The 72,089-nt window shown below is 41.6% G+C and overlaps 1 long non-coding RNA gene and 1 pseudogene across 1 annotated transcript; both read right to left on the bottom strand.

Annotated features, from left to right (window-relative positions):
• Window positions 1-31,877: 31,877 nt before the first annotated feature.
• On the bottom strand, window positions 31,878-52,841 carry LOC128589241 (uncharacterized). The gene is made up of 3 exons (XR_008380872.1): window positions 52,763-52,841; window positions 40,648-40,793; window positions 31,878-32,215 (listed from the first exon to the last, which is right to left on the bottom strand). It is a non-coding gene; the product is annotated as an uncharacterized LOC128589241 (long non-coding RNA).
• A 4,537-nt stretch (window positions 52,842-57,378) lies between these two features.
• Window positions 57,379-57,877, bottom strand: LOC128588146 (60S ribosomal protein L17-like; annotated as a pseudogene).
• Window positions 57,878-72,089: the final 14,212 nt, after the last annotated feature.

The following is a 72,089-nucleotide window of genomic DNA, read 5'->3' as shown; positions in this document are numbered from 1 at the left end:
TTGTTAACCAAATAGATTGCCACTGCTCAAAAGCCTAGTGCTATATCAAATTTAATCTTATTTAATGACTTAAGAAAAAGAGGTTCGAGACTCTGTAGGCGATTTTAATTCTTCATAATAAACCTTACCAAAAAGTAAATAAGAACCAATAAAGAGAGAGCTCAAAAGAAAGGAGGCGGTTTCCCCAGCCTGCGTGTGCCACACCCTCTGCATCCTGGAAGATTCCTAACCTTCTGTTGCCTTTAGCTGCCATCACACCATCCGAAAAAGGGGAAAGCCACAGTAAGTTCGCACAATCACTTTCCCTCTCTCCCTGGAATATCCCCTCCTATCTGTGCTCCTTACTTTCTCCTACTGGGTTCAAAAACTGGTTTAGAAACCCAGAGCCATCAGACCTTGTACTGCACAACACAAAAACAGAATGCACGCACCCTCCCCATGAGAAAAACACCTGGTCTTTCTCTGATCCCTGCAAGGCTCAATTCCAGCCTGCTTGGTTTACCACCAGGGAAGGTGTGAACTCTCAAGGGATGTTGGAGACACACTAGATAGCAGTTAATTATCACTCCCTCTAGGTGAGCAGACCTGCTGTCCTAGGCTGGAAAGAATCTCATTTTCTTCTAAAATGGTGACTTGTAAGACTCACACTTCAAAATTGTCAACAGTAATTTAGGGGGGGAGAATGTGTCTCTTTAGTTGTTTTAAATCAGCAGCTTGTACCAGCACCCTTTGGTGCAGATCTCTGTGGGAAGATGGAGAAATAAGCAGTATGTCTGCCTTCAAGGAGCTGATCCAGCTAAGTGGGGTTAACTGAGATGTTAGGACCAGGATCACTCTGCAAAAGATACTGACATACACATAAAAATTAATATTTTGTGCTTTGTGCATGTGATAGAAGAATATTAAAATGATGACCGCTTTTTAAATGTTAGCTAATGTCTTTGAGGATTAGGATATTTTAAAATAGCATATTGGAGGAGGCAGTGGACGAGGATTAATAGCAGAGCAGGGAGCAAGGAAGTCCTGTCCCAGAACGAGCCAGAAAACTTGACAGAGTCAGACCATTTTGGTTTTGGCCAGGCTTGGTGGCTCATGCCTATAATCCTAACATTAGGAGGCAGAGGCAGGTGGATTGAATGTGCTCAGGAGTTTGAGAACAGCCTGTCCATAAGTGAGACCCTGTCTCTACCAAAAATAGAAAACTTAGCCAGACATGGTGGCAAGGGCCTACAGGCTGAGGCAGGCGGACTCTCGAGCTGAAGCGAGGTTCCTGTGGGCTCTGGCGCCATGGCACTCTACGGACAACAGAGTGAGACTCTGTCTCAACAACAACAACAACAACAGAAAGTCCATGAGTGTAGAATTAGAAATAGAGGTAAAATTATAGCTTTTGAAGTTACAAAGGTAATGAAGAGAAGAGAAAAAAATCAATATCATTACTACCAAAAATTGGAAAAGGCATGGGGTGTGAGAAGATGTTGAGAATGATCCAAATCCTCACCTTTCAGAGCAAAAGGACAATAAATATTATGTAGAGGAAATAAATGGAGAAACAAAGCCGTCATTTAACTCCAGAGGTAACCACCAGGACCGCTACAAGTACAAATCATTAAAGAAGAGTCCAGGAGAAGGGAGGAGACAAGCTGTCATTTTGAATTTTCCTGACCTGACTAATGTTTTACCGTGTGTGTGTTACCTTAACAATTTTTAACAGAAAGTGGCAGCCCCTGATCTTCCGAGTACCTTTGAAATATTGCCGCATGTTTTACAATATTCATCATGACCTCCTAAGTATGCTAGAGATGGCTAGGAAAAAAAAAAACTCCTTCAAAATCCAGTACTTAGTAAGAAAAAGAGAAGCCTCAGTTGTTTTTTATGTATGATTCATGCTAACCAAATCTCAATATACAATAGCTAATGGTTGATAGCATATTTTGATACCTTCCCTCTTCTTATTTCATTTTCAAAGGCTACTGATTGCTTCCAGATAGTAAAACTGGGTGTTTTCAGTTAGAGAAAGATCAGTGTTTATGGGGAACTTGGAAATACTACCATTCTAAAATCCATTATCCTAACTGCTAAAACTCTAAATCCAAAGTGAACCAGAAGTTTTCATTTTCCCAAGGACCACAGAAAGTTGGTGTGATATTTGGTTTCTAATCATTTTCCTCTCTCCCTGCTATATTACATTCCCAGATGATAGAATTCTAGGAATTCTTCATCTGGTCTGGTTTTCTCATTATAAAGATGAGTAAACTGTGTCTCTTCAGGTTCTGTGACCTGCCCAAGGACATGAACAGATTAATAAATCTACCAGCCATCCTCCTTCAGGTCCTTTTAAGAAAATGTTATGATATATAGTTTAGCCATAGCAAGCTTGGCCAAATATTTGATGCCTACAATTCTCTTCATCTGATCTCCCCCCACCCTAGTGAAATCCTAGGTAAAAAGTTCTTAAGAACAGTAAAAAAATTACCTTTACCACAATAAAGAGGTGAGTCACATGCCAAAATTTCTCTCCCACCCATCACTTCTTATGCACTTCATCTTAAAGCATCATTTTTATTCTTTGAAGGAAAAACAGCCTTTAAAGGTTGGATATTCTTGATTCAGTCAATGTGGGAAGGGGGAGGTGAAAAAGAAACTCTCTGAGGATAATCACAATGAGAACAAAAGCTTATCCAAATTATGCAATGCATTATAATTATGCTATAAAATTGCTCTTCAGCTGGGGTGTCAATGGAGAGCATTACAATTTTTAAATAGTTCTCTTCTGACGGGAGTTTATGAACAGTTAAGTGTTCGCGTGTGTGCATGCATACTTAGGCTAAAAGTGTTCATCCAGAGTTCTGCTATCCTTTTCCCCACAATTAAAAAAAAGAATAAGAAAAGGAAAACAAAAACAAAACCTCTTTATATGTACATGTAGGCATTACCTTCATGGTGGGATCCTTGAGGAAAAAGAAATGTAACTCTAAATTCAACACATCTGACGATGCCCCGTGGTTTCCAGGGGTCTGGTTTGAATGTATCTGCCCTACGCTGTCTGTCCACCTGCAGATGAGGCTGACTGTGAGGAACAAGCAGTTGAGCACATCCAGAGTGAATGGAAAAAAATGCTAGAAACAAAGGGATCAAAATGGGAAAAAGTGCAAGGTATTGATGTTACCCAAGTAGCTATCTCTCTGAGCACAGCACTATGTTGGGAATTTTTGGAACTACAAGAAAGCAAAGATTTTTCTTATTTGTAAAATTGAGGAAGCCAATAGTGGCTCTTGTCATGCCTATGATTAGAGAGCCATGATTTACAAAGATGCTATTTTTTTTTTCTGTAGAGACAGAGTCTCACTTTGTCAACCTCAGTAGAGTACTATGGTGTCACACAGCTCACAGCAACCTCTAACTCCTGGCCTTAGGTGATTCTCTTGCCTCAGCCTCTCAAGTAGCTGGGACTACAGACACCCGCCACAACACCTGGCTATTTTTTGTTGCAGTTTAGCCGGGGCCCCACCCACTGAGCTACAGGAACCTCCCCAAAGATGCTATTTTTAAGGGTTTTAAATTCCTCCTTTACCATCTCCCATTTTTCTCTTCCTTACCTTAAGTTTAACTGAATCGACTGTCTTTTGTTAATGTTAATGTTCATGTTCTTGTACATACATGGTTCTCAACCTTGCTTCACATTAGAATCCCCTGGAAATCTTAAAAAAAAATAAAAAACCTGCCTACCCCTAGACCAATTATGTAAGAATCTCTAAGTCTGGGCAATAGTATTTAGAAAAGCTCCCTAGATGTTTCTAATGTACACTCATGAATGAGAACTCCTGCTGTAGACAGTACAGCAAGATCATCCTGTGGAAACTTGGTGAAAATCAGTTCTACCTATTAATTTAGTCAAAAGTTCCGAGTATATGAACATGAAACAAGACATCAATGGTGCTTATTCAAGAACTGTAGAAGTCAGTGGATGACTTTAGAAAGTCCATAGAAAATTCCAGAATTGAGTTACTCCAAGTCTGGGAGGTTTTTTTATAATGGACAATCCAGGCTGGCTTATCTGTGGCAAATATTCTCTTGTCAAAATCTTTTCCCAGAGACTGACCCAAAACTCTTTCTTGAGAAGATATATCAAGAAAAACATTCACCAGGAACTTACGCTGTCTAACTTAAAGAAAAATAAATTACCCAACATCAGAGAGTTGACAGAAAAGAGAGAACCAGTGTCAGAAGACACAAGCAAGGCATGCTATCTGTGACGCATGGCTAATGCCGCTTCGGGACACTTGCTGTCACCATGTCTGGCGACACCGCCACTGGTCACTCACCATTCTGATTGCTGCTGGACTCTGGATCCCACTGCCACTGTTAATGATCCCAGTTATGCCACTAAGAGTACTGCCTTTACTAAATGCAAGTTAGAGTTGGCAGCATCAGTAAAATCATAGATAGTACATTGCAAGTTCCCTGAGCTCAAGGAATATGGCGTCATGTCAATCTCTCCACCATCAAAACACTACCTTGCATAAAACACTGCTCTGTAAATAACTGTGAATTAGCAGAATGAAAAGAAATGAATTCGCATGACTTGCCATGATGTGATATGATATGGAGTGACACAGCATGAAGTGCAGACAGCGATAAAAGAGAAGCACGACATTATTACAGAATAATTTCTGTGCTGAGAATTTTAGCCTTCACAATTTAGGAGTTTCAGACAATGGATAGTTATTTACTTCCTCCAGACCTCAACTTCTCTATAATGAAATAAGCATGAGAACGTCCCTGCCCCCATCATAGGCATTGTTTCAAGACTAGAATAAGTTCTTTAAAAACAAAAGTACCCCCCAAAAGTATCATATTTTATAAGCTAGAACTCTAAGGGTTGTAAATAAATTGCTAGTAAGAAACACAAATCAGAGATCCTCAAGCAATCCCACCCCGAGTCCCCCGATCTAAAGAGAAATTGCCTATCTTAGTCAATACGCTGATTGCTTCCTAACTGGGTGATGCAATGGGGATTTCTTGAGGAAGGTTCTCAGCTAGGTTGATGTGAGTTAGCATCATGAAAGCAGAAGTGTGGGAATTGGGTCAATTTACATATGAGAGGTTTTATTTCCCACAGTATAAATTTAACTCTTTTATATCTATACCCTCAGCCCAGACCTGAGTTGAGATATCTAAGCTGGTAACTTGAGTTTTGCAGGAGGTCAGCATGTAGGAGTGAACAATTTGTTACACATATTTAATACTGAAGGGCTGCAAAAATCACCAAATGAAGCTTCTTGAAGACAAAAAATATTTCTTTTATATGAGTACTGTTTTATTCCACCATCTTAAATAATTCTTAGCCCATGATAAGCTTTTAATAAATTTTGCTGAATTAGCATGAATGAAAAATTAACCATGTGGTTACATATGGTATGATATAGACAGAACCATTTCCTTAACCAAGGTTGCCAATATGCAGCATAAGTGAGTGCACAGGAACTATTTTTTTTTAAAGGCTAAGATATGAAGGACAAATAAGAAAATGAGGATTTGGTGAGCTCCTCTCTCCACCCTTAGTCCATCATCTTCAATCCATCTCAAATGCCACCTTGAGCCACCAGTGATATTCCTACTCATTCACTCCCTCTCTCACTGATTTAAAAAGAAACAATTTCTGGGGTGGCACCTGTGGCTCAAAGGGGAAGGGCGCCGGCCCCATATGCTGGAGGTGGTGGGTTCAAACCCAGCCCCGGCCAAAAACTGCAAAATAAATAAATAATAATTAAAAAAAAAAAAAAGAAACAATTTCCCTATGCATCTCAACTCTTCTATCTTTTGCAAGGTTTATAAAGGAAAAGAATGAAGAAAGTTTTCAGAAGAAAAGTAATTTGCTATGACATCCTGCATTCATGTTACACCTTATACTTTCTCATAGAAGGTTTACTGTACCATCTCTCAACAATCCTCAGAACAAACTTATGAAGTGAGTAGGGTTTTTGTCTACATTTAAATACATACTCAGAGGCAAGGCATGGTGGCTCACACCTGTAATCCTAGCACTCTGAGAAGCCAAGGTTGGTGGCTTGCTTGAGCTTACAGGTTCAAGACCAACCTGAGCAAGAATGAGACACCATTTCTAAAAAAAAAACAGCCAGGCATTGTGGCAGGCACCTCTAGTCCCAGCTACTTGGGAGGCTGAGGGAAGAGGATCACTTAAGCCCAAGAGTTTGAGGTTGTTGTAAGCTATGATGTCACAGCACTCTACCCAGGGTGACAAAGTGAGACTCTGTCTCAATAGATAAATAAATAAACAAACAAACACTCACACACACATAGTCATGAATAGAGAGAAGGAGGAAGAGACCCACCCCGTGTCACTGTGCTAAAGGCTCTTTCAACCTTGACGGTCACTCCCTGTGACTTTCCCACAGACAGTAAAGGTTCAAGTGAGTCTGCCCTGATCAGTACACCCAGCCTGAAAGCTGTCAGCTAAGGGCTAATGCTGAGACTCAGGCCAAGAAATGTTCATTTCAAATAAACTAAACACTAAGTGCTGTTTCTGAATTGCTATTTTAGGATGCTAAACAAAATGTCATCTCCCAGGTTCTGGGTTTTGTTTTGTTGTCAATCTCATCATCAGGTGAGATTTTTCTGCACTGCAGAAGGAGCTGGGGGAGAGTAGAAAAGAAAAAGGAGGAGGAAGGGCGAGTGACAGATGAGAATGGGACATTCCAATTACAAGCTAGAAACTGAGAACCGTGCAGGGCTTCGAAAGGGGGAGTAACCTCCTTTGAAAAGAGATGTAAATTGGGAAATGCAGACAACAATAGATGTTGGTGTAGGGCAGGGGTCCTCAAACTGCGGCCCGCAGGCCACATGAGGCCGCGTGATTGTATTTGTTCCTGTTTTGTTTTTTTACTTCAAAATAAGATATGTGCAGTGTGCATAAGAATTTGTTCATAGTTTTGTTTTGTTTTTAAACTATAGTTCGGCCCTCCCATGGTCTGAGGGACAGTGAATTGGCCCCCTGTTTAAAAAGTTTGAGGATGCCTGGTGTAGGGGCTCAAGTCATGTGGCTTGTTCACTTGTTCACATGGACCACCCATATAAACTTTGGACCCAAGCCTCCCTGGTCACACTTTATTTAAAAAGGTGACATACGATGTGATGGCTCACGCCTGTAATCCCAATACTCTGGGACGCTGAGGCAGGTGGATCACTTGAGCTCATGAATTCAAGACCAGCCTGAGCAAGAGTGAGACCCCCGTCTCTACTAAAAATGAAAAACTGAGTCAAGACGATCGCTTGAGCCCAAGAGTTTGAAGTTGCTGTGCGCTATGATGTTATGGCACTCTATCCAGGGTGACAAAGTAAGATTCTGTCTCAAATAAATAAATAAATAAATGACATGAATAGAAGAGGAAAGAAATAGAAGAGCTGTTGTATGTTACCAACCCACCCACAGAGACGAGGAGTATGGTCATCTCGACTTGAAAAGGAGTTAGTAGCAAATTAGAGATGATACATGTAGAAGCATGCAGGAACCAGAACAATTCGGGCCAGACAGTAATCAAGTGACTTCAAATAAAGACAAAACCAAGCTTCTCGGGTGGCAGATGCTTATCTCCCAAAGGTGACCCTGGAATCCTCACCTGGACCCTGCGTCACATAGCCACGTGTCCTGAGAGAAGAATATACATTTCATAAGGAGGAGGAGTTGATAGCAGCTGCCCTACTTTCCAAATAATTGTGACAAACTGGCTTATTTTCCCCAGTTAAATCGAGTCAGCGATTAGTAAGAACCAGATAATATAGTTCCCACAAAATAGATGAATGCCATGAAAATTTCTGTGAATTATTCACAGATTGAAAATAATATCGATAACTTAAGTAAAAGTTAACAACAAGAAAGTGACAGGACTGACATATTTCCCTCTCGTGGCATAAGCTCTTTGTTAGCTTCAAGATTAAGTAAGCACAAGGATAATCTTTTCAGATCTGACAGGTGTTAACAAACTTTTGAAATTATCAAAGATGAGAAAATATTTGAAATACACATTTAACATCTATTATTAACAAAGAGCCACGTCCCTAAGATACCTTCCCTTGAGATTTAAGCTAGTCAAAATATTAGCATGTTTTGAAATGCTGTTTATTTTTTTTATCCCACCTTTTGAAACTTCTCTCATTTTGAAAGGGGAACCCTCATACACTGTTGGTGGGAATGTAAATGAGGGCAACCACTGTGGAGAACAGTGTAGAGGTTCCTCAAAAGCCTAAAAATAGAACTACCAGGGGACCCAGCAATCCCACTGCAGGGTGTGCATCCAAAGGCAGGGGAATTTCATATGCGGAAGAAATACCCATTCCCAGGTTTACTGCAGCACTATTCACATTAGCCAACATATGGAATCAACCAAAGCATCCTCCAATGGATAAGTGGATTAAAAAGTTGTGGAATATATACACTGTAGAATATCGTAGAGCCACCAAAAAATCATGTAATCCTGCCATTTACGGGATCCAACAACCTGGATGGAACTGGGGTACATTATGTGACGTGAAATAGAGCAAGCACAGAAAGACAAATCTCAATGTTCTCACTCATATGTGGGAACTAAATATGGAAAACAAGTCATCCTACGGAGACAGAGAGCAAAATGACGGTTACCAGAGGCTAGGAAGGGTAGTGGGGATAGTTAATGGGTGCAAAAATATAGTTAGATGGATAGAAGGAATAATATTTGATAGCACAGCAAAGTGAATATAATCAACAATAAGTTAGGGAATACGTCAAAACAACTAAAGGAGTAGAATAGAAATGTTCTTAACACAAGGAAATGATAAATGTCTACAGTAATGGATAGCCCCGTAACCTTGACTTGATTAATCCACCTTTTTTGCCTGTATCAAGACATCACATGTACCCTACACAGATATACAACTGTTATGTAACCATAATAATTAAAATTTTTAATATTATAAACTTCTCTAATGTCTACATAATGTTTTAAAGGAGTTGAAGGTATGTGTTTTAAAACATAAGTACATAAATTAGGAGATGTGCTTTAAAACGCTCTACTGAAGAGAAATGCAATCCAAAAAGCAGAGATCACTGGTTTAGTAGTGGAGCAGTAGAAATTGATAAAATCAGTGGGTCCGGCATTAAGTAGGGTTTCATGTAACTTGGATTTGAAAGATTGAGGTGCATAGACACAGTAAGTCCAAGTGAAAGAAAAATTGTCACCAAAGACACAAAGAAAAGAATGTTAGCAGATTGGACTCGTCTGGGAGCTGGCACTGGGCAGGAGGAAAGGCACTGGGGCAGTCTGGGACACAGGGACCTATTTGCCTCCTAAAAATAGGAAGTCCCCTGCCCAGACTTTTATCTTCTCCCATTTTCACCCTCGATTCTTTTTTTTTGGGGGGGGGACAGGTCTCGCTCTGGGTAGAATGACATGCGTGGAGTCACAACTCACAGCAAACTCCAACTCTTGGGCTCAAGCCATTCTCTTGCCTCAGCCTCCTAAGTAGCTGGGACTACAGGTGTCTGCCACAACTCCTGGCTAGCTTTTTTATTTTTACTAGAGATGGGGTCTCACTCTTGGTCAGGCTGATCTCAAACTTCTGAGCTCAAGCAATCCACCTGCCTCAGACTGGCAGAGTGCTAGGATTACAGGCATGAGCCACCATGCCTAGACTCACCCTTAGTTCTGTAGGTTCATAACCTCAGCTATCTCCTTAGAAATGAGTCCCACAGACATATCTTTTCCTCGAGGCTTCCTTTTCCAGGTGCTAGCTGGATAGCACCTCCTATCTCCCTTGCTCCTGAGATTTCACAACCTCCAAAACTTAATATCTGCCTGAAAAATCTCTTCACAAATTTCCATCCTCAGACATCCTACCCCTTTGCATTTCAGCTAAGTAAAGGGACCTTTTAGACTAGTATCTATGTATGGTTCCAAAAGCTACTTTTTATCAAAGCGAAAGCAGTTCTTATTCAACAAACATTCACTGAGTCCAACTATCTTCCAGGTACTGATAAAGACACCTGGGATACATCAGTGGAAAACACACAACAGTCCCTGACGTAGAGGATAAGAACGTTTAAGTTTAAAATAAATAAATCAATAAAACTACAAGTAAAATAAAACGCCAAGTCCACCAATTAACTGACCTTTGAGAAACATCTACCTGAGGAAGGTAGCAGCAACATCTGTTACTGTACAAAGGCACTATACTGTTTTTGTTTTTTTTTTAGAATCAAACAGATCCACATTTAAATCTCAGTTCAGTCTTGAACTTAGTCTTAACTTACCTAAGAAAATCCTCTTAGGCAAGTTACCCAAAATCTGCTTCCTCATCTGCACAATGCAAGATTGGGATGTTGTAGGATTCTATGAAATAAAATATGTTAAGTGCTTTACACATAGTTAGTGCTCAATACATGTTTCTTTCTTCTTTCTTTTTTTTTTTTTTTTTTTTTGCAGTTTTTGGCCGGGGCCGGGTTTGAACCCACTACCTCCGGTATATGGGGCCCGTGGCCTACTCCTTTGAGCCACAGGCGCCACCTAATACATGTTTCTTTTTCTTTAGTATATATGTCTATGTTAGCTTCACTGAGAACTGGAATGGGTGTGTAGACAGCATTTAAAGAGATAAATTGAAATGGGGGAATTGAAGGAAGTTCTTCCCAACCACTGCCACCTCCTCTATGGAAGCTTCTCAACTTCCCAGAAAAAATTGACTTTTCCTGGGCCCACAAATTGTTTAGAGACCCAGAGATTTCTACTGTGGTGATTTCTATATTTCCATCTCCCTTCTTCTTGGAGGAAGTGTCTTTTCATTTTTCATATCCCTTTCAGCATTCCGTATGGTACCAACCACAAATATTAACCCTTGTGGAATTCGGGTAGCAATGGAACACATCAGTGAAATAGCAAGATATTTCCTATGATCAGAGGGAAGAATTATGGCATAAGATTTATGGTATTAGTCTGCTTGGGCTGCCATAATAAAATTTCACACACTCGGTTGATTGAATGACAGAAATTTATTTTCTCCCATTTTTGGAGGTTGGGAAGTTCAAGATCAAGGTGCTGTCAGAGTTGGATTCTGGTGAGGCCTCTCTGCCTGGCTTGTAGATGGCCACATTCTTGTGTCTTCACATGGCCTTTCGTCTGTGCACACACAGAAAAAGGGAAGGGTTTCTGGTGTCTCAGTCTTCTTTCATAAGGACACAAGTTCTATCAAAGTAAAGCCCCACTCTTATGACCTCATGTGACCTCAATTACCTCCTTAAAGGCCCCATGTTCAAATACACACTGCATTGGGAGTTAGGCCTTCAACATATGAGTTGTGGGTGGGACATATTCAGCCCATAACAGGTCCCTAGCTTTATTTTTGTCTGCAAAGGAAAATATTAATTGAAGGGAGAGTTCTGTTGCCCTGATCCCATAAAGCTCACATCTATCTTCCTCTTTCAAGACTTGAAGACATTATCTAACAAATGCAAACATTGTAACCTAATGGTTTGTACCCTCATATTAATCTGAAATTAAAAACAAACAACTTGAAGACAGAGCTAGAAATGAAGAGAAAGGCTGGAAATAAGAACCCCTCAATTCAGCTGATGTTCAAATTATTTCACCAGGGTGGAAAAAAAAAACTAATCAGGGAATTAGGAGTCCTGTGCTTAACGCCAAAGAGGCCATTGACTTACAACATACTAATCTCAGGCAACGCATCTAACCTTTCTTTCTTAATTTTCTATTCTGTAAAATGAGATTAAGATTTCCTGCTATAAAAATGATGATTCTGTGATTCAAAAATAAACAGGGCAATATTTTCCATCTTAAAAAAGTTTCCTTTCCTCTTATTAATGTTTTCATACTCACTGTCTTTAAAAATACATTACGTCTTGGTTGTTTTTACATTGTTTAATGTTTAGTGTGAATTTACTCCCCAAACACAGGCAATCGCGTTGTGTTTATTTTCTCTCCTTTACAATGCTCAGTATCTGAGTAGAAATTCTTGCTTTTGTCCCGGACCAATGGAGATGCTGTATCTCTGATTTCTTGCCGGAGAAAAAATAAAATACTGTCCTCATCCTTCATGTCTTTCTCCTGTTCAAACTTCATCTACTTGAACATTTATCTTTCCGGGCCTTCCCCTCACAGGCAGCATTTCCTTAACAAACAGATGTGCAATGCCTCCTTTAATGAAGCTCAACACATCCTCCAGTCTGGGTCTGGGATGTAATTTGAGTTAACTTTACAACAGCCACCTAAGATCATAAAGCCAGGGAGATAGATAACCAAGAGTCCTACTCACCAAGTTTTTCCTCTCTCTGCCTACCTTATGGGTACATTGTGACATTCTGGTCACATTTGGGTTAGGTGTAGCCATGACACTAGTTCTATTGATAGCACAGAAAAGTGACTATAATCAACAAGTAGGGTATACTCCAAAATAACTAAAAGAGTGAAAATGAAATGTTCCTAACACAAAGAAATGATAAATGTCTGAGGTGATGGAGGCCCCACTAACCCTGACTTGATTAATTCACATTGTTTGCTTGTAACATCACTTGTGAATAGTGTTGCTTGTGTTTCTGGTCTTAATTGTGAGACCATCCCGAGTGCTCTTCTCTGTCTTGGTGAGCCACACTGAGAGACTGGGCCACGGAACAAGGACAAAGGGCAGAGTCGCCCCATCTCCCCAAACCCCCTTCTTTACCAACACAGGCTAGACATGCACCGTGAATGAGAAATAAACTTTTGGGGGGCAAAACCACCAACATCTTGGGGGCTGTTACTGAGGCAAAACCTTGTATATCTCGACCAATAAAGACAGGCACAACAGGCTTTCCCTTTTCCACATTCTCACGATCTCATGAAAGACAATGTCTCTCCACCTTGACCACCATGGTCTCACACACGGTTGTTCATGTGCACACGACTAAATATGACAAGAGAGACTAGGCCTTCAAGTCCAGATAAAACACACATATTCTCATAACTGAGTTGTCTGGATCCAAATGTAAAGTGCTAAAAATTCCTTAATTGGGGACCCAACCTGTTTACTAGTCTCAGGCACTGTTGAGCCCTTGAAATATAGCTAGTGCAACTGAGGGATTAAATTTCTTTTTTTCTTTTTCTTTCTTTTTTTTTTTTTTTTAGACAGAGTCTCACTCTATCACTCAGGCTAGAGTGCTGTGGTTTCGGTCTAGCTCACAGCAACATCAAACTCCTGGGCTCAAGCAATCCTCTTGCCTCAGCCTCCCAAGTAGTTGGGACTATAGGCGCTCACCACTATGCCCAGCTAATTTTTCTATTTTTTAGTAGAGATGGGGTCTCACTCTTGTGCAGGCTGGTCTTGAACTCCCGAGTTCAAGCAATTCACCCACCTCAGCCTCCCGGAGTGCTAGGTTTACAGGCGTGAGCACTGGGCCCAGGCAGGAACTAAATTTCTAATTTTATCTGATTTTAATTCAACATTGAAATTTATGTAAAATATTTCATTACTAATACATTGATTATATGTTGACACAGATACATGTGTTGGACATGCTGTGTTAAATAAAATATATGCATAAAATTAATCATACCTGTTTCTTCTTACCTTCTGTAATGTAGCCACTAGAAAAATTAAACTGGAATATATGCCTCCCCACCTTCTATTTCTATTGAATGGAGCTGTCTAGAATCCAGTCCTTGGGGTTGTGAATCTTTATTCGAGTCCTGCTTCTGCCTTCCAGTTCCACGTAGAAGTCGTTGCTGTCAACTTGTGTTAGCGTTAGTTTCCAGAGGAGTACGTTTTTCCTGGACGGTTTGAGAGATTCCTAATTAGCTAAAAGTTGGAAGAAGTGTTCCTTTGCTTCACTAATCCTGCCCAGTTCTCCCCTGGGAATTCTCCTGTGTTACTCTTTTCTCTGAGACCAGCTTTCCCGGTGCTGCCAATGGGCCTTCTCCAACTTTTCCTCCTCGGGCTGTTGCATCCTGTCCTAGTTCCCTATCATCCTTTGTCTGTGTCCTTTTTATTTTTTTTTTTAACCACCAGAGTGTCCTGCTTGAACACTATTTGCCTGTGTGTTCTGATCCTATCACTCCATAATGTGTTCCTTAAATAAGGAAATTACTAAAGACCCCTATATTTATTGTAGGGGGCATGAGAATATAAGGTCATGTAGGGGTAAAGGGTACCTATCAGTTCACTGCTGGGTTTTAGGGAACCCAGGTTCATCTCACCTGTTAAGATGAACCTTGACACAATCTATTGTTTTTTCTGGGTGATTCTCTGAAAATATATCTCTGCTGGACACATTTTCCTGTTAGAATGGCTAGTTAGTAAAAGACTTCTGTTGGACAATCATGACATTCAGTGGCATCACTCTGGGGCCTATCCATTGGTTTATATTCATCTGGCCTCCGTGCTGCCCCTCTGGGTATCAAATAGCTAATGCAGTCTCATGTTCTTAAAAGGCAAGTAGAACATTCCCGTCCCCACACCAAGTGGCCTATAGCTTACCAAAGGCCACTGACAGTGCAGCAAGAAATCATTTCCAAAGCCTGCAAAGATCAAGGAATTCTTCTACAGTTGCAGAAAAACTCCACACCCCCCACCTCATCCCCAAGGTAACTTCCTGACCCCAAACCCAGTGTCTAATCACTGAGCCAATGGTTTTAAGTTTGGGGTTTTGACAGCTACTGAAAGCCAGGCTGCAACAAAGTGGCTTCCAGACAAGGGCGGAGGGGGCGCTGCAGCCTCCCCTGCTTACTCTTCACCTTTGGGCTCTGAGAGGCCTAGGCCTGCTTTGCGTACATTTACAGTCTGAGTGCCTTCTCATCCCAACCCCTGAAGTTAGTTAGCCCCAATGACTAAGGTCAGGGAGGCGGCCATTTTATGAACTAATCATCAGGGCATGACCTGAGTGCACCTTGCATACTCTCCGTCCCAAACTGGGGAGTTTCAGAATACAGAGGCTAAGACACATTGGCCTCTAAATGTCAAATCAGATTCAGACCCAAATAGGTCACACCAAGCCTAGTGCCAAATAAAACTGTAAATGTAAATAAATAAGCGAAGTAAACACATGAATATTTTGGTGGTCTGAGGTATCACCCAAGCTTCTGATCTCAGCTTGACGACATGAGGTCATAAGACTTAAACCTCCAGGCCTGGAGACCAGAGCTGTCTCAACAAGCAGCAGTGGATGGGCTAGATGGCCAGGTCTCAACCCATGCATAAGGTTTTACTCAAGTCAAAGGCCCTTTGCTTTTCTGGAAAGGAGTGTGGGGATGCAGGTTGTTTGGGATGAAAGTGTTTTAAGTGTGTTTTAATTGCGTTTAAGAGTGGAGGCTGCTGTTTTTTTGCAGATGCAAGTAGGTAGCACTCACAGGATGTGATTTTTATGATCCAGGGCATACATGCTATGCTCACTGTCTCCCATTCATGAATCGCTGTTGCCTGAGATGCTCTGCTACCTTCACAGTCTTTGGCTTAAGGGTAAGAACATCTCTACAAGGACTACTACTCTAAGCTCATTATCTATGGGACGCAGGATTCCATAGTCTCAAGCTCCTTCGAGAGATGTTTAGTTTAAAGTGCAGGAGGAGGTATTTTAGAGACACAAAATGGCACAGTGAACTCCCCTGACATTCCAGCATCAGGCCACCTCTGAGTAGGGGTGGGACCTGGAGAGGCAGGGAGAGAGGGCAGCAAGGGAATGTGGCAGGCACGCGTGACCCGAGTTCCGCCTTCTCTTTCCTGCCCGTCGCCCTCCTTTTCAGCCTGCTTACTGCCGCAGCGGAGAGGCCAGGCCGAGTATGGTTATCTTTGTCACCTGGAGGGGAAGGAGGTGTGGTTTTATTTTAACTCAGCTTCCTTTGCTACTGGGGTGTAGCTCTTACAAGTCTTAACTTGCACTGTTTGTTGGAGCTGAGTACTTGCTCTCTGAGCCTTGTATTTCAGCAGAAAGGAGAAAAAAAAGCATCCCTTTGAAGGGAAGGTGGGTGAAAAAGAAAGCCACATTAAAAAGCCAGCCAGTGTTAAATTTGGGCTTGCTCCTATTTGTAAGAGGTTTAAAAATACCCAGGGCCCTTTTCTGCTCTTGCTCTTTTCTGTTCAGTAGCTTGCCCCCATTTCCAAGCAGCCCCTGGTGAAGGCGCCTCCTCCAACTGCTCTGACATCAGCCGGGAGCTTTTGTATGTTCTCTGAAAGATGCAGTGGTTCCAGAAACCCCTGTTAGAAGCTTAAAGACTCTGGCCCTGCTAGGGAAGGAGCCATGACTTCAAACACGACAAACAATAACGAAGAACTCTTCACACTGCTCTGCTCACCCCAACACTCACCAGGATCAGACCAGCCTAAGCCCACACTCCAGGGGGGGTGTCCTCCCCCTCCGCTGCTTGTTCAAAGATAAGTCACTTCCATTGTTGTTGTGAGAGAGTGTTGAAGTCTACACGTTTGATGCCAGGCGGGGATTTAAAACAGTTGAGCAAGTTATGGCACCACAGAGCTCTCTGTAGGAAATGAATTCCTTTTGGTGTCCTATATGAATGAGCTTTTAAATCCTGTGCTCAAAATGGAAAACAACTGGGAACAGGCATCAGTAAAGAATGGGTTAAATATAACATGCTGTAACTATAAATGGAAAACTGAACAGTTGCAAAAAAAAAAGAAAAGAAAAAAGAATGAGGAAGCTCTTTGGGCACCCATATGGAACAATCACCAAGAGATATTATTAAGTGACAAAAGGCAAGGTAGAGAATGATGTGGGTAGTCCGCTGCTACTGTGTACAGTATCTCCCCACACAGATTACCAGAGATCCACAAGGCAGGATGGATCTCGCTGCCCAAGGATGCTTGCTGCTCCCCAGATCCGCCCAAGGGCAACCTGCTCAATAACAGCCTGGAAAACAGGGAGGACAGAGAGATGTTTCACTCCCTATCTTCCTGCACATTTTGCATTTTGAAATGTAAACACGTTGTCTATTGAGAAAATAATAAGTTTTAAAAAATATGGACTTTAAAAAAAGAAAACCTGATCATGCAGATTCCCCATGGCAAATCTGGCTAATGCAGCCAGAGCCATTCCCTGGGCAGCCTGGTAGCCTGACAGTCCACCCTGCAGATTATCTTCAGAGAGATGCAGCAGCCTCTAAAGCACTCTCCTTTCCAAACCAAAAACCTGTCACTGATGGCAAGCATGGCACCAGGCTGGATACTACCTGCTCTCAACCCCCAGACTATTAACATCCTGTTGTTAAATCTCACTTACAAATGAATTGAACTTCAAAGGTTCTTTATTTATTTATCTTTTTCCTTGAGACAGAGTCCCACTTTGTCACCTTGGGTAGAGTGCCTTAGCATCGTAGCTCACAGCAACTTCAAACTGCTGGGTCTGAGCAATCAATCCTCTTTGCTCAGTACCTCACCCACCCCCCAGTAGCTGGGACTATAGGCACCCACCACAACACCTGGCTATTTTTAGAAATGGGGTCTCGCTTTTGTTCAGGCTGGTCTCAACCAATCTTGAACTAAAGTGATCCACCCACCTCAGCCTCTCAGAGGGCTAGGATTACAGGCCTGAACCACCATGCCTGGCCTATTTCATAGGATCTTAAATGAGAAACTTTCCAGGAAGAGATTTTGGTCAAGGAGCTATTACTCTGAGTAGACACATAAAGTGCTCAGCTCCTGGGTAATTTAAAATTAAACAAAAGGCCAGGCAGAGTGGCTGTGTCTGTAAAATCCCAGCACTTGGAGGAGGCAGAAACAGAGGCAGGAATGACCCTTCAGGCCAAGAGTTTGAGACCAGCCTGACACCCTGACAAGATCCCCATCTCTACAAAAGAAAATTTTAAAAGATTAGCTGGGTGTGCACTAGGAGGCTGATTGCTAAAGCCCAGGAGTTTGAAGTTGCAGTGAGCTATGATGGATCTAGTCTAAGCAACAAAGTGAAACCCTGTCTCAAACCCAGATAACTTAAAGAAAAAAAAGGAGGGGTGGTGCTTGTGGCTCAGTGGGTAGGGCGCCAGCCCTATATACCAAGGGTGGCAGGTTCAAACCTGGCCCCAGCCAAACTGCAACAAAAAAATAGCCAGGCATTGTGGCTGGCCCCTGTAGCCCAGCTACTTGGGAGGCTAAGGCAAGAGAATCACCTACGCCCAGGAGTTGGAGGTTGCTGTAAGGTATGTGACGCCACGACACTCTACCAAGGGTGATAAAGTAAGCCTCTGTCTCTACAAAAAAAAAAAAGAAAGATAGAGAAGGGAAGGGAAGGGAAGGGAAAGGAAAAGAAAGGGAAAAAAAGGAAAAAACACAAAAAGGTCAGGAATTTTTTTCTAAACATCAAGGTGACTGCTGTATGGCAGTATAGGGACACAATCTTCTTGTTTATAGCTGCATAGATTCCACAGTCTACTCAACCAGTTTTTGATGTTTTACTATTATAAACAGTACTGCAATCTCCAGTCATGTATACAAGTCTTCTTGTACTTAGAAGCATATTTCTAGAACAGATTCCCAAAAGTTGGATTGCTACATCAAAGGGCAAAGGGCAAATGCTTATGTAATTTTCCAAGATATGTCAAACTCCCCTCCATGGTATTTGTCCCATTTGATATTCCCACTAGCAAAGGATTGGAGTATCATTTTCTCTACAGCCTCACCAACAAAATATGTGTCAATCTCTTCAATTTTTGCCAATGGAATACATGAGAAAATATATCTCAGTAAAGTTGTAACTGTATTTCTTTTAAAAATAGGGTTGAGCTTCTTCTCATAGACTTGAGCTATTTTCTTTTCTTTTTCTGTGAATGATCTACTCATATTTCCAACCTAGTTTTCACAGAGGCGTTGGCCTTTTTCTTCTGTTTTTAGAAGCTCTTTATATATTATGGTGATTAACTCTTTGTAATATACATTGTGTTTCTTTTTAGTTCCTATAGCCTTTTAAAATATGTTGTTTTTTGTTGTTGTTGTTGTTATCCTCAGATGAAGATAACAAAAGTTTAAGGAAGCTGCCCAAGACGATGAGAAAGACATTTCATGGAGGACAAAGTATCTGTGCACAGTGATGAATGACAAGAGGTCTATCCCCAGACTCTGGTTGGAAGCACATTTAGACTCAGAATGCCAGTTTCTCTATCTGTCTGCATAATCCTGGATATGCCACCCAACATTTGATGCCTTTGGTTTCCATTTCTGTAAAACACCTAGAAATGCACTGTTTCCACTTCTATCAAGTTCAGTTGTTCAATACCTTCATTTATTCTAGAAACCTTCCATCTAGATAGTAGAGGTCAGGCAAGGTCTCTTTGAGTGGGTGATGTTTGAACTCAGACCTAAATAAAAAGAGAGAGAGAGAGAGAGGAAGATCTAGGAAAGAGATTTCTGAGCAATGAGAATACCAAGTGTTAAATTTCCAAGAAAGAAAAAGCTTCAAATATTTGAGGAACAGGAACACAGCATAGGTGGGACACGGGGGGGGTGAGGGATGGTGGATGAGACTGACAGCAGGGCCAGACTACATAGACTTTTCAGGTTAAGGTAGGAGTTTTGGGTTTTAACTGTCTTCTCTTGCCTCTGAGTTCAGTTGATTGTTTATTTGCTTGTTTACTCTGTGAGTTAATTAATTCCACTGTTGTCTCAGCTTCCAGGACAGGAGCACTAGCTCTCCCTCCCCTCATTCATAGCCTCTGAGATCTGGAGCAAACACTGTTCTAGTTCTCCTGGGACCTGGCAGCTCTTCTTCCTGGAGGAGAAAAGCAGTGTGAATGTCAGCAGTTAACATACACAAGCACTTCGTTTAACACAGTTACACAAGACACGATTCATTCTCTATGCAGAAAGAAAATACATGTTCACACATGCTAACACACACAACTTGGGCCATGCCCAACCTGGTTCCATCATGATCCCTATACACTCACAAGTTGTTTTTTGTGTAAAGTTTATCCAGGTACTTTGTAAATTCCCGGTGGGCAGTTTTATTTATCTTTTGCACCCTTGTTCCATTCTTAGGTCATTGTCACATACTCAATAAACATTAGTGGCTGCTTACTTACTAATTATGTTTGCTTGGGGTTTGAAAGGTTTCAGACCCAAAGATAAAAATCATTCTGAGATATGAGACAAAAGAAAAATGGAGATCCAATTCATGCAATCAAAGTGGCTTTTATTCAACCTAGCGTGCAGGTGGGGTGAGATTCCTGACTAGGGAGAAATCCACACATGGGCTATGGTGGACAGGGATTTAAAGGGTTAGAGCAGCCAGGATTGGTCTGTCCATAGCTGTACCTGGGCGTAGGTGGGACAAGGTTAGGGATTGGTCTGGATTGGTCTGTTCACTATTTCTTGGGAGGGACATGCTTCCCAGGAAAGGGATCCTTCCTGGGTGGGTCAGTAACTTGATTCTATCAGGGTTTAGCTATGAAGAAGCCTTATTTCAGCTGTCTTGCCTATTGAAGGCAGTAGCAATAATTAGAGAAGCCAAGAAAACTACCCAAATAAACATGTCCTATGTTTAGCGCCCATTATGTCCCCCTCTCCAGCCCCACAACTGCTGAAAATAAATGAGTCTTCCCTATCTTAGGAAAACTGTAGAACCCAGAGAGGGCAGTGAAGAGCTAAATGAATAATTCTAGAATGAATTACACAGCCTGCCAGGAGGACAGGAGACCTAAGGACAAGATCTACAATGCTGACTTTTTTTACAATGAGATGCTTGTTTAATTTGAGATATTAAATATTCTTCTGCCTGAGAAATGTGTTCCCTAATCACTTCTTATCTTTGACTATAAATGATATTCCTCTTCTTCTAGATAACTATATCTAATTTAGTAATCTAATTTTTACTAAAATAGGTATGTATTTCCACACACAACTGATGTACATATTTAAAAATATATCTTCCTGGCTTGGCATAGTGGCTCTTGCCTGTAATCCTAGCTCTCCAAGAGGCCAAAGCAGGTGGATTGCTTGAGTTCAAGAGTTCAAGACCAGCCAGAGCAAGATTGAGAACCCATCTCTACTAAAAATAGAAAAACTAGCTGGACATTGTGGCTGATGCCTATAGTTCCAGCTGCTTGGGAGGCTGAGGCAAGAGGATTGCTTGAGCCCAGGAATTTGAGGTTGCAATGAACTGTGTGATGCCATGGCACTCTAGCCTGAAGCAATAAAGTGAGACTCTGTCTCAAAAAAAAAAAATCTTCCTTTGATCCAATGAATTTTTTTTTTCTTTTTGAGATAGAGCCTTACTCTATGCCCTCAGTAGAGTGCCGTGGCCTCAGCTTAGCTCACAACAACCTCAAACTCTTGGGATCAGGTGATCCCCTTGCCTCAGCCTCCAAAGTAGCTGGGACTACAGGCATTCCCCATGACACCGGGCTAGTTTTTCTATTTTTGGTAAAAATGGGGTTTCACTTTTGCTGAGGCTGGCCCTGAACTCCTGAGCTCAGGCGAGCCATCCTCCTGGGCTTCCCCGAGTCCTAGGATTATAGGTGTGAGCCACCACGCCTAGTTGGATCCAATGAATATTTAATCAGTCTCTACTAGGTGTCTGGGACTTTTACAGACATTATTTTATTTAACCTTTTCCTAGACTAGTTTAGTTCTTTCAGTAAACATTTATTAAACACCATGCCAGATGCTAGAGATAAGTATCAGTTAAGGTGGCCTTGTTTACATGGTGTATAATAGACAACTCCATGTCACAGTGACTTACAACCAGGAAGGTTCATTTTGTGCTCATACTAAATGTGTACCATGGTCTGGCTGGAAATCTTCTCACTGTCTCTGCCGCCTCACTCCAGGCCCTAGGTTGACAGAGCTATCCCTATTATACATTGCTGGTCAGTAAAAGGAACAACCAGAGTGTCTAGAGGGTCTCCCACTGGCAGTGAACTTCTCTGGCTCAGAGCTCAAGCAAGTCCCATTCACATAGAGCTCATTGGCCAGCACTAGGCTGGTAGCTTCAGGAATGTCAAGAAGTATGATCCTACCATGCCCAAAAGCAGAGTGCTAGAAATAATCAGTGGCCAGCATGTAGGAATTAGAAGGTAGCTTAAATGACACGGTTCTTGCCCTTACTGGAGCAATTGATCTAGTTGGAGAAATCAGGGCATAAGCTGAAATGTTCAAATACTATGTGCTGAGTGCCAGCTCTGAAGTTTGCAAAGTGGTGATGAGAATGCTAAGGGAGTGTGGTGAATCCAGAATCAAAGATGTGGAAGGTAGCAAAGGCCGTGAAAGCCTAAAACAATGATATACACAGAGTCAGACAGAGACTCTGTTCATTCAACTCTGTCCAGAGCTGAGAGAAACTTAGCAAATGGACTTTGAGAATGCCCAATCACATTGCCAAGGACAATCCAGTTATGAGATGGCTGCCTCAGGGGCTAACACAGCCTAATGCTGCTAAATGCACTACGGTTGAACAATTCCATATCGTCTAATTCCATGCAAATTATCTCCTTAGGCTTTCTCCTCCAACATTATATGAGTCTGAGAATGTGTTCATCAAGCAAGAATATTTAGGTCCTCGGATAAGTTTAATTTCTCACTATAATGATGGGCTAACAAATCATAATTTTGAGCCTGAAAGATCCAGGTCCTTAGAAGAATCACCAAGATAATGTCACTCTACAAAATTTTGTAAGAAAAAGCTAATTACAAGCTCCTTCACTGGTCAACAGACACCCTCTCCAAATTACACAGTGAATGTAAGACTTAATTCTTCTATGAATTGACTATTTGTTCAATTTTTAAAATATAAAACATTTCAAATATAGCAAGTACCAAAATTATATAATAGCTATACCTGTACTACCAGATTTGACCAAGTTATTTCACTACACTTATTTTATTTAATTTTTAGAAATAAAACAATTCAATACTACTTAAGGTCCTCCCCCAACTCTTTCCCTCCTCATTCTCCCTAGAGTTTATCATTTTATACATATTTTTGTGCTTTTATGGTACATAATTTATACTTTTATCACAAACTACTGTTCTGTGTTTTTAAACTTGACATAGGCTTGGCGCCTGTAGCACAGTGGTAACGGCGCCAGCCATATACATCAAAAGTGGAGGGTTCAAACCCGCTCGGGACCAGTTAAACAACTGCGACAAAAAAACAGCTGGGTGTGGTGGTGGGTGCCTATAGTCCCAGCTTTGGAGGCTAAGGCAAGAGAATCACTTTAGCCCAAGAGTTTGAGGTTTCTGTGAGCTGTGATGCCACAGCACTCTACCGAGGGTGACATAGCAAAACTCTGTCTCAAAAAAAATAAATAAATAAAATAAAATAAACTTGACATAAATATACTCTATGCTTCTTTTGCAACTGTCCTATTTTTTTCAACATGAGCTTTCACAGATGCATTTACATCATCACATAAATATTCAGGTTATTCATCTTTAACTGAGGTATTATAGCAGTTCTCAACCTTGACCTTATACTAGAATTGTTTGGGCAACTTTAAAAAAGACTGATCCCTGAGATCACTTCAGGCCAGTTTGATCCATGTGGTCAATTGTGATAAATGTTACATTTACCCTTAAAATGAATATATACATATATATATATTTTATATATATATATATAATTTATATATATATATATAGATTTTTTTTTTTTTATTGTTGGGGATTCATTGAGGGTACAATAAGCCAGTTACACTGATTGCAATTGTTAGGTAAAGTCCCTCTTGCAATCATGTTTTTTTTTTTTTTTTTAAAGACAGACTCTTACTATGTCTCCTCTGTAGATTGCTGTGGCATCACAGCTCACAGCAACCTCAAACTCTTGGGGTTAAGCAATTCTGTTGCCTCAGCCTCCCAAGTATCTGGGACTACCGGCACCCATCACAATGCCTGGCTATTTTTTGGTTGTAGTTGTCATTGTCGTTTGGCAGGCCCGGGCTGGATTCAAACCTGCCAGCTCCCATGTATGTGGATGGTGCCCTAGGTGCTGAGCCACAGGTGCCAAACCAAAATTAATGTATTTTTGAACTGACCAATATAGAGTTCTATAAATACTCATGTCTATCATGCTAATCATATGAATCAAAATTCCTATGCCCTCCCCTTTTTTTTTGTCTTCTTGATGCTATATTGCTCAATTTCTGAGCAATATATACAGTTACATTTCCCACTGTGGTTGCAAATGTGTCAGTGTCTTCTTGGAGTTCTTCAATATGGGGTTTATATATTTTGACAGTGTGTTTCTAGACACTTGTTGGCTTAGGGTTGTAATTTCTTCCTCAATAATTATTCTTATTTATTGTTACGTAATAATCCTCTCCCATCATACTAATACTTTTGTTTTAAAGCCTGTTTTATTTGATATTTGTGCAGTCCCCCCAGCTTTGTGTTGGTGTTTTCATGGGATCTCTTTCACCATTATTTTCAACTTCATGTAACATCCTACTTTACTAATGTATTTTGAAATTATCATTTATCTAGATTATAAGATTGGTTTTTCTTAATAGAATCTGAGTCTCCTGTATCTGAACTGGTGAATTTAACACATTTACATTTATCCTGATTACTGATAGATTTGTTTGAACCTATATCTATAATTTTATTTCATGCTTTCTACTTACCCTTCATACTATTGTTTTTCTTAAATTCCATTGCATTTATCATGTTTCCTATCTCCCCTTCTGTCTTCTAGTTTTAAAGCTTTATTTCCTATTTCTGCATTTTGAGATTTCCCTCAAAATTCTTATATATGATTAATCAACAAAATGTGAATTTAACCAATATTTCTAACTTCCTCACAAGTAATAGAAAATTAAATTCAGTAAATTCTTTTCTATCCTGCATGTAGTATTTTTCTTCTATTTTAATTCCACCTTGAAATTACACCCCCCAAATAGTCATTATTTTGTTGGTGCTGTTATTTTCCTTGTTTATATAATTGTTTATCAACTCATCACTAAGTTTTATATTATGTATTATGCATTTTGGATTCCTGGACCACGTAGATAATATAAATGTGGATATCAAGCCTATGAACAGCACAGGTCTGTAGTTTCATTTCTTAGGTCAGACCTTTTTTCTTTTTTTTTTTTTTTAACTAAGAACCATGTAGAAACAGAGAGGTTTCCTTAGTTTTGCTTTCCTTTTTGCCTTATAACTGAGGGTGCGACCTCAGCCTCTAAATGCCTTGGTTTTTGCAGAAGCCTCAGATTTGCTTCCTACATCATGCAGGCTCTAGCTCCTTATTTCACAGAGTGTGGTCCTTAAAGCCTAACACCCTGTGGCAGGAACCCATAATCCCCACACTAAGGGCAGCCGCAGTATCAGATCACAAATTCACAGATCTGTTTTTCAGTTCCCTTTTCATTTTTGGAATCTAAGGATTTCCCTTTTTTTCTTGCAAACTCAGCTATATATTTAAAGGAATTTTTGCACTTTTTTTTAGTTTTTCTCAGAATTTATAGTAGTGGAGTTTTAGGTTATCTTAGTTTACTCTTTTGCCAGAAAGTGTAGATTTTCTATGCATTTTGGGGGGAGATATATGTATGCACAACAAACTGTATTATAATTGTAATAAATATATACCAATAACAAAAAATGAATACAAGTCTTATTGAGCATCTCTTGTAATTGCAGAAGTCAAAAGTGACTTCAGTATTACAAATTTAATATAGTTTTTTCCTTTCTTAAAATGTGTATACATTTCTTGACATTCCCCTATATTTTACATATATCGGTATATGTATGTCTATATGTGTGTGTGTGTGTGTGTAGTATGTATGGAATGTACATAGGGTATGTATGTATGTATGTATTTATTTTTGCAGGTTTTGGCCAGGGCTGGGTTTGAACCCACCACCTCTGGCATATGGAGCCAGCACTCTACTCCTTTGAGCCACAGGCGCCGCCCCCAGTATGTATATATTTATACACACACAACTACACAGAAACTGTTTACTCTCGTAATTGCATACAATTTCTAGAAGAAATTTTTTATTACATAATGATATAAAATCACTCATAGTGAAAGAGACATCACTACTGATTGAACCCCCAACAAAAACAAAATTTGGTACTGGGAGTAGTTTGGTTGCTTGCTTCTATCAAATAAATGTGCCTGAGGAATTGAAGAAAGTAAAAGACTCAGGGCTTTAAATTCCCAGCTCAAGCTTTGTATAAGAGGCCTAATACACAACTTCCCTAATAGAAACCTTTATCTCCTGCAGCCTTAGAAACTCTGGGAGGTCAAGGTGAGTGGATTGCTTAGAGCTCAGGAGTTCAAAACCAGCCTGAGCAAGAGTGAGACCCCATCTCTACTAAAAAAAAACCTGGCTGAGCGTGGGTGGCCCACACCTATAATCCCAGCTATTCAGGAGAGTGAGGCAAGAGGATTGCTTAAGCCCAAGAATTGGAGGTTACTGTGAGCTATGACGCCACTGCACTCTACCCAGGGCTACAGGGCGAGACTCTGTGTCAAAAAAGAAAAGAAAAAAGATTTCCAAAAACCACACCCAAAGTCTGACCTTATAAGTGGCTGAATTATGATGCAATTTGACTTCTCTGACTCACAGTCTCTTACAGCTAGGGCATTAATTAATAAAAAGTGGGACTGTGATTATTAGGATGGGGACATATGGATAAAGGCTGGAGAAGCTGGGCTACTCAAACTTCTGAACTCTCTTTAATCTTCTTAGCCAATACAAACAGCCCTTCCTCTCCTGTCTGAGGAGGTAAATCTCCTCTTTATCTGAAGAGCCTATAATCACCTCCCCTGAGATATTTTGCCTTGCAAGGAATTGATCTTCCTCCAGGCCTAATCCCTCCATCTTTTAGTGCTCCTGTAACTAAGGTCAAGTTCCAGCAGACTCAAGTGGTGAAGATACAAAGTATGTTTTAAAAGGAGATACAATAAACACCACATGAACAGAATGATTTTGACAGTTCACATCAGCAGAAATCTATATAATAACCTTTTTTCAGGTTCGAGCTAGTTCACAAACCCAGAACCTCAAATGATGAAGAAACTGTTTTTTTTTTTTAAGAAGGACCCTACTATATAAGCAAAAATTATTATATTGTAAATATTCCTCTTAGTTTTCCCGAAAAGGACCTATTGTCATTTATCAAGGCATTTGTGCTTTGGAGGGAGTAAAACAATCAGACTTTTCAATAATTACTGGACATTCACTGATCTTATAGAGGTCAGATGATGAAAGAAATTTTGGTTCAAGTTTGCCTCACAGTAGTCCCAGTGGGTACCTTAAACCCTCACAAAGGCATCAGTATACACCATTGATGTTTTGTGGTTGTTATGCAATATCATTGTAGCAAGGGATAACTGATACAATTGATTTAAGAATATTTAAGGAAGGCTAACACCTGTTCGGTAGAATGGCTATTGTCAAAAAAGACAAAAGATAACAAATTTTAGCAAGGATGTGGAGAAGAGAACATCCTTGCACACTATTAGTGGAAATGAAAATTAATACAGCATTACAGCAAACAATGAAAGTTTCTCAAAAAATTAAAAATAGAAAATTTTTCAGAAAGCACACTCCTGGACATATATACAAGGGAAATAAATCAATATTTTGAAGAGCTCTCTGCAGTCCAATATTTATGGCAGCCCTATTCACAGTAGCCAAGATATGGACTTGACCTAAATGTCCATCAATGAACAAATGAATAAAGAAAATGTATATATACACAATGGAATGGTATTCAGCTATTAAAATAAGAAAATACTGTCATTTACAGCAACATAGATGAACTTAGCGGACATTAGGTTAAATGAAATAAGCCAGGGACAGAAAGACAAATGCTATATAATATCATCCATACATGGAATCTTAAAAAGTTGATCTCAGGGTGGCACCTGTGGCTCAGTGAGTAGGGCGCCGGCCCCATATGCCGAGGGTAGCGGGTTCAAACCCAGCCCCGGCCAAACTGCAACAGAAAAATAGCCGGGCGTTGTGGCGGGCACCTGTAGTCCCAGCTGCTCGGGAGGCTGAGGCAAGAGAATCACGTAAGCCCAAGAGTTAGAGGTTGCTGTGAGCCGTGTGACGCCAGGGCACTCTACCCAGGGCCGTACAGTGAGACTCTGTCTCTACAGAAAAAAAAAAAAAGTTGATCTCATAGAAGTCGAGAGTAGAATGATGGGGCTAGGGTAAGGGTAGAGATTAGGTCAAAAGACACAAAATGTCAGTTAGATAGGAGCGAAAAGCTCACGAAAAGTGCTAAAAGAGTGGATATAAATTGTTCTCATCATAAAAATGATAACCTTGTGAGGTAATGCATGATAACTAGCTAGATTTAATCATTTCACAGTGTACATATACTTCAAAACAGTATTTTGTACATGGTATATATTATACATATAATTTTTTCTGGCTTTTTTTAATTTAAAAGAATATTTAGAGGAAGGTTAAATTTAAAGGGTTTCATTTTTAGGTGTGATAAGTGGCATTTATCAGCCCTATTTACAGATAGTGAGACTAAGTGGATAAGGGAAAGGAATTTGCTTGTCCTAGATCAAGATCACAAAGGATGATACTAGACAGTATCCAGCTGTTTTCCTCTGGTGTAATGACCTTAAAAAGTAAGGTGTAATTACATTGCAGGTAGGTTATCATGCGCCATTGACCTAGTAGATGTTTGTAAGGTAGATGATAAGATATTAAAAGTTATGTCCTGACTTTCTTTACATTTTGCAATAGACTACCTACCATTTACCACAATGTTAATGGCTACCTAGCTCTATCTCCAGTTCACTGTATAGCATCTCACAGAATGGTTCATAACTACAAAACATACTACCAATTTACTTTTTATCGATGCATGCCCCAAAGCTATGAGCCACATTTTCATTTAAGGCAAATTAAATGAAAGCTCAGCTGTGTGTATAGACAGAATAAGGAGCCAGCTACAAGGTGTGGTCTTCAGGAGCACAAGAAAATTAAAACCAGCCACATCCTCCAGCAGATGCCTGCTTTCTGCCATTAATGACCTCTTGGGTTCTTACACTACAAGATAGCTGGTAACATCCAAATATTCCTTGAGAGGGGCATGTAAAGTACAGGTGTGAAAGATTTCTGGTACTATGGGAGGTTGAGGGAAAGAAAAGAGCGTGGAGGAGAAAGCAGCCTATTGAGGCTGATAGGAAAGAACACCAAAGCCACAGACTAGCCCTTGGCCTAGAGTCAGGGAGACCCTCAGGGACCTTCTCGGGAGGGATAAAGAAAGTTGGGAGCAAGTTAGGCTGCTTCAGTTGAAAGAAATGGTGGCTTCATTCTAAGAGTCAGGGCTGGATTTGGTGGATGTCAAAAAGTCAAGGAGAACAAAAGTGGTAAAACAGTGGAAATGATTCATAGATGGGGTGTTAGAAGACCTGGCGCTGAGCTCCAAACGGACCACAAACTAGCTATCTAGTTAGTCACTTGGGCAGTTGTTCCCTTTTTGGGCCTCACTCCTCATCCTCCACGTGAGAGCCTCCAGGGGACTTTCCAGTTTCCAGGTATGGAGCAGTGTGCTCTGGGGGAGCCCCTGGACCTCAACAAGAAACGCAACAGAAAAGCTATTTCCAAATCCCAACGAGCATCGACGTCCAATTGTGGTTTATGAGTGGAAATGCCATGTGTAGCTCTGAGAGGGACCACAGCCAGCACTAACAGATCCTGGTTTCTCATCACTATCGCTAATCTGCACGTGGCTCGGTGTGGCCTCAACCATCACTGGCTCTGGCAGCCCCTGCTGACTTAACGGTACTGTTTCCAAAGAAGATACTGCAAAGCCATCTTGGCTGAGATGTTCAAGGTAACAGGTGGCTGTGGTTTCAGAACGGGTCTTTATACTTTACATCTTGCTTACTCAAACTTCTGTGCAAGTCATATCAGTCTTCTGGATGACAGACGTCTCAAATCTCACCACCACTTGTAAGACCTGTCACTTCACACAATACCACAAATACTGTTCCTAATCTCTTCAGTCCCACATGTCAGAGTCTATTCCCCAAAGAGGTCAGCAGCTAAGCCGTGCTTCCAAACTTGAAGGAAATGGCTGCTGTGACTGCACTTTTTAGCTGCTCTCCAATTCACAAAAGTGCTTGTAAATTCTTTGCAAATGCTGATTAATTCGTTCAACAGACCAGTAGGAAATTTTTGTAGGAAACAGTTTTTCCATATGACAAACCCGAGACACCAAGCCCATGAATTGCCCTCTACTATGTCACAAGTTGGCTTGTGCCTAGATCATAAGACACCAAAGTGATAGGGTACTCTCTCCCATAGCTCTTAGTCCCTTACATTTGAAATCCCTGATCCATTCACAATTTCCCAGATTCCATTTTGATAGCCAGTAATGTATCCCTGAAATTCTTCCAGACAGATATAGACCAGTCAGAGTCACCCTATGAACCTTGCATATCAAGTTTAGCATGTTCCTACTTGCCAGAAATACACACATCTTTGTACTAATATGTAAGAATGATAACTACGATCAGTCTGTAGCATCTCCCAGTCTTAGGCAATGACATAAGACTCCTCCCACCCGATATGTTAATATGTTGAAAATACAGATGGATGCAAATTTTCCTGGCCAAACTTGCAACTTTAGAAAGAAAGTTTCCTAAATATGTCCTGCTTAGAATACTCATCTTAATTAATATCCAATAGTAAAAAAACGAATCGGTTTCTTAGGAAGCCTTTGGTCTTACTTTGACCAAGCTTCCTATGGGCAATATATGAACTTCATCTGAGAGGTGTCAGCTACCAAGGAAACCTGCAGCTAACCCATACTCCCCTAACTTTGAAGGAAATGGCTAGAGTGAAGTCAAGGAGAGGAAGGGAAATTATCTACTTGTATGCAAAGGGTGTGTTCTCCTAAAAGCAGGATGGACCCTTGAGCACCTACTTTAGGCTCAGATGTGTCCTGACACACACTGGAACACTAGATTTTCCCAACATCCTATGGAATAACTTGCACTTTCATAGATCCAGGAAGAGGAAGTAATAGGATCTGCCTGGAAACTTAATCAGTTAGTTCAACCCTTCCAACCTGTAGGCTTCCTAGCTTACTGAGGGCATAAGTCTACAGTGGGAGACTTTGTTTCCTCACACACTCCTTTGGTAAATAGGAAAAGTTGTTTCAGAGACAGTCTCAAGGTTAAATCTATCCTCCCCTTTCATTGTCACTGCCCATAGTCCTAATTCAGGCCCTTGTCTTACATGGGCTCTCACAAAGTTTCCTACTGAGACTTTCTCTAGGCTTGCCCTCTTGAGTCCATTCTCTGCACCGCCATCTACAATGAATTGTCATGGGTGACCCAAGGAATAAAATCTAAACTCAGTTACTTGGTATCCAAGGCCCTTCAAAATGTAGTCCCAACATGGATTTCCAATTTCATTGGCCACATCTTTCTGTCTCCTTTTCTCCTGACATGTCAAGTGTTTATTGCTACATTAACAGTGGGTAACAATCATCCTAAACTCAGTGGCTTGAAATGACAATAATTTATTCTCAGGCCCCAGTCTTTTGGCTGGAGGGAGCAGTCCTGTTAATGTGTGTTCTGTAATGGGTGTGGCCAGGTTGAAGGGGTGTCAGCCACAATGGTCACAGCTACCAGCTCTTCCTCTTGGAGGAGAGAGGTGCCCAGAAAGGTGAGCAGAAGTGTGCAAAACATCTTGAGGCCTAGATAGCGAGTAGGAGACATACTGTCATTCTTGCCTGTATTTCACAGGCCAAAGCAAGTTACATGACCAAGTTCAGCATAATGGGGCAGGGATATATTTTCTACCTCTAGGAGAAGAATCTGTAATATCATATAGCAAAGGACATTGATGCAGAAAAAAAGAATTGAAAACAAATATCTATTGCTAAAGAATAAATTATCCTTAAAATAGCGAATATTTATTACCCCACAGCATCTGTGGGTCAGGAACTCAATCACAGCTCAGCAGGGTACTCTGGCTCTGGGTCTCCACCAGGCTGCAGTCATCTGAGGCTGCAGGATGCGCTTTCCAGCTCACTCCCACGGTTCTTGGCGGACTCACTTCTCCATGTGGGCCTCTCCAAAGCCTGCCTGAGTGTCCTCGAAATTTGGCAGCAGGCTTCCTCCAGAGTGAGCGATCCAAGAGAGAGAAAGACAGCCCAACTCTGAAGCCACAGAATCTTTTAACTGCAACTTGCAAGGGATATACCACCACGTCTTCTGTCTTCTCTTGGTCACAGAGACCAAGCCTGAAACCTGGTGACAGGGGACAGACAACTGTTTGAAAACCAGGAGGCAGGTATCACAGCTCTGATTTTAAAATATCTTAGTTATCCTCATAAACTGCTGACATGTTTCCACATTTCAGTACTACTATCTCTAAACCATCGTTACGAACACAGGGCAATAACAGTTGCACTAAATCCTTCATCAAATCAGGTTAACTTTTACACCAAAAAAAATAGTAGCCATAAATGTCAGTGTCCATGATTTTTTCCCTTTTGGCTTTTATACATACTGTCTTCGTGTCCGTAAGTATTCTTCACACCAGCACATACCCATTCCCATTCGTTCTGCATCCTCTAACCAGCCAGGTGAATTCTCAGGTGTACCTTTTTCCATGAAGTCTTTTGCAGCCACTGGACACCTGTGAGGTTATCCCCTACATTGCCCACAGCATTCTGTACCTACCGCCATTAAAAGCCTTTAACTTACTATAGAGCATCTGTTTTCTTCTCCGTCTCCTTCACTAGACTGTAAGATTTCCAGGGTCCAATATTTATATAATAGTGACTCGATAAATCTTTGAAGAACAGCTAAAAGGCAGTACAGGAGGAATGGGAAGAACGCAGGGCCAAATCCTGACCGATTTTCAGGGAGTTGTTTCCTTGCTATCTGCTGGTCAAGCACCTCCTAGGTGCCATGCAGTGGTTAGATGCTTTTATAGTCATTATCTTAATTCATCCTCTTGATAATCAAGTAAATGAGACAATTTGGGAAGGATTCAGTTTTCAAGCTCAGCAAAGATAGGTAACTTTCCCAGCAAGTGTTAAAACCATCATTGATGCTTGCCTTCCAAAGCCATGATTTTCTCCACTTCATACAGTCTCTGTAGGGAAGAGCTGATGGCTTCCACTGTACTAAACATGCAGTTCTTAGTACAGTTTTCTCCTTTAGTGAACTTGCTAGGTCAGTCCCTCAAAAGTGTTCCTTAGGGCTGCTGTCCCCAACCCACAGGCCATGCACTGCTACCAGTCTGTGGCCTGTTAGGAACCAAGATCACACAGCAGGAGGTGAGCAGAGGATGAGCAAGCAAAGCTTCATCCATGTTTACAGCTGCTCTCCATCGCTGGCATCACTGCTTGGGCTCTACCACCTGTCAATCAGCAGTGGCATTAGATTCTCCTAGGAGCACACACTCTTCTGTAAACGGTGCATGTGAGGGATGTAGGCTGTGTGCTTCTTATGGGAATCTACTGCCTGATGATCTGAGCTGGAGTTGAGGCAGTGATGCTAGCACTGGGGACCAGCTACAAATACAGATTAACAGCATCTGTTGAGCACTCAGAGACCATAATAAATCTATTGCTTGTGGACTCGTATCAAACCATCTGCCCCCACCTTGGGTCCATGTAAAAATTGTCTTCCATGAAACCCGTCCCCAAAATGTTGGGGACCACTGCCTTGGGGCATTCCCTGACTGACCTCTTCATTTGTGCCTTGATTAGGGCTATAGACCCTGCACCTGGGAAAGCTCCCAAGCCCTCCCTTTTTCTAAGAAGGCAAGTTGTGTCCAGAGGGGTAGGCAAAGAGGAGACGGGGAAACCAAAGCCCTTCAGGCAGGCATAGTCCTGCACAACTTCCTGCTGTCCATGGCATTCACTCCAGACATCCATCACTGGAGCCAGGCACACAGCCCTGTGTGGTTTGACATTTAAAGGTCACAACTCCGAGGAAAGTTGTGAGGAGGAAATGAATAGTCTATATCAAAGCATTAAGAATTCTTTGAGAGAAGACCAATGTGTAAATTCAAGATAGCATTCGCACATTGTTGAAAAGTCATTATTTGTGTTAATTTATTTCTAAACAGTCAACCTGGGTACACATATATACACACATAAAAACACACAAAATACTTTCTTTTTTTTTTTTATTTTTAGACAGAGTCTCACTATGTCACCCTGGGTAGAGTGCCGTGGTCTCACAGCTCACAGCAACCTCAAACTCTTGGGCTTAAGTGATTCTCTTGCCTCAGCTTCTCAAGTAGCTGGGACTACAGGCACACACCTCAGTGCCCAGCTATTTTTTGGTTGCAGTTGTTTAGCTGGCCCAGGCCCGGTTCAAACCTATCATCCTTGGTGTATGTGGCTGGCGCTGTAACCACTGTGCTACGGGCACCGAGCCCCACAAGATACTTTCTGTGTTTAGAAAAATTACAACTTTGATCATGTCATGAATGTGGAGAGGAATTGTGGCACTCTTGTCTTTTTCTCCTCCGCACCTCCCACCCCCACAGTGCTAAAAGCCCGGTAGGTATCCTTCTTTGTCTTTTTCTCTCTGCTCACATGCACACTCTTACATATCCTTGGGGGGACGGGGGGGTCATTGCTTATTTAACCATAACAGAAATCATATTATACAAGCTTTTCAGCATTATGCATTTCTCACTTGACTATACTGCATAGAAATTCCCCCACGTCAAATGGTACAGTTCCAACTTATTCTTTTTAAAGTTGCTCAATATGTTATGATGTGGATGGGCTCAAAATTCTTAATTCATTCCCCTCTTGATGGACACTTACTTGTCCCTGGACTTTTTTTTAGCACTACAAATAAAGCTTCAATAAGATTTATAGACACAGCTCCAGATTTCAGAGTTTTGCTTCTGTAGGCCCAGGAAAGGGATGCCTGGTTCAAAGAGAATATGTATGTTGGCTCTCAGAAAAAATGACCAGTCTAATCAGATTAAGGTGATAGCTCATGATTGCTTTGAAAGGATGAGTGCATTTCCCCAACTACTAGTGAGGATAAGCATTCCTTCAGGTCTGTGTTACCATTTTGATTTTTTCCCTAGTGAATTTATTTTTCATATCCTTTGCCTTATTTTTGTTGGGTGGTTTATCTTTTTCTTTACTATTTTATGAGAGGTGTTCAATTATTATAGACAAAAATCTTGGGCAGTGCCCATAGCTCAATGGGTAGGGCACCGGCCACATACACCCAGTCTGGAGGGTTCAAATCCTGCCCAGGCCAGCTAAACAACAATGACAATTGCAACAAAAAATAGCCAAGCATTGTGGCAGGTGCCTGTAGTTCCAGCTATTTGGAAGGCTGAGACAAGAGAATCACTTACACCCAAGAGTTTGAGGTTGCTGCGAGCTGTAATGCCACAGCACTCTACCGAGGACAACATAGTGAGACTCTGTCTCAAAAAATCTTGGTTTGTTTTCTACTTTGAAGCTATTTTTTATATTTATTATTTGTTTCTTTTCTTTTTTTTTTTTTTTTTGTAGAGACAGAGTCTCACTTTATGGCCCTCGGTAGAGTGCCGTGGCCTCACACACAGCTCACAGCAACCTCCAACTCCTGGGCTTAAGCGATTCTCTTGCCTCAGCCTCCCAAGTAGCTGGGACTACAGGCGCCCGCCACAACGCCCAGCTATTTTTTGGTTGCAGTTTGGCCAGGGCCGGGTTTGAACCTGCCACCCTCGGTATATGGGGCCGGCGCCTTACCGACTGAGCCACAGGCGCCGCCCTATTATTTGTTTCTTGATACTATTTATGGTCTCCTTTAACTTCATCATTATTTATGTGCAAAGCCTCTCGTTTTCTTGTCTCAATTAAGAAAATGTCTTAAATGATTCATGACATTTCCTTTACATGATTATATTTTGTTGTATCATTTTTTGCATTGGTGCTTTTAACCCATCTGAAATGTATTTTATTTTTTATTTATTTATTTTTTTTTTGGCCGGGGCCGGGTTTGAACCCACCACCTCCGGTATATGGGGCCAGCGCCCTACTCCATTGAGCCACTGGTGCTGCCCTAAAATGTATTTTATTTTTGACTATGATTCAAAATAACAAGACAGATTCTAATTTTATCTTTACCCAGATGAAGAAAGAGATGTGCCAACACCATCTAAACCAAAATCTCTCATTTTCTTACTGAATCACCTTTGTACCATTGGAAATCCTCACATACGTTAATATTGTTTTGTAGTTTCTTTAGTCCATTGTGTTGGTCTATCTCTCTATTCCTATGATAACTGCATATTTATATGATTAGAAATTGCTTTGCAAATCCAACTCAGTATAACCCATCCCCCTTCTTTTTAGGCACACTTTTCTAGCTATTTTTGGACACTTACACTTCTATATGATATTTAAAATTATTTTATCCAACTCCAAAAGGAAAATCCTACTGAGATTCTCTTTAAAATTTGATTAAATTTTTACATTAGTTTTAGGAAATTTTACTTGCAATTCTAAGCCTTTTCAGAATTTCAGTATGTCTTCGTAAGTCTTTTATAATTGTTCTTGTTACTAGAATGGAATATTTTCTATGTTCATTTTAGGTGCTTATGGTAATAAAGGGAAAAAAGGTAATGGTGTGTATGTATTTATTTATGAATAGCCACTCATATAATTCTTTTATTACTTCTAGTAGTTCTTACTATACACCGCTTTTCTAAGTATAAAATTACAGATTAGCAGAAGAGATTATTTTATCTCTTCTTTTCCAAAATTTATACAGATTTTTTAAAATATTGCATTCACTAGAATCCCTAAGCAAATATTAAGAAGACTGATGAACAGGCAAGTCCATCTAGATTTTTAACTGGAATGGTTTAGCAAGGTTGTATTATTTTATGATTTTATTTTATGCTTTTGGAAAAGGATTTCCGAACTGACTAGGACCTCATTTCTCACACAGACTTCGCTTGCTCAGGGCTGCCCAGGGATCCTCAGGGAACAGCACCTTGCTGCTTTCCCGTGGGCCTGTGAGGAGGGCAGTGTAGGAGGGGAGGTGATGGGGGGAGGAGTAATGCACCAGAAGTGATAGGAGTGCTGGCAAAGGGTGCTTTGAGGAGCACAGCGCAGGCTACAGGAAGGCATCGGCCGCACTAGTGAGAAACACTCCACCTGCCACCAACTCACCAGGCCCTCACCTCCCCCATCTGCAACATCAGTTACTTCCAATTTTTCCCTTCAGTTCATCCCAGATCCAACTTCTCATTCCACATCCCTGGACATGGAAAGCCCAGCCTCCTGTCAGCTCTCCATGGGCTCTCCCTTCCACCATCCTCGGGACGCCTGGGTCCCACCTCCTCTTCTAAGTGACATCCACAGGTCCCACTATTGACCACTGACCAAAGATAAACTGCTGCGGTCACAGACACTTTACTACAAACACTAGTATAATATTACCTGGCCACTCAGGCACTGAACACAAAGATCATTAACTTTTTTTTTTTTTTGAGACAGAGTTTCACTTTGTCACCCTCGGTAGGGTGCTGTGGCGTCATACCTCACAGCAACCTCAAACTCTTGGGCTCAGGTGATTCTCTTGCCTCAGCCTTTTGAGTAGCTGGGACTACAAGCACCCGCCACAACACCCAACTATTGTTAGAGACAGGGTCTCGCTCTTGCTCAGGCTGGTCTCGAACCTGTGAGCTCAGGCAATCCACCTGCCTTGGCCTCCCTAGAGTGCTAGGCGTTAACTTTCATTACAGAATTCAATCCCCAGGATCGGGGTTGCTCAACATTGGGACTATTGAAATTTAGAGCTGGGTCCTTCTTTGTTGTAGGGGCTGTTCTGTGTGTTGTATGATGTTGAGCTACATTCCTGGCCTCTACTCACCAGATGCCAACAGCATTTCCCTTGCGTGTCGTGACAGCTAAGAATGTCTGCAAACATTCCCAAATGTCCCCTGGTGGTTAAGGGGTGGTGGAGGGGGCAAAGTCCCGTAGAGAAAGAACCACTGCCCCAGACTATATAACCTGAAGCGTGATCCCCAGCATTGCCTGAGTATCAATCAGATCATTTGCAAACCATTGCCTATAAATTGAAGCATCTGCCTTTGTCACTTTCAATTTGGAACTTACTTGAAACTACTGCTTCTTTCCACTATTCAAAGAGATTTCAATGCCTATGGCTTGCTTCTCTTGACTGGCAGTCACCCAGGCCTCTTGTTAAAGGATGACAGCTCAGAGATCATGAAAGTTAAATTTTGTATGTGTTGCACCGGGGTCAGTTTGCACCAATGTTGCCTATTTTTAGTTGTGAGAGTGGGATCATTTTTATTTAGCTTGCTGATGTATCACTCAGCATGAAGCTCCATGTACTTTGGTTCCTACTGACCATGGATATAAAATATGTGCAGCTTTCAGAATTGCAATTTTCAAAAGGAAATTAGCTTTCCCCTGAGCAGCCTGACCACTGAAGTTTGGTTGATGACATCCCAGGAAACAAACTATAAACAAACTCTTGACTTTAAGTTGGAGCTATTTATAGGCAAGGAATGATTTTCAAGTGGGTAGTTCAAGGGGAAAAACAAGCTGAGAAAAGTCAGCAAGGAAACTCCCGTTTCACCCAATACCTTGAAGTGAGGAACTGCAGGGCCATTCGGGAAATGGAAAGTTTGTATCACCATTACTAATGGAGGAATGATGTTTCGGTGAATTTCTACCTTGTCAAAGATGCCAACCCATTTTATATGATGCAACCACAGGTTCAGTTTAAGATAAAACCCAAAGACATATCCTTAAGATCTAAGGAAACAAAGGGATTTCAACCAGTATTTGGAAACATCGATCAGATGACATGTATCCTAGCAACAAGGATGCTGATGTAAGGCCATCTGCTGAGAAGGAGAGAACATGAGTTTCCCCACTCTGTGACTGCTGGTGGAGGTCTGTCTGTGCATGTGAATGCAAAGGCCCCGCCCCCCACATTCTGAAAAGTGTCATGTGGCTGCTGCTTTTATTCCTCCCCCCCCCCCACCAGGAAAATTCAAAAAGCTTGAATGGCCCTTGGAGGAAACAGCAAGCCAGGACAGGAGATGGGGCTTCAAGCAGCCCAGACAAGGAGGCAGCATCCTAAAAGGGGCAATCTGGTGGGCTCTGCAAAGGCAAAGAGAGGCTCTTCAAGAAGTGCATGCGAAAGCCAAACAGCTTTTCCAGGCTGTTCTCTATGGCTTCTGCGATTCCAGGTTCTGTGGTGCCTAACTTCACAGGAACTTTGGACAAAGCGCAAGGCAAAGAGCAACAGGTGGTTGACGGGAAAAGTGTGGCCCTTTTCTCCCAGGGAACGGGGATAAACCCTGCTCTCTTTTAAGAGGGCCATGATCTGAGCATCTAAAACCTATATGTAAGATACATAGATATTATTACTCTTGATCAAGGCCAGAAAAAGTTTCTGTAAAAAATGTAAGTGGTACATGTTTTAGGATTTGCTGGCCACACAATCTCTGTTACAATTATTTAATGCTGCCAGTGTAGCACCAAAACAGCCCTAGACAATATGTAAAAGGATGGATATGGCCATTCTGTAGCCAAATAAAACTTTATTTACAAAACTAAACAGTAGGCCAGATTTAACCCATGGGCCAACTACTGATCTTCTCTTTTTTTTTTTTTTTTTGAGACAGAGTCTCAAACTATCACCCTGGTAGAGTGCCGTGACATCACAGCTCACAGCAACCTTAAACTCTTGAGCTTAAGCAATTCTCTTGCTTCAGCCTCCAGAGTAGCTGGTACCCACTACAACACCTGGCTATTTTTTTGTTGTTGTTGCAGTTGGCATTGTTGTTTTAGCTGGCCCAGGCCAGGTGTGAACCCGCCAGCCTTGGTGTATGTGGCTGGCACCCACTGAGCTACCCACTGAGCTATGGGCACTGCCCCAACTACTGATCTTGATCAAACACTCCTAATTCTCCCTGTCTAGAAAGGCCACTGCTTCTGGCCTGTCTGGTCCTAACCTAGTTCAAGTCCTCATCTTCTCTCTTAATGGCTCTTCCTAACTCCTCTTTCTTTTCTCCAACAAATATTTTCCATCACTGACAATATTACCCTCTTAGAATATATGATTAGCCTATCAATCCCCACCTGAAAAGCTTTCCATAGCTCCCCAATGCTTAGAGTAAAAAATTCAAATCCCTCTCAAGTCCCTCCCCGCACCGAGTAGACTAGGGAGGGACACCACTCACCAAAGGTGCCAGGCAATCGCCTGCCTCCAATCGCCTGCCTTTGACAAGACACAGTCCCTACCCCTCAGTCCTTCTCATTCTTACGCAGTCACTTCAAATTCACTTTCCCATGAAGCCTTTTTTTTCTGTCTATACTAAATGATTTGGTCCCATCAGGGAGTTCCCAGAGAACGGATTTTATCTCTCTTAAACAGTGTTGAATCCCATTTGTTGCCCAATTCAATAAATCACATGCTTCTTGACCATTCCTTGTTTATCTTTATATATGAGGCAATATGTTCAATTTGATCATTTCATTATTCATCCATTCACAGATATGTTTTGCAATGCTCTCAGTGATGGATAAATAGCCATATACTAGGTGGTGTCCCTGCCCTTAGGCTAGGGAGGAAAGACAGGTATAAACAAATAAACGAACCAATATATTAAAGCACTTCAAATAAAGATAAATGTCATTAAAAAAAAACAAAACACAGACCTGGGTACAGTGGCTCATGCCTGCAGTCCCAGCCACTCAGGAGGCTAAGGCGGGAGGATCATCACTTGAGCCCAGGAGTTTGAGGCTACTGTGAGCTAAGCTGACACCGCTGCTACCTGGGTGACTGACGGAGCAAGATCCAGCCTCTTAAAAAAAAAAAAAAGAAAGAAAGAAAGAGACTTTACCTAACAAATGCAATCAGTGTAACCTGGCTTATTGTACCCTCAATGAATCCCCAACAATATAAATCAATAAATAACATAAAATAAAATAAAGAAAGAATAAGAAGAATACCACAGTGTAATTTTTTTAAAAGGGTGAGAGTTTAGTGAGGGGCAAAGCTACTTTTCCTAGGAAACAGGGAACACCTCTCTGAGGAGCTGGTTTTTGGACTGACACTAAGTGTCAATGATGAATTGAATATTGAATGATGAGAAACAAACACTTACACAGCTCCCACAAAGCAAGCACTTTTATGGGCCCCTAGAATGAAGGACACATGGAAATATTCCTGTAATTTAATAAATTATAACACAGTCGTTAAAAAAGAATGAAGTAGGAATATCTACAGGTGTGTCTATGAAATGACATCCAAAACACAGATATCTATAAGAGGTAAAAATTTTTAAATTCTACAATTTTGTAATGTATGTTTTCATTTTTGAAATCAAAAACACTCATATATATACACATAATAATCTCTGCCCAAGAGAGTTCTGGAAGGATATACAGTGACAGTAAAGAATGGCAGTTTCTAGAGATCATGCTGAGAGATTATCGTAATACTTTTGCTGTCCATTTTACTCCTTTCTGTGTAGTTAGGAATTTTTACAATAAGCTTCTATAAGTTTGCAGAAACAATCAGTTTCTCATGGAAAAAAGCAGATTTCTTTTCATAAAGCTGCCTTCAATTTTTTTTAGTCTGTAACTTATAGGTAAATTTTCCCTGACATACTGGGAGAAAAGGCTTCTCTATTTTCCTCATGCACATTGAATCTTTTATTTCTCCCCACACTCTCCTCTTCAGGACCCTGGACTTTCACACGTGCGCGCGCGCGCACACACACACACACACACACACACACACACACACACACAACTCATAGAGGGCATCATTTTGACATACCACAGTGCCCGAGGCGTGATTAAGATCACTATTATAAACAGGCCAGGTCTCCAGAAAAAACACAGGACACCAGTTAAATTTGAGCTTCAGATAAGCAGTGAATACCCTCTTCATGTATGACTTTCCCAAATCCTGAATACTAAAAAATTATATGAAAAAGTTACTCTTTGTTCCTTTGAAAGTCAAATTGAACTGAGTGTCCTGTTTTGTTTTGGCCAAATCTGGCAACTCTAAAAAATAGGCACATGTCCTGAATGAAAGATGCTAAAATCCTGGGTGAAAAACATTCTATCTTCTCCACAAACACTGTCCACTGAGTGGGAAGAATAACTCCAAGTCGGTGCATTTTTTTCCAGACCTTGACTGTCAACATAGTCAAACATCGTCCATGGCCCCCCTTCCACCGCCTTCTCAAGGACATTTCTACACACGATAAGGCTTGACTGTGTGCTTTCATATTCATTCTACTGTCTCTGCTCAAGCCTTGCTTAGAGCACCAAGCAGAGCAAGCCTGCCAGTGCCTTATCCTCACGCAGGCCCACGTTGGCATTGTGACCAGAGCTCTGCTCTTCGACAGTGGTACTCAGTTTAGAAGCACTTCAGAATCAAACAGGCCCAAGCCTCCACTCCAGGTGAATTAATTCAGACTCTCCAGCAGTGGGGCCTAGGTGAAGTGCAGCCAGCATCATAAAAAATTACCTCAACCCCCAGGCCTCCTGTACCCCACCCCAAGGGTTTAAGCTCCATTAAATGGTACTTCACAAGTTTTCTACACACACCGGTAAGCTTGGAATGCTGTTACAATGCAGTTACTGATTCCACAGGTCTGGAGAGGGTCTGAGAGACCACATTTATAATAAGCTCTTGGGTCCTGTAAGAAAACACGCTTGGTATAGCAAAGCCATTGAACAAAAGGACTAAACCAAAACCATTGCCACCTTTTACTTTACAATTCCTGTAACAGGCAAAGTAAATATTGTAATGAGAGAGGTAATAAAAACTTTCTTTGGATCCACAGTAGTCCTAAGATGAGCACCATATGTGCACTCCCATTTCAAGTGGCAACTTCTCTGGATTCATCTCTCACCCGTAGGAAGCTAAACAGAAAATAACATCAGTTCAAGTTTTAGCAGACACGATTTTTTTTTTTTTTTCAGCCAGGAATAGTCAGAAACTTCAGGCTAAAAACCTCCTGCCTAAGGGTCACAAAATCCTTACAAATTTGCCAGGCTTAGCTGTGGAATAATTTACAACTATATAAAAATAGGGGCAATAACATCTTAAAGCAATGGCTGCGTGATCTACCTGGGGAGAGGGAAGTGGGCTAGATGGACTCAGAGGGGCCCAACACTGCTTCCCAGAACAGCCTGGGCTGGCTTTCCAAGGAAAGTTTCTATATTGCAATGGGCAGGAGTTCACCTACATTCTAGTCTGAATCTCTATTTTCCCACTGAACAGATCTGTGACCTGGAAAAAGTTATGCCACCTCCCGTAAGCCTTAGATTCCTCAGGTATTCTTCCCAAAAAAGAAACACAAATGGACATGTAGACGAGGTTATATATAAAGTATTTAGTTAACGCTGTGCCTGGTGCGTTTGTAACACTGAATCTTAGCTGTTACGTGTGTTATCACCGGTCCTCCTACGTCTCTAAGTTAGACGGAAATACTAGCCTTGGTGCCACTTACAGGGAGAAGCTGCACTGCTGCATTCAATACCGTGCACAGATCCAAGTCCTGATGCCCTCTAGGCTGGCTTTTGGTTCCAGCCCATGTAAAGGACAATTGGAGCCCACAAAGAAATGCAATAATAGTCACACCATTGTCTGCCCACATGAAAATGAATATAGCTTGAAGGAAAACGAAGTCCAGCAGATTTTTTCCCACTTCATGGAAAGGGAAGTTTGTCTTGTGACCACACCTACTTCCTTTTGAGACCAGGGAGAGAGACCTGAGGACACTGGAGTTGCTCTGTGTACCCTCTGTCAGGGCAGAGACTCACAGTGTGGTGCTATTAGCGAGGTCTGCAAATGGTAGGGGAGAGGAGCCAGTGAAGGAAAAAGTGCCATAGGTTTTTAATATGGATGAGAAGCTGCCTGTGTTCTTCTAAGCAAACGAAAAATGAGAAAAGCAAGGGATCCAAACGTCTTTCCAGGTGGCCTCTGGATACATGGGTAAGTGGTAGAGGCTACAATCATTCTGAGCCACGTTTCAGTGCAGAGCCTACTAGTGCCAAGTCTGGCTGCGGAGTGACCATCTCTGACTTGTTTCAAGAAAAAGACAAAAAAAAAGTAAAAATAGCAGATAACCCTTGAAATTCCAGTGTCAGCCTCAAAGAACAGTTTCCAAAGATGAAGAGTGGGTGGACTTCCAGAGACACAGATTTAGATTTCTAACTTTAGCCTGAACTTTCTGAAGCTTCTCAGCAGTATCAGGAAAAAGATTTGGTGTGAAGCAGGCTAAGAATAGCAGCTCAAATCAGACTGTGGAATTAGATGAGTTTCAATCAGTCATGTGTCTCCCAGTCTCTTCCCTTCCTCCCCAGCCTCAATGGGACACAAACACCCATAATGCTGGAGAGCTGGAGCTGTAAGAGACGGAGCTACACCCAGACTGGCAGTGAGGAGACAGTTATTGAATGATTAGGACGTGTAGGCCTTCTGCTAAGCACTCACAAAGATGGATTTATTTAATACCCCAATACAAGGAGTGCCTCCAACTTTACAAATGGGAATATTAATACTTAGAGGTACCAAGCTTTCAAGTTCCAAATACTACTGTACAATATTTGGGAGATTTCAGAAGTTTAAATCTCATAATTATGTAATGTATGGGGACAGTTCAACATTTAATAGTTGGAACGGGCAAATACCACTAAAATTACACTAATTTGGTCGATTGCAACGAAGGATGAAAAGTGGATTTTTATTGAACTCTAAATGTAGGCATGTTCATCATACAATTATCACATTAAGGGAGGTATTTGGTACTAACTAAATTAATTTAGTACCAACTAAAGTTATTCCAAGGTCAACCAGTTGGTTAGGTGGTGAAGCTAGAAAAAGAACAAAGCAGTGCAGGGAAATGAAAAGAAAAGTGGAAAGAACTAGAAGACCAAGCACCTTGATGGGGAGTAGAGACCTTAGAGCATAGCAAATACTAGATAGAAAAAGCATAGAAAATGAAGTTAAATAATGGGAGGCAGGGGGATGTTTTCCCTCTCTTTTAGAAATAGAGATTTCTTACACTGCAGCAAGGACAAAGGATTTAGGTTAGATACAAGAAGAAGAAAAAACTTCTGGATTGCAACCTTGTGTGACATACGTATTCATTGTTAAGAGACAATGAGAAACCTTCTAAGTTAATTTTAAAGGGAAGTGGAGGGTGGTTGTATGCTTCTCTAGGTGTATTGAACAGAACACCAGTCCTTTAAGATATTCATGAGTATGAGGAAATATTGTGCTAAATAGAGTTAAGCAAGTTTCTTTACTGGAGCAGCCCTAGGAGCTCTATTAGCCAATATATGCTTCTAATAGGGGAATGTAATTGGTGGTGTTTCCCAAACTTATCTGACCAGCACCCTTTTACAAATATACTTGGGGAAAGTCTGGGGTTTTCTAAGATGATTTGAGGGTGGAACTTCCTGGAGTCTAGGGATGGACCCCTGGCTCCTCAAAGCGCAGTTCATGCACTTTGTCATCAGTATGAGCATCACTTAGGAGCTTGTGAGAAACGCAAACTTGCAGCCCCACCCCAGACCCACAGAACGAGAACCTGCCTCCCTACAGCACCTCCTGATGATTTACATGCCCATGAAAACTTGAGATGCTCAAAATTTCCCCAAGCATCAGGATCTGCTTACACAAAAAATTCTGTACAACTGCAGCCCTAACATTAGCTGTCTGCTGCATAACAAGCCAGCCCCAAATTTACTGTGCCTTGAAACTCAATGGTTTCTTTGTTAAGATTTCATAGGTTGGCTTGGCTCAGTTGGTAGGTTCTTCTGTTCCAAGTGGCATGGACTGAAGTCAATCACTGGGCTGCATTCATGGCCTGGACATACAATATTTCACTCACATATCTGGTGCCTCAGTGTTTCTCCATGAGGATTCTATGCAAGGATTGCTAAGGCTTGGGCTTTTGTATACTATAGGGTTCTTCCATGGCAGCTGGTTTCTAAGGGAAAAAAACAGATGCTGGCAATTCTATTAAGGCCTGGGCTTGAAAGTCCTAGATACCACTCCTGCTGTATTTTACTGATTATCTAAAACAAACCATAAGAGCAATTAGATTCAAGGAGAGGAAAAATGATTTCCACCTCCTGATGGATGAAGTGGCATGCACATATAGGGAGAAGGGAAGGGTGGTGGCCTCTTCGGAGACTACCTATCATACTGCCCCTTTTGGGTAAATTTAGACACTATGCATGATCCCTCCCTAAACTCTTAAGTGCTCCAATATGTATCCTGGATGGGCCCTTCCTCCAAGGTAAACAGGTACTTTAACCCATTTTACAAAGGAAAGGGATGTCCTGTCCATGAAATGTCAGTGCCAGGGGCCTGGAGAGATAGGTCAGGTCTCATCGTTAACACCAACCAAACTATTCTAAATATACTATGTACCAGAAACCTAGTTCTGCGAAAGTAGCAGTATATAGTATCATGCAGGTATAAGACTACTCTCTGTATGATTTCTTATCGTTCTACTGGTAGGAAACAGACACTAAATTAGCAAACCATGAAATAAACTCAATAATTTTAAAAAGTTATCAGGGGTATGAATAAAATAAAACACAGTGATGTAAGGGAATTTCTAAGTTAATTTAAGTTAGGAAGTCAAGGAATGCTTCATGGAGAGAGTGAGACCCCAAGGTGGGGGCGGCTGTTCAAAAAGCTAGATCAGAGTGGCTGAGGGTGCTCTTGCAAAGGCTCCAAGGCAAAGACATGCCCTCACTGCTCCAGAGGCAGAAGGAAGGCCAGGGTGTCTGGTGCACATTCCCCAAATGGAGGCAGCCAGAGATAAGGTAGGAGAGGTGGCTGGGACTGGGTCTCCCCAGGACTCCGCAGGTCAGAGGAAGCATATCACATTACTTCCTAACTGCCATTAGAACCACCGGACAGTTTAATGCAGGAGGTGACTCAACTTGATTTGCATTTTTATAATACTGGCGTATGAGAAGCAGATTGTAGGGAGAGAAAAGAAGAAGCAGGGAGGCCAGGCAGGAGGCTAACGGAACAAAGCAGGTGGGAGGAGAAGGCACCTTACACGGGACAGGCCAGGCGATGGATTCTAGTCCTTTTCAATAGATCCTCCCACCAGGGAAATGCAGTCAGACATCCTCACAGCCCTGGGGCTTCCACTTGAAGAAATAGCTGTCTTAATTTAGGCTTTCACGGAGTCAAACATTGCTCCAGATCTCTTGTCTTTTTTGTTGCATTTAGGTGATGAAGTTGAGAATAAAATTTTCTTTAATGTCCTTTGGTATCTAGAAATATGGGACTGTGAGATACTTCTTTTCCTTCCTTAATCTTCCAGTGTCCTGGCCCAAAACCTAAATGGGTCAGAAGTTAGGTCTGGTCTGCAGCTACTACAGCAGAAATTGAATATAGTGCAGCAGTATAACTCCCGCAGCAGTTGATAACACCAGCTAATTAATATGAATTAACTCAGGTTGGGTATTGTGGTGGGTGCCTGCAGTCCCAGCTACTTGGGAGGCTCAGGCAGGAGGATACTTGAACTCAGGAGTTTGAGGTTACTATAAGCTAGGCTGACACCATAACCCTCTAACCAGAGTGAGAGTCTGTCTCAAAAAAAAAATTATTAAACATCTTCATTCGTGTTTCATATATTTTGGCAAGGTCATCCTCTCTAGCTGCTTATGATTCCTTTCTCCCCACTTGAGCCCAGAATGTCCAAAGATACCTCAGTCAGTCAGTGTGCACAGTCCCGTAACTACTGTGGAGTTGTGACTATGTGAAGTGACAAAGTTTCTATTTACTTTTTCTAAAGTATTATACTTTTAAGCCTTCACATGTTGCAGCTTCTGATGTTACTAACCATCATCATTTTCTGAGATCATCCCAATTTTTACATATTCTTTTCAATAAAGGTGAGACAAATGTATAACAAATTTTGTTTTTATATTTTTCTAGTTTCATGTATGGTCCAAAATCGGGGGGGGAGAAAGAAGAAGAAGAAGGAGGAGGAGGAGGAGGAGGAAGAGAATGAGGAGAAGGAGGAGAAAGAAGAAGAAAGAAGAAGAAGAAGGAGGAGGAGGAGGAGGAAGGAAGAAGAAGAAACTATTTGTCAAGCTCTGACTTCAATTTTTTTCCTAAAAACAATCACTGTTAATAATCTCTGCCCCTGAGAAAGTTGCAGTAGGTGTGAATAACTTCGTACATCACTGACTCCTTCAAAATAAAACATTTATTTTACAACATACCTACTATGTGTCAGGCCTATGCCAGGTGCACTCTAAGATGTTCTAATCAAGGAACAACATAATAAATGACCATTGTTCATAATTTCTTTCTACTGTATTGGGGAGAAGTTGTACCAAATAGCGCAGGTAAACTCTATGACAAGGAAAGAGTCTGGGAAAACAGAAGAATCTAGTAACACATAGCTTATTCCTGCCTTCATTTATTTCCCCCAAACCTCATTAAAGTCTGCAGCTAAGAGAAGAACAGGCAGTTAGGGGCCTCAGCCCCAATGCCCATTTATTCATGGGATGATAAGAGAAAAGGGGCTTGGTTTCCCCTAGGGCTCATCAGTGAAGGAAAAAATGACTTTGTCCTCCATATTCCTCTGGGAGCATGGAACAATCACGTGTTCATGCCCTGTGTTCCAGAAGCTGTTACTTACTCACTAAGACAATAGGGCTGGTTGTAAGCTGGGCAGATGGGGAGGGGTGAGACAAAGGTAGAGAGAAAAGAGGGAGAAAGGAGGGAGAGAGATAAACGTGAGAGGAGAGAAAAAATGGTTAAAGAGAGAGAAAAGCCATGATGTTAGACAATCCCAACACAGGAGTGAAAACTCATTGTTCCAATCCTCTCTTTAAACATGGAGAGACTGAGGCAGTGTGCCAGAGGTGGGACCAGGATCTAGCTCTTCTGATTCTCAGAGTTACTTTACATTTACTTTATTGCCTTGTGATTGTGTATATTTTAAGAAACTCTGTGACCAGGTATAACCAAGTCCTACATAGCACTTTGCACTGTGTGTAACTCTGTAAACATCAAATGACACTCAGGTGGTGATGATAGGAGCAATCACAGCAGTATTAACACAAAGCTTTCTTCAAGTCCTTGAGCTGATTTCAGTAAGGGAAAGTCAATGACAAGGGGAACAGCCAAGGTATAGAGCCCTGCAGAGACCTGGTGTGTATTTTTGTTCGGAACTCGCCTGGCTTTAGAGTTCTTTCTCCATGGGTTTTCTCCTTAAAAGCTGTCGTGTGGGAGGCAGGTAGCTGTCAGAACAAGAGGGTGATGTCTAAAAACTCGTGAAAGAATGGTTCTCAGGATTAATGGCACAGGCACTAATCTAACCAGGGGTAGCTCGTGGCTCAGGAACTGGAGGGTATGGGGGAGAAGGAAGCAGCAGGGAGGAAAAAGGGAGCCCTTATAGAATGGCCAGAAAAATCCAGAAGAGGAAGGGAAACACCTGGCATAGGGAATTTTATAAAACTCTGGTGAATAAACAAATAACTCAACCTCCTGCTCTATCTCATTTTTTTTTTTTTTAATTCCAGATTAAGGTGGAGAGTACATACAATCAGGTCACATTGTTTGTATGTATAAGGTAAAGTCTGAGTTGTAGTTGTGACCCACACCCAGGAGGTGGCCATATACCCATACATTGCATCCATTAGGTGGGAAGATACCAAACCCCCTCCCCCACCCCTTCTTGAATTTAATTGTATTTTTCTCTTGTGTGGGCCTGTAATTGTTAATCTGCTAGTTTCAACTTAGTATTGAGTACGTGGGATGCTTGATTTTTCATTCTAGTGATACTTTACCTTGGAGAATGATCTCCAAATCCTTCCAGGTAAATATAAAAGATACAAAGTCTCCATCTTTATGGTGGAATAGTATTCCATGGTATACATACACCACAGCTTATTAATCCCTTCATGCATTGATGGACACTTGGGTTGTTTCCATGTCTTTGTGATTGTGAATTGAGCTGCTCTAAACATATACATCCAGTGCAGGTGCCCTTATGGTAAAAGGAATTTTTTCTTTTCTAATAATAAGATTGTGGGATAAAACAAAAGATTTACTTTCAGTTCTTTGAGGATTTTCCACACTTTTTCCAAAAAGTCTATCCTATTTGCAGTCCTGCCAACAATGCACAAGTGTTTCCCTCTCTCCACACCCATACCAGCATCTGCAGCTTTCGGCCCTCACAATGTGGGCCATTCTCACTGGGATTAGGTGATACCTCAAAGTAGTTTTAATTTTTATTTCTCTGATGATTAGGGACACTGAGCATTTTTCATGTTTGCTTGCCATTTGTCCTCATGGGAAAAGATTCTGTTCACGTCTCTTGCCCAGATTTTAATGGGGTTGTTTGCTCTTTTCTTGTTGATTTGCTTGAGTTCTTTACAGTTTCCGGTTATTAGCCCTTTCTTAGATTTATAACATGTGAATATCTTCTCCCATTCTGAAGGTTGTCTATTTGCTTTGTTGATTGTACTCTTAGCTGTGCAGAAGCTTTTCACTTGATCAGGTCCCATTTATTTATTTTTGTTGTTGCTGCTCTTACCAATGGGGTCTTCTTCATAATTTCTTTTCATAAGCCAATAAGATTTGTAGGTTTTCCCACACTTTCTTCTAGGGTTTTTATAATTTCCTGTCTTAGATTTAAATCTTTTGTACATCTAGAGTCCATTTTTGTAAGAGGTAAGAGGTGTAGACCCAGTTTCAGTTCTGGCAGAACTCACTAACAAATTCTCTCAGCACCATTTATTAAATAGGGATTCTTTTCCTCAATATATGCTTTTGTTTGGTTAATTAAAGATCAGATAATAATATGAGGCTGGTTTCCTCTCTAGACTCTCCATTCTGTTCCATAGGTCTATGTCTCTATGCCAACACCAGGCTGTTTAAATCACTATAGACTTGTACTATAACCTGAGGTCTGGTAACATGATGCCTCCAGATTTGTTTCTATTTCATAGAATTGCATTGGCTATTCAGGGATTTTTCTGGCTCCATACAAAACAAAAAAGTATTTTTTCAATTTCTTCAAAGTATGACATTGATATTTTAATGGAGATTTCATTAAATTTGATGATCACTTTGGGCAGGTAGACATTTTAACAATGTTGATTCTTCCCAGCCATGAGCATGGTATGTTTTTCCATTTGTTAACATCCTCTGCTATTTCTTTTCTCAGTGTTTCATAGTTCTCCCTGTAGAAATCCTTCATGTCCTTCATTAAGTATATTCTAAGGTATTTCATTTTCTTTGAAGCTACTGTGAAGGGTCTTTTGTTTGATTCGCAGCTTGACTCTTGTTGACATATATGAAGGCTACTGATTTGGGAACATTGATTTTTTTTTTTCTTACCTGAAATGTAATTGCATTTCTTGATGACTTCCAGGAGTCTCATGGTTGAATCCTTGGGATTTTGTAAGATCACATCCTCCTGGTCTATCTCTTATAATGGTGATGGCACAGAGGAGAGGCTTGGATATACAAAATGCAAAGAAGAAAGAAAGAAGGAAGGAATGGAAGGAAGGAAGGAAGGAAGGAAGGAAGGAAGGAAGGAAGGAAGGAAGGAAGGAAGGAAGGAAGGAAGGAAAAATTAGAAAATAAAATAATCTGTCAGTTACTCTATTGCCTATGTGTCCAGTTTAAAGGAGAGCTATTTAAAAGCTAGGCGTATCCCTTTTGAAACTGTTAACTCCAAGGTTTAAATAACAAAGAGACAGGAACAAAGGAAAGCTCCACTGGGCACCACAATTGCTGTTCAAAAACTGACCTGTGCGGGCATAGCCCTGTGCAGCAGCTGAAACCATAACACATATGTCTAAAGAAAGCAAAGGAGTAAGGCTCACAGGAGGAGAAAAGGCAACTGGTCATAATTAGTTTTTATACTAAAAGGCAAACATTCTGGCATCCAAGCAAACAGAAAGAAAGGAAACCCAATTTTTAGTACAAAGAGAAATCCAAAAACTCGCTCTGATTGTTCTACAGCTAGTGGGTTTTATCCCATGGAAAATTCTACAAAGGCAGGGATTTCGCTGTACCTCCTTAGCAGATACATCTACAAGAACACATGTTCTGATATTCCTTGTGGCTAGTTGTCTATTCTCTGAGAGCCGATCCCCTGCAGATAGGACCCATGTCTATTTCATCATGGTAGTTTTCACAGTATAGATCTTGGTGGTTTGCACAGAGAGGCATTCTGTTTGTTGAATGACTCATTGGGGAGGAAGACCATTTTCATAGGCTTTCTACAAGGTCACACATCTCTCCCCCACTCAATCCATCCTTTTCTCCAAAGCCATATTAACTTCTGTAATGTGTCTGGATAAGCCATTATCTCCTCTCACAACCGTCCATGGTTCCCCAGTTTTGTCAATCCAGCATCACTGGCTGATGCTCCAGTCAATACACCAGCCTTGTCTCACACTGTTTCCCTTTAAACACCCTCTGCCTGAACTGTTTTCTAATTCCCAAATATTCTCCATACTTCTTTCAGTTCTGTACCTTCAATCCAGCTGCCTGGAAGAACAGCAGTGGGAATACCAGACTAAAAGCCTGGACACTTGGCTTTAAATCCCACCCCCCAGCTGTGTGACCTATGGCAATTTTTTCAACCACTGAGTCTCATTTCCCCATCTGTAAAATTACAGAGCTACTCCACAGTATCATAGAGATAAAACTTGATAACATTATAAAAGCACCAAGCATAGTAGGTACCCAATAAATGTCAGTCCCTCTTTTTATTATCCTTCAAATTTGAACACAAATGTAACCTACCTCCTTGTTACTGCAGGCAGAGGAGCCTCTCCCTCTCCTGAACCAAGCAACTACTTGTAGGAGAATATTTTTGCAACAGTGAGGGAGGTGCCATCTCCAGGTCAGCCAAGTACAACTTTGAAGCAAATGAGCTGGCAGGGACGTGGTCACATGTCCTCAGACATAGGTCCTTACACATTATAGGATCAGATCTCCTGTGTGATGGATAAGGAAATTGGATTGTACTCCTCCCTTTGGCTCTTTCCTTTTCACCATGCTGTAGATTAAAGCCAACATTCAGTACAATGACCAGATGCATAGGAGTGTCCTGGGCTGGGACTAGAACTGGAATGGCAGGCCAAAGCACTTCTTCATGAGTGCCTCATGCATTGCCTTGTTTTCAGACAAGGATGCATGTTTCCTCACCCCACACATATTGGGCTCCTACTCAGTGTTGGGTTCACACCCAAAAGGAGGATATTCAAGGGTCTAGGACAGACATCCCTCCACCTTTAAGATTCACAATTTACCATAATAGTCATGTGTTCAAATAATTACCATACAGCAGGGGAACTGTGTCCACAGCACTGGAGGAGCACCACAGGATGAGGTAGTGCCCCTGGAAGAGCATAAACATCTTCACAAAGATGGAAAAAGAAGACTTAGGTGAATGACCAACTCATTCCGTAGACAAGCATGACAAAGGGCATTCCTACTGGTCATTTATTTTCATTCTCCATATAGACAACTGCAATAGTGTACACTGGAGCTGATCTGCACACCTGTGCCCACTGGTGACTCTCTTCTCCTCACAAGGGATGACACGGCTCTATGAAAGGCAACCAAGGACTGTCCTGATCTGTGCCTGAGGCAGGGATATTTTTTGACCCAAATGCCAGTTACTCAGTATCTTCCCTAATTTGTTTTACATCGATCATTTCCAAGTGCTCTCCATTACCTCCTTTACTGCTGGGATTAAGATGGGCCTAGAGAAGAGAAAACAGAAGCTCAAATATGGACAGTTTGATCCAGAAAAAGAAAGAGACAAAAAGAAAAAGACAAAAAAGATGTTCTTCAGGGAGCAATACATGAGTAACTTCTCAAAAGAAGAGGGATTTTCTTTTTTTCTCAAAAGAAGAGATAATGTGTCAGTTGAGTCCTCCATAAAGCATATTTCAAGATGGAGTTACATGTGTAAGGCATATCAGCGGTAAGGCCTGGGAAAAATAAAGAAAGCAGAAGTCGATGAGAAAGGCCTTCGGACTGTAACAGAGGTCTGAGATCTAGGAGAAAAAAAGGGAGAGGACAGAGGATTGGGTAGGAAGGGTAAGCACAAAGATTTCCCAGAAAGGAGAAATGACTGGCCTTGTGCCCTGCTGAGCTCAGTTGCAGGCTAGGGCTGCCTGAGCAGGGTGTGGCATGGCTTCACTTCAGCATCTGACACTTACAACACACCTCACAGTAGGTCCTCTCCTACAGGGAGACCTGAGTGGCACATTTTAGTGGCTACTGAACACATGTGTCATCCTGGAGAAAAGAATTTAAGGAGGAATTTAGTGCTGCTAGATAGTAGAAACTTGTTCTAGGTATGTGGGGAGTAAACATGGTCCTCAAGATAATAGATTAATTATAGATTCTCTTTGCCAGTTAATTATTGGTATATCTGGCAGGAAAAAAAATCATTAGTCTTCATGACTGGTCTGGTTTAAAGGTAAATGTTTGAGCCTTGAGTTCTTAGCTTTCTATGAACTAAAATTCCCCAGCCTCTAAGCAAGTCACTCATCTGATTGATCACTAAAGGAAAAAAAAAAAAATTATCAAAGTTCTTAGCCAGATAGAGAAACAGAATAGGGAAGGGAAAGAGACATGACCCCCTAGACCTTAGAGCACCATGATTGCAAGATCCCATGGGTCTTTTTCCCCAGTGAATTGCTAGCTGTTTCCAGGGTCTAGCATATGGAGGCCCTCAAGAAATATGGGGTGAATGGACAAGAGGATAAACAGATAAATGTCGTCTACCATCTCCAGATAAAACATTTCTCTCTAGTACTTATTCCTTCCTGTGTTGAGTCTTAGACATACTATTTTTGATTTTTTTTTTCATATACCATACTATATCCATTGGGGTTCTTAGGTAAAGAACAGAATTTTTTCTAATTGGATTAGGTATTAAGGGATTTATTTTAGCATATTAGGTGGCTTATAGAAGTACTTGAGAGCTGAGGAAACAAACTCTAGTTGTACTACAGGAAGGACTCAAGAAGCACAGAGCAGAACTGGATCATCAAGAGAACTTCTGACCTTCCACAACCAGGAAGTTGCCTCCTCCAGGCCACACTGCTGCTGCAGCAGGCAGGAAGCTACCAAAATTGGGAATCTTCGGTGCTGCCAGCTCCAGATAGCATCCCAAACTCCAAGTCTTATGTTCGGCTTTTGGTACTCTTATGGCTTCTGTATCTCCACACAGGGAGTCCTAGTGCAATATGGGTGCAACCCACAACAATATGAATGAAAACCCCACACTTTGCCTCTCACCACCCATGAGAGTAGTAAATAGTCTCTGGTACATGCCTCTACGTGCTTACTGTGTGCAGGAACATCACCCTATTTCTAGCTTCCTCGTTGATCAAAGTCCTCAGAAAAGCCTAGCTGCCAGGGAGTTGAGAAAATGTAGTTTTCAGACTTCTAGCCTCTGCAGGATAAAAGAAAGCTGATTTGAATAAGCCATTCCATCAAAACTCCCCATTTGAGGTTTCTCCCCTTTGAGGAAACCTCACTGAAGATCTTTCCTGCTTTTGTTCCATCAATTGCACACTAAGTGTCTTCAGTCCAATTCTAAGGTAAAATAGACTGTACCCTCACTAACAAAGAGATTTAAAGCAACTTTGATGAGTTTTCTCTGGATCTTAAATATGAAAACAAAACAGGAATCATTGGTCTTTAGTTGTCTTCTACAATGGGACATCAACCACCAGTTCTGGCTCCCTGAATACTCTACCACATTCAGAATGCCAGGAGGCCACTGACTGAGGCCATGCTATAAATATGACTTTTGTGAGATCAAGTAAGCAACAGTCCTTAAATAGTCCACAGCATCCCAAACTCCAACTCTTATATTTGGCTTTTGGTACTCTTATGGCTTCTGTATCTCCACACAGGGAGTCCTGTCCTCTCCCTTTTTTTCTCCTGTTGCTCAGACTAATTAAGGTCTGTTTCAAGAATCTGGGTACATTTAAGTTGGGTACATAAATATTTAGAATTGAAATGTCTTCTTGTTATATTTTTCCCTTGACCAATATGAAGTGTCCATCTTTGTCTTTTTTGACTTTAGTTGCTTTCAATCCACTTGTATCTGAAGATAAGATTGTGACCCTTCTTTTCTTCTGAATGCCATTTGCCTGAAAAATTGTCTTCCAACCCTTAACTCTGAGTTTTAATTTGTCTTTTGAAGCTAGGTGTGTTTACTGCAGACAGTAAATTGGATGGCTTGTGTGTGGGGGGATGTTTGTTTGTTTTTTGTTGTTGTTTTGGCCGGGGCCAGGTTTGAACCCACCACCTCTGGTATATGGGGCCAGTGCCCTACTCCTTTGAGTCACAGCACCACCAATGGCTTGTGTTTTTTAATCCAATCAGCCAGTCTATGCCTCTGCAGTGGGGAATTCAAGCCATTAACATTTAATGAGATAACTGATGAGTGTGGTAGCATTCTATTCATCTTATTTTGTGCAAGTCCATTACCTAGTTTTACCTTTTTCATCATTGTGGAAGCTGGGTTCTGTCCTTTAATTTCTGGGTGCTTACTGTGCTGGTGGTCCATTGTGATGGTCAGTGTGTAGAAAGGTTGAAATATTTACTGTACAGCTGGTCTTGTGGAAATTTCCTCAATGTTTGCATATCAGTAAAAGATTTGATGTCTCTGTTGATTTTAAAGCTTAGTTTAGTGGGATATAGAATTCTGAGCTGGAAATTGTTTTGTTTAAGTAGATTAAAGGTAGATGGTCATTGTCTTCCAGCTTGAAAAGTTTCATTAGAGAAGTCTGCAGTCACCCTGATGGATTTCCCCCTGTAGGTCAATTGGTGCTTATTCCTGGCAGCTTGCAGAATCTTTTCTTTTGTCTTGACTTTGGACAGGCTTGATCTCATTACAATGTGTCTTGGAGAAGATCTATTTGAGTCAAGGTGACCTGGGGTCCAATATCCCTCTGAAAGGAGTGTGTCAGAATCTTTGGTGATATTTGGGAAATTTTCATTTATAATATTCTCTAGTATGACTTCCATTCCTCTGGGCATTCTTCTTCCCCTTCTGGAATTCCTATAACTCGTATGTTTGAATTGTTCATAAAGGCCCATAACTCTGTCAGTGAATGTTCTGCTTTCTCTTTTTTTCTGCCTCTTTAACTATCTGAGTTATCTCAAGAGCTTTGTCCTCTACCTCTGAGATTCTTTCTTCTGCATGGTCTAATCTGTTGTTGATACTTTCTATTGCATCTTTAAGTTCTCTAATTGCTTCAATTCCTTCAGCTCTGCTATATTCTTTCTTTTCTTTTTTCCTTTTACTGTTATTTGCATTTACTTTATGTTGCATCTATTCTCGTGCCATAGTTTTTGTTTCTTCAGTTTCTTCTGGGATATCTTTTCTTCTGTGCTACCTCTTCTTCTGGTTTGGGAACAATTTGTTCCTTTTTAGTAAGGATCATCTCAATGTGGCAGGGGAGCTCATGTATGGGTTAATGCGACCATGAGCTCTATAAGTTCGGCGACGCATCTTGGGTGCTTTGTTCACTTGGATCTGCTCAATGACCAGAGAATATACATCTAAACCCTTAAGTTCAGCATTACTCTCTGCATTTTTAAGCATATGCAGCAAAAATTCAGCACTGTTTTTGGGCCACTGACCCTGTGTCCAGCCCACTGTTTGGCCTGGGCATATCTACCAACTCTAACATTGTAACATAGGAATGGAACACATTGATTCTTTAAAGTGACATCCTTCAGATACTTGCTGGTTTTTCATATGTGCATACCCTTGATGCCCTGGGAAGTTTCATGTGTGTTCTTAAAGTGAATACGAAGATTTGAGCCTCTTGACTTACATGACTCTGTGGGATTTTCTGGGTCAAGTGATTAGTGAACCATATTCACAGATCACCTCAGGCCACTTCGGGGAAGAGGGAGAGTGGTGGCTTCTGGGAGAATTCATGAGTTGCTATATCCTTTCTATATTCTTCATATCATTCATCTCTTATTTGATTCTGTTTTTGGATTTCCTTTTGGTTATTTTCCACTTTCTCAGCAATTTCCTTCCTTGTTTTCATAATATATATTTTAAATTCCCCTTCTGTCATTTCTAACATTTCTTTATAGGTGAAATCCTCTGCAGTAGCTACTTCACAGTCCCTTGGCGGGGGGTGGGGTGTGCTCTGGACTGGTTTTTCATGTTGCCAGGATTTTTCTGCTGATTCTTCCTCATGAGGGTTTTCTTTTCTCTGTTTCCTTGCCCTAATTTTCCTTTCACTTCCTCTTGGTCTTTAAGTTACCATGCCTCTAGCCTAAGGTTTCAATGAGTCCTTTTAGTATAGGACTGAAAGGATGAGAAGATTGAAGAACAAAAAGGGAAAAAAATATTTAAAAAAAAAAAAGAAACAAACAAAGAAAAGAAAAAAGAGAAAAGAGAGGGGGTGAGTAAAAGGGAATGTTGACAAAAAGAAGAAAGGCACAGAAAGAGGGAGACAGGAGTAATAAAGGTATACAATAGGGCACACCTTAAAACCCCCCAACCTCTGGGGGCGCTGGGTTGGGTGGTTCCCTTGAGGTCTGCAGCTCTTTGCCAATCTGAGCAGATATGGTACCCCACCTCCACCAAATAGAGAGGAAAGATAAAACTACTATAAATCAAACCAAAACAAACAAACAGAAAAACTTACAGGATAAAATTGGGGGGAAAACCAAATAACAGGGGCAGAAACACTAGCAAAAAGGAAGTTCTTATTATTAAAGGAGGCAACAAAGGAAAATTATATTTAAACTAGAAAAATGAAGAAAGAAAAGAAAAATCTAGATGAAGAATGTCAAAAGAAAAACAAAGCAGTATATATATCTTGCTGAATATTGTCTGGGAAACAGGTGATCTTCTGGAGTGTGAGATGCCAATCACAATGCTGATACAGCTGTATGAGATGGAAACTGGAGGCCTTTGCTAACGTCTTTGCCCTCAAACCCTACAGGGTTGAGATCCTGAATCTCTCCTCAGCCTGCTTAAAAGACACTTTAAACTGTTAACCTTGGCTAAGCAGAAGCTTTCCCAGGAACACACTTGTTGCTAGAATCTCTGCTGAATTGGCTGCCCACTTATCCTGTGTGCCACATCCGGCCTCACTCTATGCCCCCAAGGGCCAAGGCTACAAGGTAGCCCTCCCACTGCCAAACCTGAAAGTTCTGCTCTTCCCCTATGTCTCAGTCTCAGACATTGGCGCTGCTCATAGTCCTAGATCACTCACCCAAGGTCTCCAGCCCAAGTCTTGCTCTGTGACCCTGAGAGAGTAGCCTGCAGGTGTAGTTCTCCCACAATGACTATGCACACAGCCCACAGCTGAACAATGTTAGCTCCATTCTGGCCAGCGGTTCAGTCCCAAACCCTGGACAATGCTTAAAGTCACGTGCACTCTTGCCCAAGTTCTCCCAAGGTAATTTAACCAAGTACCCAAGTCCAAAAACACAAAACAACCCACAGGACAGGCCTTCCCTGTCTGCAATCTTGCTACTGAGGTAGTTACAGTTGCAGCAGCCTCAGACCAATCGCAACCACTTGCCACTTCTCCACTGCTTTTGTCCTCCTCTTGGGGCCCAGAAATCTCTCACTGTCTCCCTGCATCCCCAAAGGGGTATTTCTGGGCAGAGCCCATAAGCCAGAGATACCTGGAGTCTTCTCTCCCCAATCTCACTGCTCCCAGTTGCAAAGAAGCTGTTACTCGGCCGCCATCTTGCTCCCTCCCACTATAAACATCTTGACTAATTTTGTGATATTGTTTTCTTCCCAACCACTTGCTTTATCTAGTAGCCTAAAAACTCCACAAGGACAGCACCCATGTCTCAGTCCACTCATACCTCTAATCTAGCACCACAGTCATCCATAGAAGGTAATCAATTCATTCATCCAATACGTTTGTTGAACAACTATTATTTGACAAGCACTAAAGACACCAAGATGAACAACACAGACAAAGCCTTTGCCTTCATGGCATAGAAGGTACAAAAGCATTTGTAGTACCTCATGGATTCACTGGCTAGGGTCCTCATCTATGGCAGGCCTTACACAGCCCATTGAAGAATCACAATAAGATTCTCAACTACCCAATATGGATGTCATGGGACACCCCCGTCCCTTTGTAGTACCCATCACACTTTTACACAGTTGCCATGGACATTTCTAGAGAGTTTCAACTTGTACTCACATGGCCACACCCACTCAAAAGAAGGCCTGGTGGAAGTCATGAAAGTCTAATATCCAGGGCTATGTCATGCTTCATGCTTCTTAAGAAAGGTGAACCTAGATTAGCCCATATCACAAAATCCCAAGACCGGAGATGTTGGCATGGATGTGGAGAAAAGGGAACACTTCTACACTGCTGGTGGGAATGAAAATTAATACATTCCTTTTGGAAAGATGTTTGGAGAACACTTAGAGATCTAAAAATAGACCTGCCATTCAATCCTATAATTCCTCTACTAGGTATATACCCAGAAGACCAAAAATCACATCATAACAAAGATATTTGTACCAGAATGTTTATTGCAGTCCAATTCATAATTGCTAAGTCATGGAAAAAGCCCAAGTGCCCATCCACCCACGAATGGATTAATAAATTGTGGTATATATGTACACCATGGAATATTATGCAGCCTTAAAGAAAGATGGAGACTTCACCTCTTTCATGTTTACATGGATGGAGCTGGAACATATTCTTCTTAGTAAAATATCTCAAGAATGGAATAAAAAGTATCCAATGTACTCAGCCCTACTATGAAACTAATTTATGGCTTTCATATGAAAGCTATAAGCTAGTTATAACCTAAGAATATGGGGAAGGGGGAGAGGGAGGTGATGGAGGGGGGAAATGGGCAGAGGGAAGGTAATTGGTGGGATTACACCTACGGTGCATCTTACAAGGGTACATGTGAAACTTAGTAAATGTAGAATATAAATGTCTTAACACAATAACTAAGAAAATGCCAGGAAGGCTATGTTAACCAATGTGATGAAAATATGTCAAATGGTCTATAAAACCAGTGTATGGTGCCCCATAATCGCATTAAGGTACACAGCTATGATTTAATTAAAAAAAAAAAGAAAGAAAGGTGAACCTGTCCAGGGGCTATATCCTTCCCTGTGAGTCACCTGAGTACACACCCTGCCCAGGGCTTCCCAGCAGGCACACCAGATCTGTACGGGTAGAAAGGGAGGAAAAAGTGCTCACACTGCAATTTTCTTGCTTTCACTTCCAATAAGACAGGAGATTGTAGATTATGGGATTACTGTTGTATTACACTTCTTTGTTGTGAGGGAAGGACGATAAGGCAAATCACACCCAAATATTAGAGGAGAGCAATATCTGAATCCCAACCTGTCAGTACTAACAAATATTATGATCAAACTCATTGATAGGAACAATCTCCTCTGAGAAAGTGACTGAGCGCAGTGGGGCCTAGAAAGTCCCCCTCTGCTCAAGAACATTTTCCATGTACTCTGAACCCTAAAGCAAGAAATTCTCAAGATCCAGTCCCCACTAAGTTAAGAAGCTGCATCATTAGATAGCCAGGTGGGGCAGGGGGCATAAGAAACTCCAGTGACAATTGTTAATGATGTAGGTCCCTGGGCGCTAACCATTTTAATTCCGGAAGAGTCAGAGTCCATATCCCTATAGGATTTGCTATAGCTTTTGCTATATGTCCTGTAGGATTTATTCTCCATAGGCTCCATTTGTCAAATGTCTGTACTTGGCTTCAAAGGATGCAGGAAAAGGGAGACCAGATAAGGGAAAGTGGATGGGTCCTGCCCAGACGGCGGTTGGCACAGAGAAGAACATGTCCCAGGGAGGCAAAGATGTGGTAGGCTGGGCTCCGGAGGAGGGGCTGGTTCCAGAAAGGCAAACTCTGTATCAGATCAGTGGACAGGCTGCCAGTTCCTGGGAGGAAGGGAAGCAGCAGTCCTGTGTTCAACATGGGGTTACAGATAGCAAAGAATTAGCAAGCATTTTTGTAAAAGTGTTTATAGTTTGTCAGACGCCTTCCTGAGCTAAGACTCCTTTTTCCATAGTAAACCTTCCTTATAAAAGAGGGTGTCAGAATCATAAAACTAAGTTGCAAATCAGCTGAGCTGCCAACTTTCTGAAGGCCATCACCAAGCCTGAGGCTGGACTAAACTGGCTTTTCCAGGTATCTTGACTCAACTAGCCCACCCAGACCATCCCTGCTATTGATATTTAAAGGAGTTAATCTGTGTGAAGTACAGAGAAGAGCATCTGGCCCATGGTGATTGCTGTGAATGGCTTTACTACTCAAGTTGTACTTCAACCACTTCTGCTGCAGTTTGTAGGTCACTATTTCCTTGACTCCCCAGTTAGTTTGTTTGCCTTACCCCGCACCTTTCGAGAACACATGCCAAACTTAAACCTCTCGGGAGCCACATTCTTTTCCAGTGTATCTTTGATAACACTCTTAGACCAGGAGAGGTGGATTACTCCTGATGTGGAAACGTCCAGAGCTGTTCTAAAATGACCTAAACAGCCCTTCTTCTTAAAAGAAGAAAGTTGAGTTCACAGACGTAATGGACAGAAATACCCTGCAAACTCTGCCCCTGAATTTGCATGTTTCGTTCTGCTGGTTCATTTAGCAAGGCAACAATTCGTTAATAACCATGAATAACAGATAAAAAGAACCACCACCCTGAGCTTGTCCAGACAATCAAAGTGAGTTACGCATTTTCACAACATCCCAAACTGATGCAATGACAAGCAATCTGGGGGATTTCAATAGTACAAGAGGCCTTCTGTGAACCTCAGAATACATTGTCCAGAATCAACTTGTGCAATGGCTTATGCTAAACAGACAACACACTCCGGCTGATTTGATGGAGAGTAAATAAAGTACAAAGAAAGAAAGTTCTGCCCAAAAACATCCTCCAAACAAACAAGGTAAGGAATTTCTCAGCCTCGGTTATGATAGGTGTTCTCATAACAACAACCACTTAATGTTTGTTATTTCAAGTTTCTCATTAGTTACTCCCAACTACTGCCCAGTAAGCAAAGTAAGGCCACTGCTATACAGTTTTATAGAGGATAACAATCAGCCACTTTGCTACTGCTTGGCACCACCAATAAAAAGAACATAGGGCTAGAAGCCAGGTCTCCTGACTCCTGTGGCCTTCACTGCCCTGTTGTAGCTCCCTGTGGTGTGTTTCTGATGCAGAGTATGGGAGGAACCTTCTCAATGGTGAAAACACCTGGTGGAGAAATAATTGGTGATTTTTCAAGTGCAGCCCTTCAATCACCATTGTGTCATGATACTCTGGAGGCAGCTCGGGGTCTATCGCCATGTTGCTTATCTTGATTTATAATGCATGTTAATTTATTAAAACCTCTGAGCAATTCTATCACAAAGAAACCTATATAATTTATATTAGCCATGTATTCCTCAAACTTATCTGACCATAACACGCTTTTCATATCATTTATTAATATTACACAGAGGAGTATTCCTCGGAAGATCTTTGATATTGTGTTAACAACAATTCTTCAGTGATGTGAGTAAATGAACTGCAACATTATACCTCATTCTACCTTGCTTGACCCCTAGTTTTTTGTGCCCCAACTCACTTCTAGAAGTGATACTGATTTTTCAATAAGACATCTGGACATGCAGTGTGCTACTCAGAAGCCTATAAAGAGAGATGAAACGTCAAATAATTGAAGCAGGTTTTAGGAAGGCTGATTAATACAGAAATAAAGTTTCTAGGCCAGCGAGGTGACTCACACCTGTAATCCTAGGACTCTGGGAGGCCGAGATGGGTGGATCACCTGAGCTCAAGAGTTCAAGCTCAGCCTCAGCGAGAGTGAGACCTCATCTCTACTAAAAATAGAAAAAGTGAGGCAAGAGGATCGCTTGAGCCCAAGAGTTGGAGGTTGCTGTGAGCTCTAATGACACCACGGCACTCTACCTAGGGCAACAGCATGAGACTCTGTCTCAAAAAAAAAAAAAAGACTTTCTACCTCCAGCCTTCCAGGAGCCTGCAGAAACTCCAGGCAGCCTTTGGACTTCATGTTTTCTCTCCACCGACCTAACTTTTCAATAGCCTGGGGCTGGAAGAGGAAGGTATTCCTCCTTGCGTTTCCTCTTCTGTGGCTTTTCCACACAGAGAGAACTTTCTCTAATCTTCAGGGAGAGGAAAACTTTGCTTTCATGAGATCGACATCTTACATATAAAATTGAAAGGTCACCTGTGGTTGCAAGGAACTATGACTAGGGGCACTAGGAGGAAAGAGAAAGGAACTTGCGCGCCCTCCAAAATCCTTTATCAAGCATTAGTTAGTGAACTAATTAAAATCCATTGCACAAGCAGGAGCATTAGCCCTTTCTTTACCGACTACTTTTCCACACTTTCTTATCAGTGGCACGTGGCTCCCCAGCAATAAAAATAATTTTATGGTTGGGGGTCACCACAACATGAGGAACTGTAATTAAAGGGTCACGGCATTAGGAAGACTGAGAACCACTCTTCTAGAGGGAAGGATTCTTTCTTGAGTACTTTAACTACCCAAGGAAGAATATTATAAGCAGCTTAGAAGAAGAATCAGCTGCTTATAATGCTCACCATGCCATTTCTATCACTCCTACTTTGGTTAAAAGTGATACTTTTCTTAAAGGTTAAGAATGATGCTTTTAAGTAATAAATAGCAATTATTATTACTTAAATAATAATGAAAGTATGGGCGGCGCCTGTGGCTCAGTGTGTAGGGTGCTGGCCCCATATACCGAGGGTGGCAGGTTCAAGCCCAACTCTGGCCAAACTGCAACAAAAAATGGCCAGGCGTTGTGGCAGGCACCTGTCGTCCCAGCTGCTCAGGAGGCTGAGGCAGGAGAATCACCTAAGCCCAGGAGTTAGAGGTTGCTGTGAGCTGTGATGCCATAGCATTCTACCAAGGCCAAAGAAGTGAGACTGTCTCAAAAAAAAAAAAAGTAAACATGCATTCAAAATACACATACAGTGCTTTATAAATGTTAATGCATGTATATTATAAATATAGTTAATGTTAACTAATGTTAATGAGCTCATATGACAATACTGTGCAATAGGTTCTATTATCTCCATTTTATAGATCAGAAAATTCAGGAAGAGAAAGGTAAAACAAATTCCCTAAGGACACATATAGTGAGTGGGAGAACTGGTGCTACTTTACTTTTCCTCTCAGCCTCTTCGTCCTGGTGCCCCCCTCACTGAGAGGTCTCATTTCCCCTAGAAAACTTCCTCTCTCTCCCTCCCACACACACACTGGGAAAGAAAAAATTATTTGGGCACTTGTTGCAATGACAAGGAAGACTTTATTCAAGGCTACCAAATCAAGGGATAGTAGAGCAGGGGACAGAGGTCAGGCTTAGTTCCAAATGAACAAGGACAAGTGGGGATTTATGGCCAAGGAGCAAGGAGAGAATGTAAGAGAAGTCCAGGGTAGGGGATTCTTGCTAGGCCAACTTGACAGCATTCTTGCTGAGGTCGGATCAAGGACTCATACATCAAAGGTGGGGATGAGGAATTTGATAAGCTTTCAAAGTGACCAGGTAGCAAGAGTGAAAGGATTCTTGCTAAACTGACTTAGCAGGATTCTTGCTTAAACTGGGCAAAGTTTCAGGGGTTAAGGTTGAGGCCTACTGTGGAAGAGGGCTGAGGATCCAGACTGAAGTTCAGTTTTCGTCAAGAAGAGGGTCTTTGTCCCTATAAGCATGCACACGTACACTTGAGCACACACAGTAGGTTGCTCCAGGGCTCTTGTCTCATGGCAGTCTCCCTCGTGCTATTCCTCGACTAAAAAATTGAGGCACGCTTGATTTCCAAATGCTGCCTCACTCACTTTTTATCCTTGAACCCTGAGACAAACGAGGATAAGCTGAGCCGGCATTCTTATTTCGAGGGAACTCCCTGAGATAGTTTGGGAGGGTGGGTATAGGAGAAGAATAATTTTTTCTTCAACCCCCATAGGTTGTTAGTTGGACTGAACCCCTGTCACAAAAGGCAGATTAACAAGAGAAAAATAAACAGAAATTCATTAACATCTACATTTGGTACATACACAAGATACCCCGGGAATGAGTGGTTCTCGAAGAGCTGGTTTTGAATTTCAACTTATCCGGCATCTTCAACTAAAGCAGTGTAAATTTTTAGAGAAACGACAAAAAGAAAAGGACAAGGACACTGAGTCTCTAGAGCAGCAAATCAATGTCTGAGAAAGGCTGGTTAGGTAAGCTTGTTAAAGTAGATTCCTCCGGAACCATCTTCAGCCGATGAAGGTCTGGAGTTGTCTTCAGCCATGTTAAAAAAAAAAACAATCAATCAATAAAACTTCAGATGAATTAAGTTTAACAGGGTTTAATTCTGCAGAGAATAATCTTCAAATTATACAGCCCTCAGAACCAGAAGAGGTTCAGAGAGCTTTGCAGAATTTATGGACAGAAACTGAAAGTGAGGCCCAGAAACAGCTTGATTGGTTACCCCTGTGGCTGACCGAGGCTCGGCTAACGTGACTGGCTGAGACTCTGCTGTTGGTTACAGTAACAAACTCCCACGTTAGACTTTCACTTAGTTTGTGTATGCAGTTAGGCTGTAGTTCTTTACCTAGGTACCGCAAGAACAAAACCAACCTCAGGCCAAATTTGACTTAGCAGTGGTTAACCTTTGTTCTCTCTGGTAGAGAAGGGGGGTGGGATACCTTTTGTCTTGATAAATCTGTGTCCTCTTTTAGACAAATAGAGGGCAGAGAGCTTTCCCACATTAGCATCTTCTTAACTGCCTTCAGCTCAAAACTCCTTCATATTATAGGGTGGCGTATACTGGTCTCCCGCATAGGGAAAGGCAAAACAGAGGCATTGTCTGGGGTCTAGCATGTTACTCGTTACTTAAGAACTTTGGACTCTTTAGAATCCAAATATCCTCTGTCATGGACAAGTCCTTGCCATTCTATTCTGTTTTTCTTGAATTCCACTTTACAAGGGATGGAGGCAGAGGGAGTAAGTGGCCCATTGCCACCGACAGCCTGACTCCATGTGCTTTGCTTGTCCCATTCCTCCTGCCCCTCTACAGATACAGGCAGACCAGAAATACCACCACAAGGCAAGTACCGATAACCAAAATCCTGGCGGCTCAAGTGCCTTACATAAAATGGCATAGCATTTGCATAGAACTACCTACATCCTTCCCTATACTTTAAATCATCTCTAGATTACTCATGATACCTAATACAACGGAAATGCTATGGAAATAATTGTTACACTGTATTTTTAAATTTGTATTATTTTTATTGTTGTATTGTTTTATATATATATATATATTTTTTTTTTTTTTTAGAGACAGAGTCTCAATATGTCACCCTCAGTCGAGTGCACACAGCTCACAGCAACCTCCAGCTCTTGGGTTTAGGCGATTCTCTTGCCTCAGCCTCCCAAGTAGCTGGGACCACAGGCGCCCGCCACAACGCCCGGCTATTGTTTTTGTTGTTGCAGTTTGGCGGGGGCTGGGTTCAAACCCGCCACCCTTGGTATGTGGGGCCAGTGCCCTACTCACTGAGCTACAGGCGCCACCCTGTTGTATTGTTATTTTTATTGTTTTTTCTTCTCCTAAATATTAAGGGTGCCAAAAAAAAGTATACACGTTTTAAGCGACATTATCTATGTGTTAACTTTTCAAAGTTGATTTGAATTATAGTAGCAACATGTGGTATGACGTTCTCTCTAAAGACGGTGAAAATCAAAGGAATGTAGCGTCACCATGCAACAGGCATGACTAGGACAGCTTTTTCTCTTAAAATGTGTATACATTTTGGGAGGAGGGTGGGGCCTTAGTGTGTGTCACACTTTATGGGGGCAAGACATGATTGCAAGAGGGACTTTACCTAACAATTGCAATCAGTGTAACTGGCTTATTGTGCCCTCAATGAATCCCCAACAATAAAAAAAAAAAAATGTGTATACATTTTGGGGGCACCTTTTGTATTTTTGAGCCCCAGATGGTAGAACCCATGAGTGTAGAACTCGGATATGGAGTGTTGACTGCAGCACAGTGCCATTAAACAAGGAACAGAAAAGAGACTCAATGCCCAGCTGGTTTCCAAGCACGTTCCAAAGACCACCTGCATGGGAATCACCTGGAGAGCTTATTAAAAATTCAGATTCCTGGTCCCTACTCCTAAAGATTCTGAATCAGTTGGTGACTCTCATGTATTCTATGGCCTGTAAGTCATTAAACTTTACCCCACGTAACAAAGAGAAGGGCGTGTGCTGCACGTCCTCCATGGGCCTTAAAAGCCAGTCAGGGCTGAGGCAGCCCGGGCTCTAGTCATCCCAGCGTGCAGGCTCTGCCCACCATGACCCACTGCCTGTCAGGCACAGCTAAGGTGGAGAAATCAAACCAGCTTGGTAAAATGTTTTGCTCTTCACCATCTGCCTGCCATTTTCAAACCATCTGTTCCTTCTCATGAACTATTTTGGCTATTAAGACACTGCAGGGTGATGATTAAAGCTGGATTCTAGACCAGAATACCAGGATTTAAACTCTAACTCCGTCACTTCCTAAGCCATGAGATCCTGACTAAATTCCTCACCCTCCCATGCCTCTGTGTTATCATCTATAATGACATCTGATGGGGCTCAGAATACACTACCCCAAAATATGACTGTAGGAAACCAGAATATGCCACCCCAAAATATGCCTCTTGGGAATATTGATTATTTTGAGTTGGTTATTTTGAGAAACTGCAAACAGAGAAGTAGCTCTGAAAAGTTACCTTTTTGTAAGGGGAATTTACATTTATAAAAGAAATTTCCATGTCTAAGAGTGTCTCCCTCTCTGCCCTAGGAAAAGAAGGAGTAAACCATTAGAGATTCATAACTGTGGAGAAGACATGGATTTAAATCTGCCCAACAATCCTTAAACTGGCTTGGGTGCTGTCCCTGGTCAACTGACTGAACCAGGCTTTCCCTCTATACCCTTCTTTCTTTGTTTTAGACAATGATGGTATTTAAATTTGAAGTTAAATGCTTTCTTTGAGATGTACTCTAGAGATTTACTTATTTCTCTGGGTTTTATCCCATGTATACATGAGGTATAAATGCTAAAACCTCTGTTTATTTTTCTTTTATTAATCTGTCTTTTGTTACAGGGAGTTGCAATTTAAAAGAGTAGAGAGAAAATTATCGTTCCCTCCCTATCTATCTACCATTATTTTTGTAAGAGTTATACCAATTAATGCAAGTGTGACAGCTTACCACAGATTATGAGAATACAAGTAGTAATGTACACACAAGCTTTTAAACAGAGCCTGGTACGTGATAAGTGCCCAGGAATGTCACCTTAGTTTTTACTGGCTTCTCTCCTGTGATTGATTAGTCTTTAAGATAGGAGGAAAGTTTAACAATTAATTTGGCTATCATAGGTGTGATACTGAAGGTCGATGATCTAGTTATAATCTTACGTCAAAAGTCCATTACTCCCTCACTTGACCAAATCAGTCAAGGTCACTTATCAGGTCAAGGTCACTGCCCAGGTGCAGGCTCAGATCTGACCAGTGCAGGACTGTATGAGGCAGGGGCGTGAAGAGGGCTCAGTCATGTTTCTGTAACTGAGCAGAACATTGTTCTAAGGTGTTTTTCCTTTGGTTACATTCTAGTAGAATTGAAGGTGCATGTTAATATCTCTTCCCCTGATAAAAATCAGAGAGGCATTTGCAAAGATGGGGCACAGGCTCCTCAGTGAAGAAAAGGCTGAGGCACCCCTCCTCCCACCCTGATTTGATCTTCTTACAGACCCCAGCCTAAGATTTCCTCCCAGATCCCCAGGTAGGTGACTCTCTGGGAGTGCAGATAACTGCTGAGATTGCTTCAGCACAACTTGCTGCAGGAAAGGAGGACTAGATTTTTGCGGCATATATAGCTTGAATCTTATCTTTTTTCAAAGAAGATGACATTAAGAAGTGGTAACTACCAAAGACTGTTATTTAAATAAAAAGCAAGCATTACTTGTCACTAAGCTGAGTGCACTGAAGTCTGCCCCAGAAATGAGGATAACGTTAGATAATTACTCTCCTGCTTGGAAGAGAACTCAGGAGGCTCATGGTGCACACTGAGTTGGAAAGTCATTACAACCACCGAAGCGTGTCCTGTCGCAGTGCATCTTGCAGAGTGACTGTTCGGCTGCCCTGCACTAACACAGTTGGGTTAGCATCCTGAGTGTCTGATGCAACCTACTCACTGAACACCAGTGTCCACCCTGTGCTGCCCCAGGCGCTGGAGGACACAGGGGATGTATCAGCCTCTGCTCTACCTGGCCATTTGCTACCTATCTAACTTGAAATAAATAATGCAAATCCCTGTGAGGGTCAGTTCCTCATCTGGGATGTAGGGAGCAAAATACTTAACTACATTAGTTAGAATGCTTTTTTAGCTGTAGGTTATAGGAAAAGTATGACTGGAGCTTAACAATCATGGGAAGTCCCGTCTCACATAACAGGAAGGGCTCAGGTGTGAACACAGTTATGCCAGGCAGGCAGAATTCTTCCTCTGTTTCACTTGGCTCTGGCCTCCCAACTCTGCACTGGCATCCTCTATAGCCAGGCAAATGTCCAGACACCATAAAGTCCCGGGTAAGGGAGAAGGATAGCTTCCTGTGGGCCTCTTTTGCATCAGTGAGGAAATCTTCCCTTGCCCCAACCTGGCCAGGCTTCCCCTCCTATCTCACTAACTAGAACTATGTTGCATAACCACATCCAAACTGATCACTGGTAATATTATGGATGATGCAATTGCTTTAAACTATTCAGTACTCACCTCCAGGCGGAGGACAGTACCCTTACCTGACGACAGGGTGATAGGGAGAAAGACAAACGCCTAGACAAAGGCAGGACTGTCAATGAGAAGGAGGCAGTAGGTGGCTGATGTGCAGGCAACTGACTGTGTCTGCAACGCCCCCTCCAAAACTCTTGTGATGAATAGATGAGTTCACTAATGAAAACAGCCCACTATGGTGCCTGGAGTCTGAGGATGAGTACCTGCCCCATAGGGCAGCATCATGCTCACTTTATGGATGAGGAGGCTGGACCACAGGTGGGTTGAGTGACTTGGCCAGGCAGGTTCTATGTTCAAACTCAGGCAGTGTGGCTTGAAAGTGAGTCAACTGTATCAGCATTCCCTAATCCCATCTCTTCCTTGATCTCAAGAAATATATAAATTTTAGGTTCAATGGGATGAACACACAAGTAAACACGAGAACAGTGCGATAAAGCAGCTAGTGACACTCGGTGTTGAAGGAGGAGAGAGAAATGATCAGTGTGCTCCATGGGCTGAGCACTGCATGTCGGGAGGGATAGGGGAGTATAACATGGTGGGAAGGCAACAGGCCCGAGGCCTTGGTTCTGGCGTGAGTTTGGGGAGGGAATGGAGGGCAGGCCAGACCGGTGTGGCAGCTTCCAGTTTCCAAGGACAAAAAGACACTTTTTTGTTATCGAGACAGTCTCACTCTGTCACCCTGGGTAGCGTGCCCTAGCGTCATAGTCCACAGCAACCTCAAACTCTTGGGCTCAAGACATTCTCCTGCCTAAGCCTCCCAGTAGCTGGGACTACAGGTGCCCACCACAATACCCAGCTAGTTTTTCTAGATTTCTCAGGAATCTGCTAGTTGGAGGAGTGAAACAGCAGAGAGGCCCAGCCACATTGGACTTTATGAGAGATTTTGAGGCCATTTTACTCATAAAACCATGGGCTCCTAGACTGTATTACAGTGCCTGCACTGATGAAAATGTGTCAAACGGTCTATGAAACCAGTGTATGGTGCCCCATGATCACATTAATGTACACAGCTATGATTTAATAATAAAAAAAAAAGTGCTAAAAAAAATAAATAAATAAACTTTTGCCCAGGGGAAGCCTAATGCCTAAACTTGAGAGGCATTAGGTAAACTCGAGAATTTTCCTAATGTCCCCTTACATCTACTGTCTGTTAGCTCCAATCTATCATCTTATGAACTTCCAAGAGAAATTTAATATTGGGAGATGATGCCTAGAATTCCACCCCCACACCCAAATCATGGCAAGA

Source organism: Nycticebus coucang, chromosome 6 (genome assembly GCF_027406575.1).
Source record: "Nycticebus coucang isolate mNycCou1 chromosome 6, mNycCou1.pri, whole genome shotgun sequence".
In the NCBI taxonomy this organism is placed as follows: Eukaryota; Metazoa; Chordata; class Mammalia; order Primates; family Lorisidae; genus Nycticebus; species Nycticebus coucang.
This window is presented reverse-complemented; position numbering and strand designations above follow the sequence as displayed.